General features: G+C 46.2%; 3 protein-coding genes across 4 annotated transcripts; all 3 read left to right on the top strand.

Annotated features, from left to right (window-relative positions):
- The first annotated feature begins 5,775 nt into the window (after positions 1-5,775).
- HHIPL1 (HHIP like 1) lies at positions 5,776-28,168 on the top strand. Of its 2 annotated transcripts, XM_086748756.1 has the most exons (10): positions 5,776-6,103; positions 10,688-10,947; positions 11,056-11,334; positions 15,344-15,487; positions 16,072-16,400; positions 18,341-18,467; positions 19,355-19,500; positions 22,605-22,686; positions 24,536-24,618; positions 27,211-28,168. In XM_086748756.1, the coding sequence occupies exons 1-10, from the start codon at positions 5,828-5,830 to the stop codon at positions 27,813-27,815; spliced, it is 2,331 nt and encodes a 776-aa protein (XP_086604882.1). In that variant the 5' UTR covers positions 5,776-5,827; the 3' UTR covers positions 27,816-28,168. The 2 variants fall into 2 exon arrangements, with proteins under 2 accessions (XP_086604882.1, XP_086604881.1); XM_086748755.1 differs by having other exon boundaries at positions 10,688-11,334.
- Positions 28,169-38,944: 10,776 nt separating this feature from the next.
- CYP46A1 (cytochrome P450 family 46 subfamily A member 1) lies at positions 38,945-54,452 on the top strand. The gene is made up of 16 exons (XM_086748900.1): positions 38,945-39,173; positions 42,165-42,242; positions 42,539-42,620; positions 43,174-43,247; positions 43,929-44,015; positions 44,705-44,843; positions 45,445-45,555; positions 46,382-46,538; positions 46,874-46,936; positions 48,024-48,096; positions 48,535-48,619; positions 50,465-50,575; positions 50,839-50,927; positions 51,853-51,919; positions 52,810-53,005; positions 53,113-54,452. Exons 1-15 carry the CDS (start codon positions 39,046-39,048, stop codon positions 52,969-52,971), a joined length of 1,506 nt encoding a protein of 501 aa, XP_086605026.1. The 5' UTR covers positions 38,945-39,045; the 3' UTR covers positions 52,972-53,005; positions 53,113-54,452.
- Positions 54,453-60,573: 6,121 nt separating this feature from the next.
- On the top strand, positions 60,574-69,013 carry LOC104480144 (extracellular tyrosine-protein kinase PKDCC). The gene is made up of 7 exons (XM_086749235.1): positions 60,574-61,086; positions 61,212-61,334; positions 63,412-63,683; positions 64,826-64,905; positions 65,000-65,104; positions 66,571-66,747; positions 68,149-69,013. Exons 1-7 carry the CDS (start codon positions 60,574-60,576, stop codon positions 68,250-68,252), a joined length of 1,374 nt encoding a protein of 457 aa, XP_086605361.1. The 3' UTR covers positions 68,253-69,013.
- Positions 69,014-69,914: the final 901 nt, after the last annotated feature.

Here is a 69,914-nt window from a genome sequence, read left to right as displayed (position 1 = left end):
GGAAACCAGTGGCAGTGTGGTTACTACCTGCCTGCTAGTAGTGGAGCAGTTAGGGTCAAAACTGCACCAAAGCTGCCATTTTGGGTCAGGATCCTCCAGGGGTCCTACGCTATGCATAGTCTGCACTTCCATTGTCCCCCTCCCTCCAAAAGAGAGCCCACTAGGTTGTCCACATGGACTTGTGTTAACTTTTCTTTCCTCTTTTGTCCTTCCTGAAAGATTGTTTGGTCCCCAGACATGCCTTTTACACAACACATGTGTGAGGGCTGGGTAGAGCTGCCAATGTTTTGAACCTCATTGCTCAGTCAGAACAGTTTCAGAAATACAAAATTTGCCATCTCTCCGTTTCTAGACCAGCATCTATTCCCTTTTGCTACAAGACCTGATTACTTTGGGGAAGAATTTATCAAGTTATAGCTTGCTTTTATTGGTTATGACTTGTATTTTCAGCTATTAGAAAATATCTGAACAACCTGTTTATTAGCTCCTTGTCCTTCAATAAGGGTGGAGTAATGGCAGCATTGGCTGCTGCTAGCTTTGTTCCATAAGAGTTACATTTTTGCGGTTGTTAATAAAAAAAAAAAACTTATTCTGTCCAAACTACGAATGGAACTGAATGTTCCTGGGACAAAGGCATGGATCCAAACTTCATTTTTTTCTTTTCAGTATAGGCTCAAGCTACGATTAATCACCTTTTCTTTGAGTGGAATACACTTGCTCCTGTGAGCAAGCTTTTTCACCTCTCAGAGGGAACTAAAAAAGCAGGGTATTTTATTACGCCTTGGATCACTGATGAGGAAAGGCTCATTTATACAATTCACTGAGCAAGTATTTTGGCCTATTTCTTGTTACAGACAAATTATATGGTTATATATAATCTACAACACAAAGCATTCAGATGTTACATAAAATCAATACACTTTCTGAAAAGAAACATACATTGTAATGCCTTTATTATTTTTCTTGTGACCAAAAAGGGGAAAAGATCCTTGTGCTGTAAAATAGACCAGAAACCATTCAAGGGTTGTTACTTATTGTTGTATTGCTGTTACTGCAGGGAAATGGTAGTAATTTTTAAAAAATCATTTCTGCATGATCTGTTGTTGTGTGAGCTGATAAGAAAATATGTTCTTTCTGTACGTGCAACACATACGGAATGTTTACTGCCCATATGGTCCCTTTAGGGCCCTTGAGACAGAATTTCTATGGTAGCAAGTTGTGAAGCGAAAGAAGTGAGTGAGTTATCCAACTGCTGTAAAACTGTGACGTTTACATCCTGCCTATGTATAAAACGAGCACAAAAAGGATAGAAAAAGCATTTAGCAGTGTGCCACCTATAAAAGAATCCTGGATATCATATGCAGGGCTGCGACTGAGCTAGCTCTGCTGATTTACACTGTCTGCAGGGCAGCCCTTGTGTTTTGTACAAACATTTGCTGTGACATATGACACAGAGCTCAGGAACGTGCACCAGAGGGTACTGCTGAAGCAGGAGGAGGTGCTTCATCACAACAGGATTAAAGGATATGAGGGACTCGCGTGGTTCCATTACCAGGAGAAATTAGGAGTTCGATGCTGCAGTGGTACATTTCATTCCACATCTGAGTCATCCCAGCATGTCCAGAGGCAGCGGGATTTCCGCTTATCGAATCCTCTGACAGAGTTCTGGATATAGCACGTGATATCGCTTGCACTGGATGGCTTCTCGGGTTTCTTGCATTAAACGCTTCCTTAGTATCAAAATATGTCAGTAGGTCTGTTGCAGCCGGTGTGACTTCAGCTATTGCTCAGCGCATTCTTGTGTTCCTTGAAAAATCACCTTAAATGAGAAGATATCTGTTTGGATTTGACCATGCTGTAAAACTATTCTCACATCTTTCCAAAGACCTAATATATTTTTTTCTATTGTTCATGTAGAATACTAAAAGCTGTGTGAATGAGCAGTCTCCATGCCAGCAGATCACTTCCACGCTACCTAGTGTGGATTCTGTCCTCTGAAAGACAGATGTCATCTTGCTCGCATCTGTGGATTGGTGTGTACATGCTGTGTACATGCACACACACATCGTCTTTCTTTTGTGCTCATAATAATGATCTGTCCTCAGTATTTCTGACAGTAAGGAAAATAAAACACTTAGAAGACAAATGAGGAACAGAAGGGTTTCACAATCGGATGCATAATGAGAAAACAAAGCCTCATTTCCTCTACAGAGAGTTATAGCCCCGTATTTAATTTGTGACTGTTATGTTTTTAGGGGTGCTGTTCACAGTTGGCTTGAGTATGAGCAGTACGTCCTTTGGCTATTAAAGCTTGGAGCATTGAACTCCTCTTAAGGATGGAGTTCAGATACTGGGTCAAATATTGGTTGTTTGATCACATGAGATTTGAACACATTTTTAAGCAATATGGCCACATACCTTCCGTCCTATAAATGCTAAAAAATTCTAACATATGCAGAAGTGAAAAAATATGGATGTTGCACGTTCAAGGAGCTCAGCTTGAGGGACACAAGACTGTCTTTTTGAGCTGCAGAGAATCTACAACTATCAGTTGCTTTAATTGTCTCTAAGGATTTCAGGTTTGATATCCCAAAATGATTGACATTTCTTAAATGTAGGCTTTCTGTACCTTAATGTTGTGTTGTTTGCAAGCAAATATTGCATTTTCACACCTGGCTTCTTCCATTTCATCCATCAATACAAAGGCTGGTTTTGAGAATTAATTGAAGTCTACTAGTAAAACTCCTATGGACTTCAGAGGGAATAGGAGCAACCCAGTATCTTAAAAAAAAAACAACAAAAACAAAGCCAAAGCAAAAATACATGTTTTCAACATATACAGCACAAAATATTCAATTGATTGATTCAGGTCATTAAGCACAAGGATGAGTGTTCAAATTATCCAAATTAAAAATTAATCATTTTAATAAGCAACCCCTGAGTGGCAAGTTCTCAAACTACCGTGTGCTCTTGGTGTACACTGCCTAAATCAAACCTCATCCCTACTCTGTAATTGCTCCACAGATGCATGTTATCGCCCTCAGGTAGCAACAAGGGCAACTTCAAATACAGCACATCAGGTTAGGGGCAAGTTCCCCTCCTGATTCTAGTCTCTAGTGATGGAGAACTCATAAAGAACAACAAAGCTGTGATTAAAAATACCAATACACTACACCCGCCACAGGGCGGGTGAGCATTGACTATCCTCATTTTATGAATGTGAGAATCCAGGCAGAAAGATAGTAACTTGAGAACAGAGTGAGTTCAGTCTCCAGGCAGGGTTGGAAAGAAAAGCCAGAGCTGTGTGCTCCTATCCCCACAGCACTGACCCCCCAAACGCAGCCCACGAGCTCCTACCTGTGGCCTGGGAAGCCTCAAAATACAGCTCACAACAAGATGTAAAATAAGCTATCCTTGACAGAACCAACCCGCTACCGAGGCCGAGGCAGCAACGGTCTCCGTTTCAGCAGTGCCTTGCCCATGAACCGCTGTGCAGTCCCCAGCCTGAGAGGTAACCAAAAAATTGCCCTGCCTGAATGAACAAAACACTGGGAGTTCGGGCACGGGGCCATGGATTGTAAATGCAAACAGAGGACTTCCCAAAGGTATTTTATGCCATTTTGCAGTGATGAGCAGATCAAATCTACAGTTTCTATTCTACAGCTCACTGCTAAATATGCGCAGCATTTAATTTCCTCCCATTTCTGAAATGTTGCATGGATGCCAAACTAATCAAGAGCTGTAATAGCAAATTAAGAGGCTATAGGATAAATCTCATTATCAGAGTATATGTTTGGTTACTGCAATCCATTCTCTGTATATTAAGCATTGTTGCAATGTTAATTAACAATGGCTAAAAATCGTTACGAACGCTGAGCCAACAGCCAGTGTTAACCACAGGAACAAAAGATTAACTGGGATGAATAGGAAGACGCCTTTATATCAGCTGTTTTCACACAGATATGGGGTTGCATAGCTGCATACTCGTTTTTTGCACGGCATGCAAAGTTTCCAGGGGCAGTGGCTAGATCATGTGCTTTCCAATGCGCCTAGCAAGGTCATCCCTGAGAAAGCGGTTTTAAATGGCCAAAACTAAAAGGGCAGAGAACCCTCAAGTGAGATCATCAGGTATTCTGGTTGCCTGCACATATGCAAAGTTTTTAGTGACCTTAGCAGCAGTTACATAAGCATATGGAGAGAAAAACAAACTCGTATTAAATGCTGCAACACATATGGTCCCCTGACAGGATGTTCCAAGCCGCGCAGCGATTTTACAGTCCATATGCACTGTACAGCAGTTCTTTGCTCTCAAGGCAGCAGTCAAAAATAGCATATCAGCATGAACTCCACATTCTCTGTCTTTCATGGGCAGTCTGAGTATTAATACTGAAATACATAATGCACTGTGGCTAGCAGCATTTAACGGCAAAAAAAAAAGCCATTTACATGGGACTTGATCTTACTAGCTGATAACATCACCGGTGGTATGATATACAATATGCAAAAAAAACCAGCATTTGGAGTAAACATTTTCCCAGGGTATGCCATGAAGCACTTTAAGGTAAGGAAAGTATCATCAGCAATTTTGTTTTGTTTGGGCAGGCAGTACCTGGACGGCATGCAGGGAGCTGAACAGGAAGAGCATCTTCACAAAGGGCAGTGTGTTGCCTGGGCTATCTAAGGCCACAGGGTGTGAAGACTCCACCAGAGTTCTCCTTTCCAGCAGCAAAGCTGACTCTAAGTAGGATTACATCCCAGGATGAGATTGACAAAGGATGCCAAAGGACGCAGAAGCACTAGTTGTACCAAGGCTAAGGGTTTTTTTGTTTTCAAATACGTCCATCAGCCACATAAACTCAGAGTGCAGTGATCCATCATATCCTGGTCACACAAAAGATTTGACGACAGTAGTCAACACTTGAGGGGTCAGTCTAAGGAACTCATTTCCAGTATGACATATGCCAGTGTTACACACTCCAGTGTGATGCTCTGCACTGATCATAGAATCATAGAATCTTTAAGGCTGGAAGAGACCTCCAAGATCATCAAGTCCAACCATCAACCTAACACCACCATGCCTACCAAACCATGTCCTGAAGTGCCACATCTACACGTTCTTTGAACACCTCCAGGGATGGTGACTCCACCACTTCCTTGCGCAGCCTGTTCCAGTGCTTGATCACTCTTTCAGTAAAGAAGTGTTTCCTAATATCCAACCTAAACCTCCCTTGTCACAACTCGAGGCCATTTCTCCTGATCCTATCACTAGTTACTTGGGTGAAGAGACCAACACCCACCTCCCTACAACCTCCTTTCAGGTAGCTGTAGAGAGCAATGAGATCTCCCCTCAGCCTCCTCTTCTCCAGACCAAACAATCCCAGTTCCCTCAGCCGCTCCTCATAAGACTGGTGCTCCAGACCCCTCACCAGCTTCGTTGCAGCTCCAGCTCCAGCAACTCAGTGTCCTTCTTCTACCGATGGCACAGCCAAGCACCCGCCAGGCTGCGGTCTGGGAGGAACCCAACCAAAAACGCCTTTCCAGACCCCTCACCGAACGGTTAGGGCGCCGCGAACGCCGCCGCCTCCCGGAGCGCCCGGCGTTGCCCAGCCGGCGCCCGCAGCCCGGGACCGCCCGTCGCCGGCCCTGACCCGGGGGCGGCGGCGCGGGGAGGCCTCGGGGCAGCGGCTCTGCCGCGGGGGGAGCGAGGCAGCCGGGCCAGCCGAGCCCCAGCGCAGCCGGGCCGGGCCGGGCGGGAGCCTTCTCCACCCACCCGCGGCGGCTCGCAGCGCTGCGCGGCGCCGCCGCCCTCCGCGCCCGCGGTGCGGCCATGCGGGGCCTGCGGGGGGCGCGGGCGGCGCTGGCCCTGATGCTGGCGGCGGCGCTGGCCCCGGGGCCGGGGCGGCCGCACCCGCAGTGCCTGGACTTCAAGCCGCCGTTCCGGCCGCCGCGGGGCCTCGCCTTCTGCCGCCGCTATTCTGACTTCGGATGCTGCGACCCGCGCCGCGACCGGGCCCTGCTCCAGCGCTTCTACAGCCTCAGCGCCCACCTCGACGGGCCCAGCTATGCCGCCTGCGCCGGGCACCTGCAGGATCTGCTCTGCCAGGTGAGGCGGCCCGGCCCGCCGGCCGCACGGGGCCCCCGGGGGCTTCTGCTGCGCGGGGAGGGCTCCCGCTGCACGGGGGCTTCCGTGGCACAGGGGGCAGCAGCCAGGGAGATTCAGCCTTGTCACGGTGCTTTGGCCCAGATGAGGTTTGCATCATGGGTGCTGCAGCCCTGGCCTTGGTCCGTAGTGGGTGGCGCTGGTCCAGGCACAGGAACTTTGGCCCTCAGAGGGGTGCGTGAGCCTTGACATGGGCACATCAGCCTGGGAATGGCTGCATCCACCCTTGCAGGGCTGCGTCAGCACGGGCACAGGGGTTTTGGACAGCCCAGGGGTGCGCAAGCTGTGGCGTTAGTGCCTGGCCCGGACAGGGGTACACGGACCCCTGCACAGGTCCGTCAGCCGTGGCCGTAGTGCCAGGCATGGATGCGCCGGGGATTAGAGCAGCAGCCTACACATGTACTCTCAGGCACTGTCAGGAGCGACTGTCCATCATTAGGTTTCCCAGTGGACTTTTCCGCCTTTGGCAGGTGTTTGAAAGGAATAGGAATGTTGTTCTGCTCTAATTTATGAGCAGCAGTGCTCTGTGATGGGGCTGTGGACAGTTACAATTTGCAGACTCTCCTCACTCTGCCAAGGTTAGATCCTTGGACCTGCTGAAGACACCCAGGAAGGGACCTGCCTCCACAAAACATGCCCCTTGTTATGCCTGACTCATGGGATCAGCTGCTTTTTTTGTACTGTTTTACAGCATCCTGAGATGCTTTTAGCATGTGCCAGGTGTTAACAGTCCTGACGACAGGTGGAGAGTAATGCCGGAGGATGTGGACTAGAAACCTCTGTGGTGGCCGTCCTGCGTGGGGGAAATTTCCACTCGGGGTTGATGCTCTGTGGCCAGATATGATAACAAGATGATCACAGCCTGCGCAGAGCAAAGGGTGTGACCCTATCATCAGCGGTGGCCTCATATGTATGAAGATGCCCCTGAGACAGAGCAGTGGCAGCTCTGAGCTGTGCAAGTGTAAATCTTAAATTAATTCAGACAGTGGAGTCTCGTCTGCTGTGCTCAGAAGGGATCAAAGTGGCTTTGCAGAAATCCTACTCCTAGCATTTTGCAGGGTACCTGTTGTGTTCCTGAAAGTGTGAAGAGAAAGACAACCCTTTTCCACAACAACTTCTAGAGATTTGACTTTTATTTCATCTCACATTGTATTGGAAGCAAAAAGCCTTTTAATATATTCCTGAAACAAGCGGTGTCCAAAAGTCCGTTTGTAGGTGGGAAACCAGTTAGCAGTGCCTGCTAAGCACTGGTTTATTTATTTATTGCTGCCTTTGAAAGCAATAAGTCTCCTGCATACATCAGAAGCCTAACTGTTGAAAATTTGTTCAGAAGCAGTGAAATATTTCAATGTGGGAAAAATGATTCACTGAAATGTTCTGATGAGCTCATTGCATCACCAGCCCAGACATGGCTACAAACCACCATCTCTGGCTGCGCAAGCACAAAATGGAAGTTCAAGCATCTCAAACACTCCAGAACACTTTGCCTCCGTTAATTCATGATATATGCCATTTATATTCTAGACCTGAATTAATAAGTGGGTTTCTGTGACTTACTCAGCACTTCTGTCTCTTTCTGCTCACAATTCATGATTTCTCTCAAATGTGATCAAATTATTTTGACAAGTGTCTCGGCTTATACTTGTGGTGAGGATTCCTACCTTCTCTTAAATTGTGATTTGCTACATGGTGCTGTTTCTGTTCCTTGGGGAAGGGCAAGTGGAAGATCAGCAGCATCCTTCCCTCCATGCTGCCCATGATCCCCTAGCCCCAAAACAGGGTTTCCCCCCACCCAAAAGCAGGCTGAGAGGATGCCTTTGGCCATGGCGGAGAAGGGGGCTGCTGTGGCACATCCCCCTGCCTACCCCACAGCCTCAACAGCCAGGGGTATTTTGATGGGAGCAGCAGGTCTCGGGGGACATGTGTGGATGGGGATTATTGTGCGGTGGACTCCAAACTACAGGACTCCAAACTGCATGAGAGCAGCTGCCTCATTCTGCTTCTTGGGGAACAGCTTGCTTAAAGGCTTAAATTTCCAGATGGAGGTGGACAGGGAACGTTGGGGATTACATGAAAGTTAGATGCTTTCCTAAGTAGTCCTGTTGCTTCCTCTGGGCGGATAGCAGCAATAAATAAGCCATTGTTTGAGGTGGGTGTTCATCCAGATTCAGACTGTTGCAATTCCTCAGATAAATAGCTGCCTTTGAATTCCTGGAACAGATAAGAGGGATTTGGCTAACTTGTCTTAATGTTACTACTTTTGTTTTCTGACGAGTTATGTTCATGGTGCGAGCTTTTTCCAGCCCTCTGATCATCTGCCCATTAGTTTCCTTGGTCTTTGGATGACACTGTAGTTTAAAATGAATGAACAGACCGTGTCATTTGGAAATGATAATTTAGATCTATTAGTGAGGCTGGGCTGTGACTGAGTGTAGAGTTTCTTGGTGGTTTGGGTCAGTGAACATGACAAGACGATGCAAAGGGTGAAAGACCACATTTGACTCAGAAGTGAGGAAACTCAGGATCAGGTGTCAGGCTCCATCTCTTGTGGAATCAAAGTTGGAAGATATGCCTGGAAAATACCCTAGACACGTGCTTGGGCGCTGTCTGGCTAGTGATAGATCTCTACATCACTGCAAGTGTAATGCCACTGTGAGCAGCCGCATGCCACCAGGAACGTTGTAAGGAGTGAAGAAGTCATCCACGACTGCTATTCAGACACACCTGAGCCTGGGGTGAACAGCCCCCAGCGACAAAGGGACAGGGAAACCATACCTCTGTGCTGCTTTTAATTCTGATGTGGAAGCCAGGACATTGCTTTATAATGCCTAAGATCACCGCTTGGTTTGAAGGAGGCTTTCAGAGAACCAGGTACACCCCGGCACTCAAGTGGTGGGCCTCCTTTCTCTGAGTGTGAAACCTCCACAGGCAGCAACAGACCGAGCTCCTGTCTAGCCCTGCCTTCACATTCCCTTTCTGTCTTGTTTCAATTTGTTTTCTGAGGCCAAATTTCCAATCATAACAACTGCATTGGCAAATGCTCCAACTCTTTCTGTCCCTGGCACACCTCGTGTAACTGAGCCGAGTGCCATTACCCAATCTGCCTGTGTAATTTCAGTGTTTTGTGTCACACGAAATCTTCTTTTTGCCACATTAATTGCTGCTCATTTGGAGGCATAATAACCTTCATTTTGCAATGAATGGCTTGACATTCCAGGAGGAAAGCTTATTGTACACTAATGATCTGTTATATGGCCTCTCAGTTTATTATGATATGTAATAGAAAATAAAATAGAAATTAAATATTTTGTGTACTTACCAGCTAATTTAAATACCTCAGTATCTCAGATGTTATATCTTTTCAGTTGTTAAATAGTGCTGTAATCTGCATTAAGAAATAGCTCCCTATAGATTTAGAAACAGCTCCCTATTTTTTTTTTTGTTTTAACTAAGCTGCTTTTGCTTGGAATAAATGCCATCTAGGAGTTTAAAAATGCAGAGTTTATTCAAGAAGGATAGTTTCTCTTCCTACCTTTCTTGCCTCAGTTATTTATCTGCCTTGTGAAAATAACTGAGCCTCTACTGAGTCACGTTACAGTATTTGGAGAGCACTTTTGAGATGCTTGTCAGGAAGATGCATTAGAACTGGAAAACAGTGTGTGTTTATTATAGGGAAAAGTCCTTGCAAAGCAGAACTGAGTCACTTTGGTCAGTTTGTAATTTATAGACAGTTTTACTGGATTGGAGTGGCTTTTTACATAAGGAAAATGTGCCTGTCAGGGCTCTCGTAGCAGAGAATACAATGAACTATGTGAACTTGATTCAGTCCTTAGGTAGATTTCCGAGGCTGCCCTTCCATAAACCAGGGTTGTACTGCAGCTACTGCCAGTGGACCTTGCCTGGATCATGGCCTTCTGATGCCTACTGTCTGAAATCCTGTAGCCTGAGCATCCCTGAGCGACTCCTCCTACACTTTCTCATCCCACTCCTTCCAACCAGGAAATCACATCTGTGTTTGAGGTGCATGTCTGGATTGTCAGATGATGAGGTATGGAAGTCACAGGCTTTCACCCTGCCGACCTTTCCCATTCTCTCCTCAGCCTGGAGATGCAAGACCTGAATCTTCTTAGCTAACTCCTTGGTTTCACTGCTGTGCTGTGGTGAATCTGCTCATTATTTCATAGATAAACAGAGGATCCAAGACAGAGAAGTCTTTTTCCCCCCAGTACAGTCTACTAGGGTGATGTAGCAAGATGTGTCATCGCTGGTTTTCTTGTGTTGGTGCTATGGTTGGAATAAATTAGTAACAGCATGAGGAAGCTAGCTTTCACCAGGAATACTGAAGATCATTTCCATGAATGCTGAGACAACCCCCCTTTCTGAGATTTTTTCCTCTGTTAATAGATCTTCAGAATAAACCACAACGTATGTTGTAATTAAGGTGAAATTTCTCCAATTAGTATTGCTGCTCAACTGTTTCAAATCTGGTCCAAGAAATGGCTTGAGGCTTTTCCTCTCTCCCTCTAGGAATGTTCTCCATATGCAGCTCACTTGTATGACGCTGAGGATCCCTCGACCCCCGTGCGGACCATACCAGGACTTTGCCAAGACTATTGCCTGGAGGTGTGGCAAAAATGCCGCTCCATTTTTCGCTATCTCTCTGCAGACCAAGAGTTGATTGCACTGGAGAACAACATGGCAAAATTCTGCCGCTACCTGTCCTTGGAGGACACAGACTACTGCTTTCCACACCTGCTGGCTAACCAGAACCTCAATCAAAACCTGGGGTTAGTGACTGCCGATGCAGAGGGCTGTCTCCAGCTCTGCCTCGTGGAAATCGCCAATGGGCTGCGCAATCCTGTTGCGATGGTGCATGCCAATGATGGCACCCACAGGTTCTTCATTGCGGAGCAGGTTGGCTTGGTATGGACCTACCTCCCCGATCGATCCAGGCTCGAAAAGCCATTTCTGAACATCAGTGAAGCTGTACTTACCTCACCTTGGGAAGGAGACGAGAGGGGTTTTCTAGGTATTGTCTTCCATCCTAAATTCAAATTTAATGGTAAAGTGTATGTCTACTATTCAGTTGAAGTTCATTATGAAGAGAGAATCCGAATCAGTGAGTTCAGAATTTCTGCTGCCGACATGAATGCTTTGGACCATGGTTCTGAAAGGTATTGTATACGTTTCTCTGGCAAATGTATTTAAGGTCTCAGAGAGCAGCTTGTGCATTTTTTACAGGCTATTAAGGAGTGAGACTTACTTAGCTTAATATTGTTCTTGCATTCCAGTGTGGTAGCAAGTTAGTCCAAGTCCATGTCTAGCTTACTGAGACAGAGAATACGCCTGTCCTCCGTGGATGAACTGCAAGTGCTCAGGGATAAAACATTTACACCTCTCAGTTATGTTATGTCAGAAGATTTAACTGAACATTGATTAAACATTATTCGCAGTTAGCATTTTGAGGTTTGATTTTTGGTTGGGATTTTTTGGTATTGTAATTATTACCCTTCAAAATAGGCTTCTGCAAAGCATGAAGGTAATTCATTCTGAAGCCAGAGGTTTCCAAAATCAGTATAAACAAACTCAGTGATACCAGGCCAAAGATGGATTTGTCCACACATTTCTTTATCTGAATGACAGCTCAACCCTGCGATACTACAAATTTAATATCAAATTCAATACAATGCAAACCACTATGCTATTACTGAGTGCATTTGGATTGGAAATTTTGTTTGAGTCTGATCCTGCAGCTGATCCACATTAATATGCACAGATAACTGAAGGTTTGTTTGTGAAGACAGTCTGTATATTTATAACCTGGTGCAGAACCACATAACGGAACCACTGTTTTAAGAGACCCTTGAATATTATTCATGTTAAGGTTTTTGCTTTGTTACGTGGGTTCTATTAGGGCTTTCCAAATACTCAGCAGTGGATGATTCTAGCTCAAAAATGCACACAGCCTAATAATAGAAAGGGGATGCTGGTTTATAAAGCAGTGACAGCAATTCAGTGTAAGCAGCACTGTAGAGGACAGGTATCTTGGCTTAGCCTTCAGCAGCTAAAATACCACACAGTTGCTCACCCTCCCCTCACCACCTTGCAGTGGGACAGGGAGGAGAATCAGTACAGAAAAGAAGGCAAAACTCATGGGTTGAGATAAAAACACTTTAAGAGAACAACAGAAGAAGAGAAAACAGAGATGGAAAGCAAACAAACAAAACCAATAATAGAAAATACTGAAGCATGCAATTTACAGTACAATAGCTCACAGTGGATCCTGATGCCCAGCTTCCTCCCAAGTCACAGGAACCTCCCCTCAGCACCCTCCTCACTGATAACAGTGAGCATGAGGTCACAGGGCATGGAATAGCCCTTTGGCCAGTTTGGGTAAACTTATCCCAGCTGCTGGCTTATTAGTAACCTATCCCAGCTGTGTCCCACCAGCTCCAGTTCTTCTCCCAGCTCAGGTGAAAGTTAACTCTATCCTAACCAGAACCAGGACAACGACCCCTTATTCCATACCATCATGCCCAGATCCTACACCTTCCAATTAATCATCACCATTTTTTCTGTCTTTGATATACTTTTCTGTCTTTGATATACAGATACTTTATAGATACTTTCTGTATCTATGTACATACAGATGTCACTCCCTTAGTCTACGGGCCATCCCTCCAAAATATCTGCTGAGTTCATTTACAGAATCACAGAATCACAGAGTTATCAAGATTGGAAAAGACCTAAAAGATCATCCAGTCCAACCATCACCAATACTTCTCAGCTAAATGATATCCCTCAACACAACATCCAAACGTTTCTTGAACACCCCCATGGTCGGTGACTCCACCACCTCCCTGGGCAGTGCATTCCAGTGCCTGACTACCCTTTCCAAGAAGTAATATTTCCTAAAGTCCAGCCTGAATCTCCCCTGGCGCAGCTTGAAACCATTGCCTCTAGTTCTATCACTGTCTACACGAGAGAAAAGGCCGACCCCTAGCTCACTACAACCGCCCTTCAGGAAGTTATAGAGAGCTATAAGGTCTCCCCTGAGCCTCCTCTTCTCCGGACTGAACAATCCCAGCTCCCTCAGCTGCTCCTCATAAGCCCTGTGCTCCAGACCCCTCACCAGCTTCGTAGCCCTCCTCTGAACGCGTTCCAGGGCCTCAATGTCTTTCTTGCAGTGAGGGGCCCAAAACTGAACACAGTACCTCCCTGTTCCTACTAGTAACACTGTTTTTGATGCAAGCCAGGATGCCGTTGGCCTTCTTGGCCACCCGGGCACACTGTCGGCTCATGCTCAGCCGAGCATCAATCAGTACCCCCAGGTCCGTTTCCTCCACACAGTCCTCCAGCCACTCCGCCCCAAGCCTATAGTGCTGCCTGGGGTTGTTGTGGCCGAAGTGCAGGACTTGGCATTTGGTCTTGTTGAACCTCATCCCATTGGCTTCAGCCCAGCTCTCCAGCCTGTCCAGATCCCTCTGGAGGGCCTCGCTACCCCCAGGCAGATCCACACTCCCAGCCAATTTGGTGTCATCTGCGAACTTACTGAGGGTGCACTCAATGCCCTCATCCAGATCATCAATAAAGATTTAATCCGTGACTTTGGGCTCCATCTGTCATAATAGTCTCTCAGGGCAGGACAGATGACATAGTGTTTGCTCAGTTGGTGTATCTGGTGCGACATGATCCCGAGTTGCTAAAGCCTGTTCTGGTTCCATCACTGCTGCATTTTGCTTGGTTTTATCAAAGCTCATTCTTTGTTAATCTAGGTGATTTTTGCTATGAGGAAACTAAGAAATCAGAAGAACAGGTAAGGGGAATTTAAACGTGGTCCTCAGGAAAGCGAGTTGGGAGCTTAAACCTGCGGATATCAAGGCCCTTGTTTAAAAATTCTCAGACTCTGTGTTTGTAACATTTTCTGTGCTTATTTAGCTGATGGTTAGTACAGCAAAAGCTTAGGAAAACAAAATAGTGGTCCTGTTGTGCTTGTGTAGGCACGGCTCCCACTGACTTCATCCTGAGATGCTGCCCCAGAGGCAGGTTCGGCCGACACATGGTGTGCATTGCCTTAGCAGGAAGGCGTATGTCTGTTTGTCCACAGATTTTTGCTGAATGTGTTTTGTTTTCTTCCATCTTCTTTGGGAGGTTGAGGAGGATTCACCTTTGGGTCTGTACAGGATCCTCCATCGCTCCTGCTGCCAGCTGGAGCCTGTGTGCTCATGCACAGCGGTGACGTTTAGCAGCAGGTGGAAGAATAATGCACAATCTGATCACAAACTATCAGTACTTTCAGAGGGGAAAAAAACTTCCTAAAAATGAGGTGGTATAAGTGATTTTTTTTTTTTTCAGCTATTGAGAGGCACTGTCAGAATGAAATCTGGACTTTTTTAGAAGGTGGAGTAAAGTAAACTTCAGTTATTATACCTGGGAACCTCCACTGCATGTATTTGTGGCTTTACCTTTCTATAAAGTTATACTTTTATATGTTTCACCCTTTTCTTACTATGAAAGGGATGCCAGATGTGTAAAATATATGGATAAAAGTAAGAGAGAGTTAGGCCTTAAAATGAAGGTAAAGTTTGTTGGTACTGCTTTGAATAACCTTTGTCAAAACGGTAATTTTTTGGTGGGGCTGCTTTTAACCACTCTTTAAGCTCATCAAGTCCTGTGTATGTAATTATCGTTTGAGGATTCTTCTCCCTTTAAGAATTTAACTATTCCTTAAGGTTCAAAAAGTTTTAGTCTTGAAAGTGCCTGTCAGGATTGTGCAAAATGCTGTACAGATGCACACATGGACTGGAGTCTTTCTCTTGCAGTTTACAGTCAGATTTAAGCTGAGATGCCTTTTCTTAATTTTTTTTTTTTTAAAGAAGTTTAACAAGGAAGAATGAAGAGTCAGAGGAAAAGTATAATTAATTAAAAGTATATTCTGTCATGTGGTTTCCTAGATTTTCTTTATTACACAATTTGTTGTTTCTGTAATCTGGAAAATATGTTGGAATTATTTGAGGTTAGAAAATCAGTTATACCCAAGTAAAATTCAGTAACGTGGATATGGAGGAATTTGCATCAAAACTCGTTCGTAGCCATTTCCACATGTCAAGGGCAACACTGGAGTGATGTTGCTCTGACCTTTGCTTCTGGCTTGTGCAGTTTGTCCTCCCTGTTTTTGGTCAGGATAATCCTGGAAATAGAAGAACCCGCTTCCAACCATAATGGAGGAGAGCTGCTCTTTGGAGATGATGGTTATCTCTATATATTTACTGGAGACGGAGGCATGGCTGGGGATCCTTTTGGGACCTTTGGAAACGCCCAGAACAAGTGAGAGCCCTTAAAACCTTGTATGCACCATGTGTCCCTCCTGTCACCCTTGGGTTGAGAAGAGAAACTGAGGGAGATAAATCTGGGAGGATTTTCTGTCTCGGGTTTACTTTTTCCTTAACACCCGCACTGATGCCTGTGCACACATGTGGGTGTATAGACCTCCCACGTAACTCCAGTTTCCTTAGGGGAGGTTACCGAGGTGTCCTTTTCCCTGTGAGCAGTGATAGCTCGCTGAGCCTTCCAGCGGTCTGCTAAGAGGCCAGTGTTCTGCAAGTGGAGGGAGGCGTTGTCCGTGATATGGGAAGAGCAGACCCGTCTCTACGGGAGCTCCAAGCCACCAGTGTTCATCTAGGACGCAGCAGGCTGTGGGATAGTCAGGGCCACCTGAAGGCTGTTTGGTGGCCTGGGACAAATGAAGTGGTCTTGAAATGGTTGGGTTTTTCAGAGATATTGAAAGACTTCTCTTTTCCAAACCAGAAAGAATGAAATCCTAGACTTCCAAAAAAACACATCTCTGATGTTTAACTGAGGTCTAGTTTTATTTCTTTTTTTTTTTTTTTTCTCTTCTCCTCCTGTTACAGATCAACCTTGCTGGGCAAAGTGCTGCGAATCGATGTGAACAACAATGACCGTGGGCCTCTGTACCGAATCCCTCCCGACAACCCTTTTCTTAACGACCCTAAGGCTCGCCCCGAAATCTATGCGTACGGAGTGAGAAATATGTGGCGCTGCTCTTTCGATAGGGGCGAGCCTCACACCAAGGAAGGGAAGGGGCGGCTCTTCTGTGGAGACGTGGGGCAGAATAAATATGAAGAGATCGACATCGTCGAGAAAGGGAAAAATTATGGCTGGAGAGCAAGAGAAGGGTTCAGCTGTTACGATAAAAAACTTTGCGCCAATTCTTCAATGGGTAAATAGGTGTTCTCTCTAAATTACCTGCATTCTCCCCCTGTGCAGTTTTCTGCACTGTCATTTTTAATTCCTGCCTTCAAAGCCTGGCTGCTTGGTGGAAAACACACATTTCTGAGATGTAAATTTATGCAGTCTCAGTCTAGAAGGGAGCTGAATTTGGGATAAATAAAGTCCAAATGTTACCATTTTTTTAATTAGGAAGAAAATGAAACATGCTAGCTGTTGTTTTTCTAGGTGATCTGTGTTGTTAGTCAAGTTGCCTGATGATCTGTGATTTAGGGGTGCAATTTCATCATTTCCACATAAAGTAAGCTTTCCTGCAGAAGCGAGAAAAATTTGGAGCAATTGTATTTTTCTCCATAACTCACAAGTGGTGTCCTTATTTTTAAAAAAAAGAAAGAAACTTGTTGTGTAAACTGGCCAACCAGTATGCACACTGTCTGCTTTGCAGGTAACAAATGCACAGTGTATTATTGTTTCTTTTAGCTATGCCAAAAAGGAAAACCTTTTTTTTTTTTTAACTTTTCAAACTTGAATTCAAAGTATTTGCTGGCTGGCTAAATTCCAGTTCGTGTGGGAAGTCACAGTGTATTGTGTTGCTAGGTCTGATGTGGACCACATCTTGTGCTGAAGCATCTCCCCAGAGGTCCAGGGGGGCAGTGAGCTGGCACTCATTTGCACTAGCTGAGATTCTGATTTTTTTTTTCTCCTCTATGTGCTATGTGGTGTTGTTCAATTTCCTTCCTTTTATTAACTTAGCTTAACTTCCTTCCTTTTATTAACTTAGCTTAGTTTCCTTCCGTTTATTAACATAGCTACAAGTACAGTGCTAGTGATCAAATATTTGTTATAAAAATTTCGAGATTTTTGCACTCCTTTTGCTGAAGCAGTTGTCACAGAGCCCGTTTAGTGCTCTCCTGTGTGACAGTGCCTGCATGAGTGTTTATGGCAAGCACTCTACTGAGGTCTCCAGGGATTCGGAACAATTTCTGATGCCTTTAGAGACCCTTTTGTTAGAACAGTGAAATGTCACAGGCCCTTTAAAATGGTAAGTGCAGCTGAAGTGTAGAAAACACCTGCTTTGGATTATATACCCTTGGTGCAAGTTCCTTGCTGGCAGAGCTGGTGGCTTTGCTACTTGAGGCATCTGCTACATGGGCAGGGCTGTGAGGAAGAGGAGGAGTGGGTACCACGAGGAGATACCTGTAACCCAGGAGCTGCAAAAAAAAAGGAAGGAAGCATCCAATGGAGACCCTCAAAATCAGAGCATCTCCCTGTGTTTTGCCTCTGTCTTGTGCTTTAATTTATATTTTACAATTACTATCTTGTCTGTGCCATACCATAAATATTTGATGGCCCTTTCAGGTTAAGCTCCCTTGTCACAGAGAAACAGAAGCTATTTGCACTGACATCTGATATATCTTTTCATCAGTGCCTGCAGTTACCTGTCTCTTTTTTCCCTTTCACCACCAAAACAAAGCTGGATTGGGCAAACATCTCCTGCATGGATGCAGTGGCTCTAGGAGTAACCTGCAAATTCGTAGCAAAACCAGCCAGGCTGTGTAAAATGGGTCAGAACTGGCATTAACAGAGCTGGGTTGTAGCAGGAGGAGAAGGGCTCAGGACAACAGTGAGGTGTGTCTGGGTGACAGAAAGCACTTGGGCTTACCAGGGATCCATTTTATACTGCAAGTGAAACAGCGACCAGTATCTCTGAGCTAGCTTGTCCTTGGTTAGTGCAGTCAGCTAGGCAGGGCTATCAAATATGGTTGTGAAAAGGTGAAAATCAAACTAAATGTAACTTTGTCAGCACTTCATTTAATAAGAAGATGCTCAAATGAACCAGATTGTATTGCATTAGTTTCAGAACTATCTAGATAAAAAGCTATTCTGCATCGTGTAAAACAAGGCAAGTCACAGATCTTTTCTCCCCTACAGATGATGTGCTTCCAATTTATGCGTATCCACACAAAATGGGGAAATCTGTTACAGGAGGCTATGTCTATCGGGGTTGCGAGTCTCCGAACTTGAATGGCCTGTACATATTTGGTGATTTCATGAGTGGGTAAGCAGATACTTCAGATACTCACTGTACCCCCAGCCAAAGTCCTCCAGCAATAGTACACCTGCCTGCAGGTGCTCATGCAGGCTAAAAGCACTGCTGACTTGCTGATCCTTGCTGATTGCAAGCACTGGGCAAGCCTGACTGCTCATTACAGAGGGCTCACATGGCGTGTTTTATATAACCTTTAGTCCGTGGTGCTGTGCAGGAATATGATCTTTGCATTGCACAGTCATTCATGTTGCTGATTCACATTGTGCCAGTACAAATAAAGGGGAAACAATATATGTTCATTTAAAGTCCTGAAAGTGGTGTAAAAAAGCATTTGAATGCATCCTAAAGAAACCTTCTGATGCAACATTTCTGGATACCGAAGATATTAAAAGAAAAAAAAAACTGTACAGCAGTGAGTTGCTGCAAACCTGTGAGAAGGCAGGCACAAAACTGCCTTGTGTTCCCCCTGCCTCGTCTGCCTTTGCTGTACCTGTGTCCCCCAGGCCTTTCTGGCACGCAGCCCCCGCACCGCCTGCCCCAGCTGATGCAGTGGCCAGCTGCGTTTGGAGGTCCTGGGCATGGGGGAGAGGCTCTAGAGGTGCAGCGAAGCCAAGTGCTCTGCATTTCTGGCAGAGTCCCCCTCAAACAGTCTGACATGCCTTAAACCCAACAGTATAATTTTTACTTGTAGTTGTGTTGCCCCTGAAAGGCAAGGTGTTGCAGGGGTATATAATATATGTGTTTTGATCTTAACAGTCTTTTGCTTCTTAGAAGAGCTACAGTTCCTATAGTAGCTAATGTGAGTAGGAAGCATTAAATATCCTTTCAGGTGTCTTGATTAATGTTCATAAATCATCTTCTTGGTTGCTTGGTGCAAGTGTTGTTTTGTCTTGCAGACGCCTGATGTCTTTGAAGGAGGATCTTGCTACTGGAGAGTGGCAGTACAGTGAAATCTGCATGGGGACGGGACAAACGTGCATGTTCCCTGGGCTTATCAATAACTATTATCAGTACATCATCTCCTTTGCTGAAGATGAAGCAGGTAGTCTTTTAACTTTATATGGCACTGAATGGCATGCCTGGGGTTTCTCTTTGAAGTAAAACACCCGAGAACAGGTCAGAGAGGGCTCCTGGGACCCAGCAGGTGGTGGGGAGGCAGAACACAGATTTGCTGGTGGGTGAGATTCCCAGCATCTCCTAAATACCAAACCAAAGTTACAATTCTAATTTTGAGGCCAGTGTGCCACGCAGTGACTGCAGGGGGAATTGGAGAGGCATTTCCCTGCAGCACTGAGGCCGAGTGCGCTGCTGCCCACACACTTACCCTCTGGAGGGATGGGGAACAGCAGCAGGCAAATACGATAAAGTACAGCTTAGAAAAGAAATCTTATTCTTCGTGGAGCCATGCCGTGGGGAATGCAGGCCCTGAGAGGCTGAGAAGCTGATACTCAAGTGAGAGCAAGACCATGCTCTTGGCTAGTCAAGAAGGCTGTTGGCATTATTAACAGATACAGGAAAGCAGATGTAATGAACAGTAATTATGAACCTGCTCACCCTGGCCTGGAATATTTGTACCTCTCTGTGTGAAGCAGAATGAAAGCCGTATGTTGTATCTTGAGTGAGGCATCGGCTAAAGACGGCTTAAGTCCATATTTTATTAGTGCCAGCTGGGATTTTGCCTTGCATAGGACTGAAGGATGTAGTCTCAGTGGAACTTTGCATAGCTGTGTTTTTAAGACTGGAGACATTTTACTTTCTAGAAGGGAGATGCTGTGATTTGAAAAGGAGGAAATAAAAAAGTCCTGGGGTGAAAGCTGGTGGTCACTACCTTTGTTTGTACAAGGGTATGGTTAATAGCCCAGCCCTGTGGCGGGACGGGCAGAACGGGCAGCTCCTGGCTGGGGATGGGGATAGGATGACCCACACAATGTTGAGCCCCATTACTAAGTAGCCCCGTGTGCCACGTGGCAATGCAGGAGTTTGTGTTCTGCCCCACTGCAGGGAGGTCCCAGCTCCTGGTCACAAGCACCTGCTTCCACAATGCCCCAGTTTTTAAACGTCTGTTTTTCCTGCAGTTTATGTCAGGTGTGGATTTTGCACCAATGCAACATGTTGCATATCATATAAATGCAAATTCGATTATATAAACGCAAATCATCCAAATTAAGTATTATCTCAAAAGTTTGACTTTGGAATTTTATCTTTTTGGAGTTAAAATCCATTTTCTTTAATGGTTAGTGTTGATGGAAGGTAGAGCTGTTTCGCAGTGCTGTGGCCAGGATATCTTACCCTAAAATAAAAAAAACCCTTAGTTTAAATTGGCTTTATTTCAAGGCAGAGGGCTGCCAAGTGAGGTATCAAGCTGTTAATTACAGCCCTTGCTCATGCCTGTGGGGAGCGGCATCTCCCTTGTCCCGCACCTGTGGGCAGAGTCTGTGCAAAGGTGGAGTGAAACGCTGCTACTTTTCCTCCGCCCTGCGCTTTTCATGGGTACTTTGCTTAAGTATAATGGAGCTGGGTGGAAATCTGGGCTGGAGTCTGTTCTCAGAGGTATTATTTGTCCTGTGTTTGCTTTATTATAATGGAAAGAAATTTGTTGATAACAGTTTAGTGGGTTCTCTTTGTCTGCAGTGAACAGTCTTCTCTTGCACCTTTTTGGTGTGCTGGGAATCTGTTTTTTTACAAATTTATCACACAGTTTATTTTAACAAGCTTTTCTTCACAGAAGTGTTTAGGTTTTGGGGTTGTTGCTCTGATGAATGTTAATCCAGCTGGTGCAGTGGATGCAGTTTATGCAGTAGGGGCACCTATATTTTTGGCTCATTGCACAGCCATTACAAAGCCAGCAACACCGTCCCCTGGCAGCTGAACGTGTTGGGGACACTCCAGGCACTGTGCTGTGGTTGTAGGGTGCATGTGTGACATAGCCTGTGTTCTTCCAGGCAGGCGCATCCATATTTCTGCCTGATATTTTCCAGGAAGAAGAGGTGGGATGTGAAGCACGCATCACTGCGCTGCAAGATGTAGTGCCAGGTGTTTCCCATCCCTGTTTGGATCAAGGCTGCCTCTGGCCTGGGGTTAATAGAACTCATCACAAAAAGGAAGAAACCAGTCAGATGTGGCCAGGGGTGGCTGTTTTCTGCCCTGGGAGCATCCGGAGGAGCTTGGTCAGGGCAGCACAGGAGAGCAAGGAGGATGAGGGAGGCTCAGCAGCCAGCAGGAGCTGCCATGGACTGCCCACCTCTTCCTTGGCTCACTCTGACCCTTCCACTCCTTCCCCTTTGCCTTTTGGAGTACCTATAGGACACCCAAAGAAATCTGCCTTACTCACTAAAAAAGGTCTCCATTGCCTCTTTTTCTTCCTTTTACTTTTCTTTTTTGAAATACTGCAAATTTTTTTTTCATCCAGATCAGCTCCCTGATGCTTTTCATTGCACCACCCAAGCACCTGAGCTGGCAAAAGAAAAAGGACAGTGCCAGAAGGACTGCTTATCCAGCCTCCCCTGGACAACAGAAAGAGAGGGATGGAAATGCAGTTAAGAAAAAAATGTCAAATTAATAGGGATGGTCACTGTTTGGCTGAAGGTCAAGCCCTACCCATGTGACCTGGCAGAGCTGTGAGGAACCCAAATGCCTTTCGTGTGAGATACATCTCGCTTTGCAAGTGTGCTAGAGAAAGTAAAAGCAAAATCTTGTTCTCCCGTAATTCACCCCAAAGGATTGCTTCATCAGAAAAAGCAGAAAACAGTGTGAACAGTCTTAATTTCCTTTCATTTCATTTCGACAAAGGGAATTCAGGGTTTGACTGTTTCACATTAGAGAAGTTAAAGGACACAGATCAGACTGAGATGACAATTAAAGTCTGGGCGGCTGAACAAGCAGTAGAAATCCAGTACAGATAATATTTTATGACAATATGTAACAGCTCCCACTCACTAAGAGTATTTTATGCCACTGGACTGCAGATGAACACTCCTTACAAACCCAAATACAAACCTGCCCTGTTCCCTCCAGTAGCCAGATCTCCACATCAGTCCCAGGTTTCCTGATGCCCTCTGACCTGTGATGCAGAGTTAATGCCCTTCTGCTGTGCAGGACAGAACCTCCATGGAAAGTTTTCATAGCAGTGTTTGTTTTTTATCCCAGGGGAACTTTACTTCATGTCTACTGGCATACCAAGCGCCACGGCTCCCCATGGAGTGGTGTACAAAGTGGTGGACACCTCTAGGTATGGGATGTTCTTGTTGCAAAACTTAAGTGTGGTGCAGTGTGTCCAGGTGTGGATGTGATGAATGATGCTGACTGACTAACTAGCTCTTCTCCCATGCTGGGCTCCTCTGGAGCTTGATGAAGGAATGGCGGGAGCAACCCATGGTGGGTCTGCTTTGCTCCCGCAGTTGTGGGAGTTCATGCTGCCTGGTGATCATCGACTTGTTATGGGGTCTGTGGTGTTATGTGGGTTGGGAGATTTGTTCCTGAAAGCTAAAGGAGTATTTTATGGGTGGCTTGTCTTTCTCAAATGAAGTTTCTCTAGATTCTTGCCCAGAAGGAGGCAGTTTTTCTCAAGGTGTTTACTCTCAGCTCCTCTCCATCCCTTGTAGCCAGCTGCATCTCCCACAAGAGCCCTATGCCCAGGCAGCTGCAGCTGAAGCTGACCCAGTGTGACCTGCAGTGCTTTCTCAGGCAAACCAGAAAAATATGTCAAAAAGTACATTATTTTTTTTTTGTATTTCAAAGAGGGGAATGGTTTGGACAAGGAAATAATATCATTGTTACACCTTCTGATCCCACGTGCGTGCATCTGAGACTGAGCAAGGCAGGGAATAGTTGTGTTTTTTGGGAAGACTTATAGCTGTTTTTTCCATCTTCCTGTTTTTTAAGCATTACTATTATTGGCAAAACACCAGAATACTTCCAGCCAGACATGTAGAGTGAGACTTTTGTAGCTTCTTTTTTTTTTTTTTAAACAGGTTAAAATTACAGCTTTACCTAGCTGAGCATTTTGAACCAAACCTCTTTTCTGGTTTTATGTTGGAACCAGACCCCAAAATTAAACAACCTCCAGAGCTGCCACGTGGTTTCCTCCTGACTCTCCTCTGTCAGGAGTATTTTCCATTATCTAACACAGTGGAATAGTTCCTGTAAACTGTGTATTAAGAGGCTGGTATTACACAACCTTTGCAAAAACAAAGAAAGCAGAAGTCAAAAGAAAGTTGTAAGTTTTAAGTTTGAAAAGAAGTTTATTTAGTGTATAAAGTACAAAAAAAATTCACAGGAAAATTCATAAAAGTAGGGAACATCCCTGTGACTGTAGTTGAGAGAGAAGCTCTTTACCTTCCACAGAAATGCGACTGCAAGCAATCCTAATTACAAAGGAATTATACCCTCCAAATGCAAACATCATGCATTTTTGAGTCCGTTTGAAAACCTCTGAAGAAGCTTGTGGATTAAGACAGCCATCACAGGAAAAAGTGGTGATGAATGGGATGTAACTTAGAAGTGAGATGCACCTCTACAGCAAACAAATTTGTGTCAGAATAATGCACCACACTAAGAGGGATCCTCTGTAGGAGACACTTAGAGCTCTTGTTTGAAACTAATGCATTTTTGCTACTACTTTTGTAGTACTTAGTCTTTTGTTTGGGCTTTATTTATGAATAATAGTGTATTGTTTTGATTCTCTGAAGACAGCCTGAAAACTTGCACACCCATGACCTTTATGTCAGATGTTCAACATATACTATCTAGTTTTGTGGTTTTTATTTTCAGTTTGATTAATCTCTTTCTGTATTGCTTGAACCTAGCAAAGTTTTATTTCCTTAATGGATTCAGCAATGGGGAATGAAAATAGAGCCAGATGACTCCACTGTCTTGTGAATATTTGGACTTTGATCAACAGAGATATGTGATTGTTTAATTATGTTTTCTACTGCAAGAGATTACTTCGGTCATTTAAAGAGACATTTATTTTTTTTTTCCAATGAGCATTAAATTAATTGAAGAACAATGAGAAGCAAAGGCTTATGATGCCAGGGAAAAGAATTAATTGGGTGCCGTATGTGTCCCTTTTTTCACAGGAGAGCACCACCAGGAAAATGCCGAGTTGAGCCATCGCCAGTGAAAGTAAAAAGCAAGCGCATCCAGTTTGTGCCAAAGGAGAGTAAGTGTCACTGTTGCTGTTTATTACTGGTGCATGTTAGCTGGCAGTAAATACAAGCTCCAGGCTCACACTATCTCTGTATGTGTGGAGACTATCCAGAACTTCACTCTTCAGAGTATCCTTAAAATTATTTTTTACCAGCTGTTTTGGATCTGAAGAATTGGTTCAAATAAAGCATAAGGTCTTTCCCCTCTCCTGGCCATGTGAAATCTCCTCTGTAGTTTCTGCCCCTGTACGTTTTCCCTTTACCATGCTACATCATACTCGTTTCATTACCACCAACTTGGTTTCCCCATAACTGTTTCTGAGATCCTGTGCTCAATGATGCTTTTCAGTGATAAGGGATTTTTTTGCAGTGCCTTCAGGTAGTGAGGAGCACTTCAGGAGCTGAAGGATGTGATGGCTAAAGGCTGGGAAATAGCTCATTGAGCACGATGAGGGCTGAGTCATTGTTAGTTGTAAGTGAGAGAACATGGGATGAGAAAACACTCCCAAAAGAATCGGCCTGATCAGCCATTCAGGTGAACTTTTGGCTTATCCAGACCCTCCAGGGCTTTTTGATTGCTTCATACTGAATGAAGTATTGTACTGCTAAAGCTGGAGCAGTCAACCATGTAGCTGAATCTGCAGCAAGCCAAGTACTATTTATGTTAAATGCAAACTCCTGAATGTGCTATTAGGATCTCAAAATTAGACTACGCACCATCACCTTTCTTTTCCCCTGTGCATTTTGTTTACACGTGTACGTACCTAGTCAGTACTCTAACAACTTTGTCATGAGGTTAATATTGCTGTAGGAACTCCAGTGCCAGAATACTCTGATTTTTATTTACATTAATCGTGTTACAATTTGAGTCATTGACAGTTCCTACAGCTTTGATTTCAGGGAGGAATGAGGGCACTCAGCACCTTGCAAGATCGAGTCTTTAAGGGGACATGAAACAAGATCTAAGGCTAATTATTAACTGTTAACATGCCTGAGCACTCAGCATGTCTTCCAAAACATTCTCCTTTGCAAGCTGCGCACCCAATTTCCAAACATTATTAACTTGGTTCGTGTTTGACCAGCTTTATCTCTGTTTCTGCTTATGCATTATCCTCTATCCCAAAGTTCAGATTTTTAAACTACACATATAACTAAATATTTTTGATTTGTTTACAAGGTAGTTTTCATCATAAAATAGAAATGGTGGGAGAGATTCTGCTGTCTCAAGAACTAAATTCACACTTAAGTGAAAACCAAGCATGAAGATTTTTATTCAGAGGCATGCAAATGAGGACTTGTAGCTGTAGACATATTTTGTTGTTTTGGTTAGTGTTTCGTGTGAATGTAACAGAATCGTCAAAACATGCAGCTTGCATTAGCTGGATGAGTGCATTGGTTGGAAGTGTATTTAATAAATAGCTTGACAAAGAGTAATGTATAATAATCACTTGATTCAGTGAGGTGAAAAGCACTCCCGGGTGACCGCTAGCTTTCATGCTTTCATTATATAAGTTCTAGGATTTTTAAGTGCTTTGCCAGATCAGGCTCCAGCAACTGAGGTGTGCACAGGTAAGGCTTTCATATCTATTTCTTGCCTTCAGAACCTCAACTTCCAAAGAAGGCAGATATTTTCAGGCCACAAATACAGTTCCTCTGCAAAAAGCATTATTTGGAAAAACTAGACCACTGCAAGGGTTTGTCTTTTGGGGACAATAGATATTAAGCACAAATAAGACAGTCATATTTTTCCTCATCTCTGTGCTATAAAGCAAAGGATGAATGAGAATGGAGAAATCTAGGATATAATTCAAAAAGTCCTGATGTCTTTGTGAATGTTTGTGACACCATCCCAATTCAGTAGATGGTTATTCTGAGTAATTCTGAATTGCTTCCTTCTGACAAGCTAAAACTCATTTTTAAGCTAAAAATAGAGTGCATGTGAATAAGCAAGTCCAGTGATGCCTGGAAACTGTGACAGCAAAGAATTTTCAGCTCTTCAGAGTTCAAGGCTCTTTTATTTTGTTTCACAAGGAAGAAAAATCCCAAGCCCAGATCCTGTTTTATGTGTTGTCCTGGCAACTCCATTCCTTTTGCACATTCCAGTTGCCAGAGAGAATTGATTTTGAATGTTCCCGATTTCAGCTCCTCTGAATAAAGCATCTGGCCCAGTGGGGAGGCCGCCGCTCTCGGTCTGGAAACCATCCAGTCATTAGTAATGAAGAGAGTAGCAGAAATAGTACCTGTCTTTAAAATACTTACACTAGGGGAGAAGGGTGGGGAACTCCTCTTCCGATCATGAAACCCCAGCACCCACCCTTTACTGGCCAGGCTGAGGTTTGCCAATAAACTGCTTGGAGTTTCCTTCTTGGGAGAGGCTTACTTGTTGGCATTAAGCCCTGCAGTCCTCTAACTAAAAGCAGACGACATTTTTCGCTGAGGAAATGTTGGCTCACTGGGAGCATTGTCGCTTCTTAACAGGATCAAATAAGCAAATTCCAAGAAACAAGTAAAATAAGTTAAAAATCAGCAGTGGTTTTGTATAGTTGTCTTTAAGTAGTGTCTGTAGAGTGACAGACTCATGGTTCCTTGGGTTTTTCCCCTGACAGAGCTGATTATGAAAACAACAACGCCACGTCCCCGGCTGAAGGCCACGGCCGAGGCCCCACGGGGAGGCAGGCCAGACACCCAAACCCCCCGCACGCCGGCTGTGGAGTGGGTGGACCAAGTCCCACCGCCACCAAGGAACAGAAGCAGGACGCCCACCACGCCAGCACCAAGCGGCAGGGCCCCCAAGCCCAGGAGGGGAGGAGAGAGGAGGGGGCAGCGCAGGAAGAAGAAACCCCCCAGCACGGCCCCGCCGCTGCAAAATGGCGCTGTGCGGCTGATGCAGCAGCAGAGCCCTGGCCAGAGCTGGGGCCGGGTGGAGGTTTACATCGACGGTGAATGGGGCACAGTGTGCGACGATGGCTGGGGCTCGCCCGCCGCCGCCGTGGTGTGCCGGCAGCTGGGCTTCCCCTACGTGGTGCGGGCCAGCAAGAAGGCAGAATTTGGGGAAGGGACCTCCCTTCGCATTCTCCTTGATGATGTACAGTGCTTGGGGGAGGAGAAGACGCTGCTGGAGTGTGCCCACGCCGACATCGGCACCCACAACTGCTCCCACGAGGAGGACGCCGGTGTGGTGTGCAGCCGGGAGGAGGTGGCTGACTGGTGACAGAGGAGCTGGGGGACTGGGGCCATGTCCCCTTCTTGCCTGACCCTCTAAACCAGCATCAGTATTGATGAGGGTGAGCTGTGCCTTGAGGATTCCGCGTCTGTTCGCAGGGATCTTGCTGTTTTCTTCGTGTTCCTCCCCGTCGATCTGCATTGGAGGGAAAGAAAAAGTAAAATGAAGCAGTGACTTGAGTATGCCGTGGGCAGGGACTGCATTTGTATGGGGTTTTATAAATAAGAAAACCCTAAACATCAGCCATTATAGATTAGAAAAAGATGCATCCTATTGCCCTTTCACCTTTCAAAATAAAATGTTCCCCAGCCGTGCTTCACAATGTTTTGCAAAAAAATGAATTCCCAAATGACCACTCTTGCCAGTGACCACAATGTTTTGCCAAAAAATGAATTCCCAAACATTTCATTCTTGCTTATGGAAGTGTTTGCGTTGTTTGGCTTGCTTTGCCACCTGCAGCTTTGAGTGGTGGTTCCTATGGATGCATAAATTCATGCTTTTCTTTGCAGAATAAAGAAGTATAATTTTTTTTAAACTTTCCATGCACTAGTTTAAAGGAAAGTGATTATTCTGTAATGCTTTTTATTGGTATAAGCCTATTGGTTATCAAAGATAACTGTGTCTAAAGCAAAATCAGATAAAGTCATAGCATACTGCTGGGAAAATATTTCTGCAGTAGCCTAAGTGAAAATAAAACCTGGCCTTTTTCACATGGACAGGATCATTATCCAATTTAACCCTCAGGATACTGTGTACATGTTTCTCCACGTTCCCAAAGGTTGTGAAGCCACATGTTTTTGTATTCAGTTTTCACAGGTGTGAATGACTAGACAAGAGGTACTGTACTGGGGCAATAATCCTGTAATATTTACCCCTTTTTAAAGGATATTAAAAAACCCACAGAACTCATTTTGTCTGAAATGTATTTTTCACCTCAGTGGTGACTGGAGACACATGCTCTTTTCTCTTGTGGTCTCTCTGCATTTGATAGCATTTTGCCTAGTTGCGTTTTTTTTTTCCAGTGTAATCAGGATAGGTTTTATCTTGCTGCTTGCACAAGAACATGAGAAAGACAAAATGAAACTAATATAAAATGCATAGTGCATCCAGAAAAGTTCACAAGCAAAAACTTGTATCTAAAGCTCTTACTGTGGATATTTATTTTAATTCCCCAATTTCAAGTTGACAGTGTCCTCCTCTTAAGCTTAAAACATTGATGCATATGGTAAATGAATTTGCTTTAAATATTTTTCCTGAGGGGGTTGCCCAGAGAGGTGCTGGATGCCCCATCGCTGGAAGCATTCAAGGCCAGGTTGGACGGGGCTCTGAGCAACCTGATCGAGTTTGAGTTGTCCCTGCACCTTGCAGGGGGGTTGGACTGGATGGGCTTTAAAGGTCCCTTCCAACCCTAACCATTCTATGATTCTATTATTAAATACTTTTTGATATTAAAAAATACCTTCACTATACAAAACCAGATTATAAGGAAAATAGCACTGTCTGCCTACTTCTTATTAAGTATAACGGAAAGAGCAAAAACTACTCTGGCTTCATTGGAAAACCTACAAATGCCATTGGGCACCAGTGTCATTAGGTTTTTCCCATTGCAGTGAAGGTGCAAACGTATCTGTTTAAAGAGCAGAAATTCGCTTCAGGCACCTCAAAACGTTCAGGGAACAAGAGAGCCTTTTGTAAATTCTTCTGTTAAAAGACTTGGCACCTCTTCAGCTGATAGGACTAGAGGGCTGGAAGAAAATGGAAAGTGGAGATACAATCTTTCTTCTTCAGAATTCCTCTTCTGCTTCTTTTGGCTCTTTAGCCAAATTCCAGCTAGCTGTAGCTGTGAGGTTTTAAAGAAAATCTTGGTCATAGTTATACTTAAAAACTTCTGGGTAGAAAAAAGGCCTGCACAAAAAAAGTGACTCTAAACTGAGATCAGTCCAGGATGTCTGCCATAGACCAACTAGACAGGAATTTTGCCATCATCTTCCAGGTACTTAAGTATTCTTTTTCTGATTTAACTATTAGTTACCCAGGTCTGCTGTAGCCCATTTGAGCCTCCTGAGGCCACCTACTTCTTGCATGTTGCTGGTGGTGACTGCCACCAACACCCAGCTGGCAGCCACTCGGTGGCACGCCATCTCTGGTGACAGCTAAAAGGCATGTGGAAGCCAGCCCACGAGGAGCAGCTGTCGGTAAGAGCGAGCTGTGCTATGGCTTGGCTGACGGCAAACACAGAGCCGTACACCCCCAGTGTTTGCTGCCGGCATTATGGGGATGCCACCGCCTTGATGGGGGAAATACTTATCAGCAGAGGAGGAGAAAATACTTGCAAATAAGTTTTTTTGCCCCCTTTATCCTTTCTCCCAGCCTACACTGAGCAGGGAAAGCATTCAAGTAGGTGCGCACCAGCTCAGTACGCGTGGATGAGCATGCATGTCTGTGCCTGCCAGCTCAGTTATGATGCTGGGAAGGTATTTCTGACCATAGTGGTCCCTTCCAAGCTTAAAATACCTCTACTCTAAATCCTGATATTTGTCAGTCTAGTTCCCTGGTGTTTAAGTAATAAGCCTGAACTATTCAAAGCACAGAATTACATCTACATTTAAATACCTGGTACATCATCTGCTGTTTAATAGTATTGATAGCATTTTTCTTAATTTAAAGAAAGCCTTTTGTCTAGTCGCAATATGGTTTCTCGCCTTCTCTCCTGATTCACCTCTGTGACTGAGACTGGAGCATCTGCATTTTTCCTTACATGTTTTTCCTTTCCCTATGTTAGCACAGCTGCAACATACAGAGGACTCAGCGTATCTCTAAGGGAACAGTGTAGACCCAGCCTTGCTACCTCTCTTTCTCGACCTCCAAGGCACAGTAGCTCTGTGCAGAGCTCAGGAGTTTTTTCACTTCCATTGCTTCTGGCACCCAGCAGCCAGGCTGAGCACCCCGCTGTGCTGTGTTGCAGTCTATGGTCTAGACGTTATCTTCAGGCCAAAATAATTTGAACGTACCATGTTCTTTCCAAGGCATCCGATAGACAAATTTTCCCACAAGTATCCGGGAAAAAATGTTAGAGCTTGCTGCCAAAGCAATGGAGAGAGAGTGAAATAGGTAGGGTGTTGCAGCAAGGATGCTCGCTCAAGCGCTGGCAAAACCCTTCTGGGTGCTGAGCCCTGGATGGCGCACACCATGAGGACCATGTGAGGAGAGCTTGGGCTCAGCCCAGCTTCTCTGTGCCAGGTTGCAGGGTATGAATACACGAGGTGCATGTATCGCATTACTAAGCGCAGCGGCCTGTAATGAAATAATTCTGAAGCCATGACTCAAGTTCAGAAAGCTCAGTGGTGGCACTGTGGGCATGAGATGAGTGTAGGGGCCCAGCTTCACGTGCTGCCACAGTATTTCTCCTGCCTTCATTTCCCCTACCAGCCTCTTCCCAATCTCTCACCAGTCAGCACCTTCATGTTGGGCCTCAGAGTGGCCAAGGGAGCAGCTCGTGCACCACTATCCCACAGCCTAAACCTAGCAAAACACCTCCAGGAATGCACGGAGCAGAGCTTGCCTCTGCTTTAACCTGTTAGCGTGGATATGGTTGCATGAGGGGGACCCCGGTACAAATCCATCCCACCATGTGGGAGCTCAGCCTGGTGCTGCTTGGTTATGATCAACGCAGAAATTCAGAAGTGCAGAGGTGAAAATCAGTCACAACACATCAATATGCAAGCCTCTCTGAAAGATGCCCATAGACCTCTTTAAAGGGTCAGCTTAACATGTGAGATGCATTGGCCCCCTTAGATGCTTTCAGACATAAACACACATTTTTCTTTATCAAAAGAGATGGAAGCATCATTTGATAGCTAACAACTGCATTCAAAATTTAAGTTTTAAGAATTCATAGTTTTTCCTCTGTTAAACAAATAAGACCTCAAACACATTTGACGTGTGTCCATACCTTGCTGCCTTGTACATGACTTTCACAAGGTTTTCATGCCTAGACTTTACTCTGGGGCACGGGTGCAGTTATACAGCCGCCCTGAGCAATGTTTTCATGTAGTCAGAAAAGCAGCTATGATGGAAACAGCAATAATTTCTTAATAATGTGGTAAATAGGGATGCTATCTTTAAGGAAAAAAAAATCTCTAGTGTTCATCCAGTTGTAAGCACTGACATCAAGTAGCTGGTTCCCCAGGGGCACTAGCTGTTGGCAATGACTACACTCTTCAGCTGTTTCCATTGTTATTAACCATCTTGCCGACTACTTGCCCACTCCATTTTGGAAAAATTTACTGACTGAGAAAGATCAACTTCTTCCAGACCTCATGGACCTCAGTATACATAAGTTGGATGACAACCGACTCAGGGTGATAATTAGGTTAAAACAATGGGTCATTTTATGTTTCAAAGAACATTGTAACTGCCCCCACTAGTTATGGCTTGGCTGGATTTAATTACTGTTTACACTGATACAAATAACGGCAGAATTGGCCTGCTGCGTTACATTTTATATCCATATATATGTGTATACGTATGCTGAGGAAAGTTATGTACTTACTTGGGAATGGAAATAACATTTTTCTTTTAATTTTATTAATAACTGCATATAAAATAGGGTCATGTATTGAGTTGTGCTGGTAACACAATTTAAGTCCATATTTTGTAGTATTAGTTACAATATTGCAATTTGATTTAGATATTAAAAATAACCAAATGTTTACAGTAAAGTATGCATTTTATTTTTTTTCCTTTGACCTGGTATATGAATGAATGCAACCATAGACACACAGCAGCAAATATCTCCCCATACATTGCAAATGACTAGTAACAGAGAAGCAATCACTGTTTAAGTGGAGGGAGGTTAAGGTAAACGTCTCTCCTATATTGGGTAAAAAATTCTGTATGGTCTTACTCTAAATAAGTTCATCTGCTTCACTACTTTTCACATTGGCTGTCATAAGAATAGGAAAAAAACAGGGAAATCAGATATTCTTACTTGGCCATCAGAGGAACAGGGTGGGTTTTGGAGGTAGACGTCAATGAATATTTTGAAATCTGGTTATATTCCTTACCCAGTGTTGCTCTGAGCCAGATGACTGTCTCCTGGCATTGCAGCATTCGTACCCCAGGCTCAAAATACGCATCTGTCTGAACTCTCAGGCTATGTTAGATTCAATAGCAAGCTGAGCGGCAATCATGCAACAGGAAAGCTTGAGAATATACATTTTCTGTCCTGAATTTTCCAATCCTTGGAGCAGAGAGCTTTATAATTTGCACTGTTAAAAACAAATGGTTATTTGCCACAAGACGGGGACTATGTGAGATGATCAGATGGAGGAAGGTGAAGGCACACTGTGTACAGACACAATGAGCGTTATTTGCCTTCAGTTACACAAAATGTTCAGACGTTTCACAACCTGGCTACAAAAATCTGCATCCCTGCATAACGTCTGCTTGACCATATGCACCAAGGACCCCATGTCTTGGACATGGCTAAATCGTCAAGTCTTGACGGATCAGTGCCCAGGCAGTGCTTCATGTGAGATTGCTCACGTGCGGCAGAGCTGCCAGAGCCAGGCAGGACTGAAACCCCTAAATAGCAGTCGGTCCTTGGATTCCACCTGGATGGTGTTTCTGCCTAGGAAAGGAGGACACGCCTAGTAAAATCAGTCCTGCAGTTTGCATTTCTGCTGGAGATGGATGAAGTGCAGTGCTTACGCTAGCCCCAGACCCCCACTAGTTCCGTATGGACCCTTAGGCAGGGGGGTGAGGTTTGAGACCGTAAATTCTCTGGGAGAGGTATTAATTTAATCACCATCTGCACTTAACCAGTAGCACAGAACAGATGGAGACATTTAACAATAAAATTAAAAGCTCTTTATTTAGAAATGTATTTTATTGGCAAATTCAGACTGCCCCAGGATACCCAGCCCTCTGGCTGACTGCGTGCTGCAGAAGGCATTTCCCAGCACCAGAGATGCCTGTGCTGTGCCTTCTCCTCGCTGTCCTCGCTTACAGCCTATGTGATGCTGGAGAGAGGGCAGTACATGTTCTCAAACCTAATTAGCTATGACAAGACAAGCAAAAGAGAGCAGGAGTTTAAACTAACCCTATGTCCCATCAGTTTTTCAAATTCATCTTGTAACTTCACACCAACTAATGGTTCCCAGCTCTCTGCTCTTCTGTCTGGCTCCCAGGTCTCTCTTGCTCTTGGTGTTTATGGGAACGTGCAAGCTGACAAAATGTTTGCTCGATGGCATTTCAGTCTCCAGCAGAAAGGTGACAGACGGAGAAGTTCAGCATGCCCAAGCCTGCGCTCCATCTTTCTTGGTGCAGCAGCATGTGGCTCCAAGGCAGATAATAAACATGACAGTGCAGTCCCTTGGTATCATGTCCTTCTCTCAAGGGTATAGAAACGTGTTAGAATATTAAAAAAAAGTTCTTATTAAAGCTTGTTAGAATTGTTAAAGTTTATCTTTAAAGAGTGATTTCAAATGAAAGAACACCTTACAGATAGTTACAATCTGTTCTTGATTATGGTGAAAAAAACATTGATGAAACTCAGAAAATCAATGTTTCATCAGGAGGTTCATTGAGTGGCTTTAAAGACATGGTTTCTTTAGCTAGCTGTAGTTTTTAAACACTTCCTCTGAGTGATGATATTCTTGTGATTAGCAATATCTTTCCTAGCAATGGGTATTTGTATCATGAGATCATTATATATATTGCCTGACCAAATGGGAAGGAATGTTAGCTTTTTTTTTTTCTGAAAAAAAAGAGGTTCTAAAACCCCAGCCTTAACATGCAAAAAAAACCCCAAATCTATTTTCAATTAAGACAAGCAGAAACAGTAGTTACATAATATTGTTGGTCTTTGAAAATATAGGACAATGTATTTTCCAGATTAAAAAAAAAAAAAAAATCAGTGTGAAAGCATGTGTACACAAAACAGAAGGGAAAATCGTTCCAGGGTTCTTGCAATTATTTCAAACCAAAGGAGGAACTACCGGTCCATGTGTCGTAGTTCAGCCCCGATCAGGACCAGACTACGCAGTCTCTCTCTCGCTCCCCCCACCCTCCGAGAGAATAGGGGGAGATGATATAAGGAAAAAGGCTCAAGGTTTGAGATAAGGACAGGGAGAAATCCTTAAACTTACCGTCACGGGCAAAACAGACTCGACTTGGGGAAAACTATTCATTTATTTCTAAAATTAGCAGGAGAATGAGACAGGGAACAAGATAACCTCCCCCCACCCCTCCCTCTTCCCGGGCTTAACATTATCTCTACTACCTTCCCCTCCCGAGCGGCACGGCGGGGGGGAAGGGAATGGGGGTCGCGGTCAGTTCATCACGCGTTGTTTTACGCCGCTGTATCATCGTCAGGGGAAGAACTCCTCGCATTCCTCCTCTGCTCCAGCGTGGGGTCCCTCCCACGGGCCACAGTCCTTCGTGAAACTGCTCCGGCGTGGGTCATCTCTTCCACGGGGTGCAGTCCCTCTAGAACAGCTGCCCCAGCAGGCCCTCCACGGGCCACAGCCTCCTTCAGGCCTCCACCTGCTCCAGCATGGGGTCCTCCACGGGCTGCAGGTGGATCTCTGCCCCTCCGTGGACCTCCATGGGCTGCAGGGGGACAACCCGCTCCACCATGGTCTTCACCACGAGTTGCAGAGGAATCTTGGCCAGAAGCCGTATTACTCCTCCCCCTCCTCCTTCACTGACCTTGGTGTCTGCAGCCGTTCCTCACAACAGGCTGGCAGACGCCTCTCAGGATCCTTTTTACATCTTATTCACTTCTCATCTCCTCTCCACTTCTTGCAGCCAGGCCGGGCCGAGTTGGGCCCAGTCGGCTGCCCGGTGGGAAGCCAGAGGGTGAGGCCTGCAAGGCCCATGAGGCCTGCACCTCCCCCTCTCTGCCCCCCGCTCAGCTGCTTCACATCTTCTCCTCCTCTTTTTCCTGTTTTCCCCTACTTAAATACGTTATCGCAGAGGCGTTATCACGGGACATTCTGCTACCAATCGGCTCGGCCTTGGCCAGCAGCAGGTCCGCCCTAGGCCCGGCCGAGTCCCCTGAACAAAGGGGAGCGACTTCTAGCAGTTTCCTACAGAAGCTACCACCTTAGGCCCCCCCTCACTGACAAAACCAGAACACCAAGAGAAATCAATGCTAAGATTAAATGTAACATAAATTCAAACAATATTTTAAAATATACAATGAGCCTTTGCTCCATTCTATACTCACAACTGGTTTCTAACATATTGTACTATTTGACCATTATCATGGGTGAGTGTTTCTCTGAGGTTATCATGTGGCATCACCACCAAACTCTTGTGCTGTGCAACGTGAAGCCAGAAGAGCAATGGTGGCCATCAAGCGTGCCTGGTGGAGCAGCCTTCCCCACCCACAGGCTACAAGTCCATGGATGAAGTGATCAGGTGTATTTGTTCTCACAGTGCACCTCAAGTGTCCTTCCTCCTCTCTGCCAAGCACGGTGGCCACCCAAAAGTAGAAGCCCGGGAGCTCCTGACAGGCCTCCACAGCTTTCACAGTTTGATAATGAGTCTCTGGTCCCTCTGCCTCCCTGGGGACTCACTGGGCTGATGACAGCTCCTGCCCTGCCCAGGCTGAGAAACCCAAACACGGGCAGGCTCCAGCCATGCCTGCCAAGACAGATGCCAGTTCCTGGGGACTTAGAAAGAAAATCCCTGTCATCCTCCGAGGTCTGCAATACCAAACCTTTCCTTAGCCTAGCTCACACTATAAAGCCAGTGCAACTTCTTTCTTCTGCCTAGTTTTCGAACATTTTGTGATCTGTGTTTCCATGACAAGTTTCGTTGAAGTTGGCCAGTAAGTGCAAGCCACCAAGCTGCTAGTGAGGGATACGTGGGCAGGGATCTACACAGGAGAGCAGCATAAACAACACAGTCATGGGTACTACCGGTGCTCCTTAAATTCCCTTTTACCATTGACTCCCTGCTGCCTCTCTGCCATTAACAGCCCATCCAAAATTATTTACAGTTTGAAAAAAAAATGTAACAGAGATAAAAATCTCTCACCTTACCCGAGCATGTGCTGTTGTTGCTTTGATAGCCTGACTCTGCTCTCTCTGACATGGTAGTCTCAATCACAAGCAGAAATGACACCAGAAAACCATGGAAAATCTGCAGATTGTGGCCTTTAGCACAGTCATTGCTTCCATTTGGAAGCCAAAGCGAGCTGACCCTTGGAGGTGCCTGGCAGATGATTCCCGCATCAGATGGACAAAAACAGGGGGTGCCATGAGTTACATCCTCTGCCTCTCGCTGTGGAGAGGCATGGCCATATGGGAGCTGCTGTGGGAGGGGAACAGCGGAAAGGCTCCCCATTGGAAACGGCAGGGATGAAAACTCTGCAGCAGCCTCACATGGTGCTAAGAAACATCAGAGACCTACAGGCAGCAAAACAGACAAGACAAAAATACAGGCAGCTTAGTATCCTATCTCCAGCCGGTTGAGCAAAGCTTGTATGGATAAACGGTGTGTGAATGGAGTTCTCCTGTGAAAGCCTGACAGGCAAGTGATTTGGTGCTTTTGTCTAAAGGGCAGCAGGCTGTCCTGCTTCAGTCAGAGCGCTGGGACAGTGGAGAGGGGTCTCTGCCACCATGCATACAAGGTGGGATGCCTTTGAAGGGATGGAGGGGGTAGGGCATCCAGCAGGCAGGGGCTGCAGCACGGGGAAGGGGCTCAGGTGCAGGCAGCAGGTCTCAGAGGAGGAAGGAAGAAGACAGGGTTTATAGGAGACTTTGGAGATTGTTGCAGAGATCAAAAGGCTGCTGGGCTGAGGGCAGGATGGGAAGACAGGAGGATGCAGCAGGAGGCTTGTGTATCCTCAGAGCCTGGGCCATTCAGGAGGTCTTCTTGGGCCATTTGGGGTTTTGCCACTCCTGTCAGGAATCCCCAGGGACCAGAGCCCCTGCTGAGACCAGCGACAGCTCCAGGATCCATCCCCCATTACGTTCCCTGGCTCCTTGTGAACTGATTTATTCATTAACCTCCACAACAGCCTCTTGCAATGAGTTCCTCCATTTAACAATTTGCTGTGAAAAATATCTTCCCGTTTTAGACCCGCTGCTGGACCGTTTTAGTGTCTCCTTGTCCTTGAATTATACAAAGTAATTATTAGTTTGTCTCTATTAATCTCCAAACCACTGATGGTTTTCCAGACCCCCATCATAACCTCCCTCAGCCATCCTTTTTTTCCAGCTGGGAGCCCAAATCTCTTCTGTTTCTATTTCTACACCTCTGCTGAGCTGGGAGGAAGAGTATGTGTGGTATTTGTACACAGGAGGTGTGCTGTAGATTTACAGAGTCCTCTATGTACTGATACATCAGGTATCTTGTTTTGCTCACTCTCCCATTTCTGATCACTGCCCATGCTCTGCTTGCTTCTTCGCTCTGTACTGCGCCCTAAGCTGGTGTTTCGTGGACAGGTGCCACCACTGAATGTCTGTCACTTGGTTGGATGTATACCTGTAGCTTATCTTTCCCCATGCATTACTTTTCATTTACCAGAAATGAGTTTCCACCGTTTTATGGCTTCGTCCCTTGTGTCCTGTGATCCTTACGCGATTCGTGGCAGTCAGCTTTAGATAATTTATTTTGGTGACAACTGTATCATCTCTCATTCCCATGTCTGGGTGACGAATGAGCACACAGGGCCCGAAGCAGACTGCTCTGAAAACCCTCATCTAATGATTCCTGCAGGCCTCCACAGCACGGTCCCTCCGCCTCTTCGATTTCAAACAGCTGAAAGTCAACACAGAGCCTCCGCCTTCCTTGGCTCAGTTTGTTTGGGAGCCTGTGGCGACGAGTTTTGTTTAAAATGCTTCAGTAAACAAAGGCAGGACGGTGCGGCACCCTTCCTGAGCTCCTCACGCACCTGTGCAGGGCACCACCTCCACCCAGGAAAGCATGCATACGCACATACGTGTACACACACCCACGCATGTATGTGTCTCCACACACATGTACACACACACACCCACACCCACCCCTGACAGGCCGTTACCCTCTGGGGGTGGATTCGGCCCCGCAGCGGCCCGCCCCCCGCCGCCTCCGGGCCCTTTAAGCGGGGCGGCCCCGCCCGCCGCCCTCCCCACAGCCGGGCACTCTCCCGCCCGGCCCAGCCGCGCTAGGACGCCCGTGGCCCGGGGAGGGGGCGACGCTGGCAGCCGGCTTCCCGCAGGCCATGGAGGGGCTGGGCGCGGTGGCGGGGCTGCTGGCGGCACTCTGCCTCCTGGCCTTCGGCCTGTACTGCTGCTACGTGAAATACGTCCACGTCAAGTACGACCACATCCCCGGCGCCCCGCGGGAGAGGTAAGCGGCAGGCGACGCCGGGCCCGGGTGAGGGGACGGGGGCTCGGGCTCGGGGCTTTTCGGGCGCCTGCGGAGCGATTCCCGCGGCCGTTCCCGTGGACCTTGCACCCCGGCTGGTTTCGCTGCCGAGCTGGAGCCATGAGAAAAGGTCGGAGCAGGAGATAAACGCTCCGGGCCGTATCTCTGCGGGACGAGCTCCCGGGGCGGGCGGGGAACGGGCGGTGTGGGGTTTCCCGCCTGTCAGAAGGAGACGCGGTTCTCCCAGGAGCGGGTTTGTCGTTCAGCCCCACCTTTGGGTGGCTGCAGGGACACCGAGCTTGGCTGCTTAACTCCAAGCTTCAGCCTCGCTGTCTAATCAGAGCCGGGTACTAAGGTTGGAGAGAGGATGGGTCTTGTCAAACCTGAACCTGCTTGTCCATAGGTTCATTTCAAAGTGTGAAGTAACACCCTAGATAACGGCATCTTCAGGAACCTTGTCCCTTAGGGTCCCAAAAAGATGGACTTTTCTGTTCTTCCTTCAGGGTTTGAGGCTTGATGTTGGTGATCAGCCTAGGGTCCTTCGCAGGAGGGTTTCTAGTACTGGTGTGTCCAGGTGGAAGCTTCTGTGTCATGTGAGGCCACAGTGCTTGGTAGCTTTTCAAAAGTATCAACTGTCAAAAACCCCCATTTCAATACCTGTTGCACAAGCATTTCCACTTCTAAATATCCTAGGTAGAACAGTCAAATATTTCCAGCTCTGAAAGGTAATTTATAAAAGAAAAAAAAAAATAAAGCTGGGTGCTGTGTGTGGTGGTGGCCTCCCCGGTACAAGAAAGACGTTGACAGTCTGGGGTGAGTCCCATGGAGGGCAGCCAAGATGCCCAGGGGGCTGGGAGCTGGGCTTGCTTTGGCTGGAGGAGCAGCTGCTGAAGGGCAGAGTGGATCCAGTGGCTATTTTCAGCTACCCAATGGGTGGTTATGTGAAGATGGAGCCAGGCTCTTTTTGGAGTTTCCAAATGAAGGACAAAGGGTGACGGGAACAAGTTGCTGCAAGGGAAATCACAGGTGTAAGGCAAACTGTCTTCACCATGAGAGTGCTCAAATGCTGGTACAAGTGGCTGAGTGAGACTCTGAGCCACGTAACATAGCTTTGATGTTACCTGGCCTGGAGCAAGGGACTGGAACTGTGGCCTCCAGATGTCATTGCCAACACAAATTACTCTGCAATTTTATGGTTTTGAAATTGGATTATTCTGTATGTAAACACTTCTCAGCTGAGACTGTGTCTGGCAAACTAGAGAAGAGCAGGACCCAGAAGTAAAGTCTGGCTTGTGTCCAGTTTGCTGCCCACCGGGACCCAGCCCTCAGGTTGTGGTCAGCAGAGCTGCTCCCCAGCCAACTAGTCAACAGCCTGTATCCTTTCAAGGTGTTATTCTGTTCCAGATGCATGACTTTGCTTTGCTCTTGGCTCTTTCCCTTTGATAAAGTCTTGAGAAAGCATTGTTTTAGGGTGAAGTATAACAGGATCTTATCAAAACCTCAGACCTTGTCTAAGGTCTTATGGCTGCATGATGACAAGATTACATTAATGCCTTTGATTTCCTGGGCTGATTTATTTTATCAGAACGAACACAGCACATCTCTAAAGGAGACTTGTGCAAGATAGGATGGAAAAGTGTCTCCTAGTGGCTTTGTGTCCTTTCTACCATGTGAATGGCCCACCTGTGAAGAGGAAAGCTTGTCCCTTCAAAGGTTTGCTTCATATTAAAGATCTAATGGCAAGAAATGGGGAAAAGAGATTTATTTGCAAATACATGTTTTCAGATGATAGTGTCACATAATTTTATATCCCAAGCCAATCCCTTGCTTAGTTTTTTCATGGTATGTAGTAAGTAATTGGGAGATGAACGTTTTAGGCCTGTTGTAACACCTGACTTATTTGGGTAGTGATGGGACAAGGGATGAAAAATATCTCTGAGGGTTCATGTGTCACACAAGGGAACCTATGAGTGGGACCTTGCTTCGTGTGCTGCAGATAGAGTGGTTCCTGGAGCTTTAGCTGATGAAGGACTCATCTGTCATATTTGGGGCTTTCACGTCTTTTTTTGGAGTCCAGTTACAGCAGAGGAGTCAAACAAGTGAAGGCTTAAAAGTTTCTGGAGATACTGGGTTACTTTGTTCAGTGCTTGTTATTTTAAGCACCTCCTGTTTCCAACAGAAGTAAAACAAGAGCTTGTTTATACTGAAAAGGATGATAGTGTGGCTGTCTGTCTCCAATGGAAAACAGATCTGGAGTGCAGCTTGCTTTATTTAGAGTGGAGCATAGCCAAATCTTCCTTCAGGTGTACGTGAAGCTGATGGAATTTGCCACTTGCAGCTGAAGGAAGGAATTGATCTCTATTGAATATAGCCATTTCATTTGAAGAGTTAACCCTTTTTATTTATTTCTGCAATTTCCATATTAATCAGTGATTATCTTTCTAGGTTTTCCTCTTTTTTCAACGTTTGAGGTGACATGGCTTTAGACAGGAGACTGTTCCTAATTTTACTCAATTTAACTCAATGGAGTTCTGTCAACTCCATTGGCAGAATTGAAATTATGCTTATTAGGGCAGAGCATGTATTAAAGAATATCTAATGCAAATGTCTGTTGCAGGTACAGAAACATAGTAGATGCAGTAGAGATTCAGTCAGCTAGGCAAAGAGCAAAGCAGTTTGCTGGGAGCTCCCACCAGAGCCGAACATATCCTGTAATACAGCAGCAAAAAAACCCTTGTCCTGTGTCTCTGCGCTGTTCTTCCTGGCTGCAGGAGTGCACCACCCTCACCCTGGTCCCCAGCTTACCGACCTGAGGGCTGAGCATTGGCACAGCTAGGTGTTATTTTTATCTTTCCTTACAGGGAGGAAAACATGAGCAACACTTGTATTGCATCACTGAGCAATAAGGATTGCAATCCATACGAAACCCTATGTTGGCATCCTCGTGACACTTTTAACCTTCATTTTCTGCAGCTTTTTATTTGGACATTTGCCAATCTTGTGGAGAATGCTGAGGAAACGGGAGTTCCTGCATGATCTCTTTCTGCAGTGGTAAGTTGAGACCCATCAGTAACATTGAATGGGGTAGCCCTTTAGCACAAACTGGGAAATCAAGACACAGAGGCCCTGAATTACATATTTGGCATCATTCAAAAGGTCTGTACAGGAGCTGGAGACAGAGCATTGATCTTTCCTGTAATGGCTTTATTTGCTGAAGACTGCAGTAGCTCCCAGTACGTGCTGCTTTGGTCTTTTGAGATTATTAGGTCTGTACTGCTACATGTTGGTGGTTTGTACCATAACTGCTTTTGTTTATTTGTTTTTCTCCCTCCCTTCTCTTCTTGCAGGGCAGAGAAATATGGACCTGTTGTACGGCTTAATGCCTTTCACAGAGTCTCACTAATGATTCTGAGTCCGGAAGGAGTGAAGGTACTGCAAAATAAAGCTGAATCAACAGTGGGTATCGGCCTAATCCCTCCAGAAAGAGAGAGGTGGTGCCTGATGTTCAGGACAGTGCAGTGCAGCCAGTCTGTGCCTGTGGAGAGGGTGGCTCTGGCTGGGTTAAGAGGATGAGGTGCCTCTGGGACAGCTCTCTGGGCTGTCCTGATTTATTTTCTTCCTTGGTCAGTTGATTGACTTTGTTACCTAAAACAGTGGATAAAGCAAGCATCCACCATTTCTGAAAACCACATTCTCTGCAAGAGCTTAGTGTCTCAGATGAGCAAGGCGCAAAGAACTGAATTTCTTCCTCTAAATCTTTGCAATAACTACAGAGTGAGATTTCAGGACATTGGGCAAAAAGTGCTAGAGGCATGCAAGACAAGCTAGCAGCATGGGAACTGGGGAATCAGGGCGCACCAAATAATTCATCTAGGCTTCAAACTGTTCCTACAAGAGGAAAAGAGTGAACTTGTGAGTGGCTTTTTATATTTTGTTTGGGAAACAGATTGCACTTAGTCACTGACCTGAGATTTGATTTTAGGAGTTCTTGATGTCACCACAGTACCCAAAGGATCGGCTGGTGTATGGTCGTATATTCAGCTTATTCGGTGAGAGGTAGGTGAAACCTGTCTGAAGACATTGTGATCTGAAAATAAGTGAAAGATAAATAACGTCACAGGCATGGCACTTTGATTTAGACCACTTACCTTAGTGTTGGGATTAACGACTAATTGTAGACATATGTAAGCAACGTGTGCCTACTAAATTATGTGTTAACTCAGATGTCTTCCCAGTCAGGGAGGAGGTTATGTTGGATTTTTTTACCTTGATCTCCCCCCCCCTGCCCCCCCCGCCCCGTGGATGTTCAGTTAGTCTCAGAATAGTTTGCTCAAGACCATCGTCAAACTTCTCACTTAGATTTTTAGAGCACTGAATTATTCCCTAATGCATAGGAGTTTCCAGCTCCTAAGCTTAATAACAAAATAGGGGATTTTTCTCTGTTAGCTTGAAGCTTTTAAAAATATAATAATCCAGTTATTATACTAATTATTTGCATAAGAGCTGTAATGAACCAGCACCTTATTGGACTCATCAGTTCACACCTACCAGGCAAAACATTTCTGCAGTTCAGTTGTCCACAGTGATGCAACAACTGTGTACTCAAAGCAGCACAGTACTCCTTGCACATAGGAAAAATAGAAGAAAGCAGATGTGGAAGAGTTATCTTTGACTACTCAGGATTTGCCTGTCTCTCTTGCTGAAAAATATTATTTTCCTTGTTTTCCTAAATACTAGGTTTCTAGGGAATGGCTTGGTAACTGTTTACAACCATGAGCATTGGCACAAGCAGCGGAGGATAATGGATCCAGCTTTCAGCCGAACGTAAGGCAAATATCCCTGAGATGATCTAGCTGTTACTTCTACTGTATTTTCATGATTCTTCCTGTTACTGATCTGTTATTTGTTACTTAGAAAGCAAAAAAAAAAAACCATTTAGTGTCAAAATCACATTTTACTTAGCGTCAAATGCATCATTTCCATGACAAGTACAATTTGACCAGACTTCCCATAGGGGAGTGACACCCATATGAGCTCAGCAATGGCAGAAAGGTCCCAGGATTGCGTATCTAGCAGTGTGGTGATGGCTGCCTTATCCTGTCACAAAACAGACCTCAGGGATTTGAAGTGGGCAAGCCTCATCATATACCTGCCGGAGTGACTCCCTGTGGGAGGTATGGTGTGATTGATAAGCAGGGTGGTGGTGTGGTTTGCTTGCGTGTGCCTTGATGCGTTGCATTTAGGGTCTGAAGATAAAGTCCATTTGTCTCGGCGTGCAGAGGCCAAAGCCCTTTGCCATGACAGCCGTTGTTTCATGGCAAGATGGAGCGGGACTGCTGTAAGAAGAATTTGGCTCATTTTATCTCTGTGCTTTTTAAAGTATTAAGGCAAATTTATTATAAATGAAAAAAAAAATCCTTTACAATTTTCAATGGAAAATAGTGAAGGTAATTTTGCCTGAGCAAAGGTGTCCTCTCCAGAGCCCCCATCACCCATTTTTATTAATTGTTCAGCTACCTGATTGGTCTGATGGAAACTTTTAATGAAAAAGCAGAGGAGCTGATGGAGAAGCTAGAGGAAAAGGCAGATGGAAAAAAAGAGTTTAGCATGCTGACGATGATGAACCGGGTGACTCTGGATGTCATTGCAAAGGTACCAGCTGTCTACTTTCTTGTTTCCTCTGCGACTGGCAGGAAGGAATGGAAGTAATGGGTACCAGCAGCAGGACGGGATCAGGAGCTGGAGCCAGGGAACAAGACCTTTACCCAGCAGTGCCAGAAGAGCTGAAGGACTTACTGTGACACTTTCGTTTGGGCTAAGCCATAGGAAGGGGCAGTTAGGGAAGGATTTGCACAGCCTAGGTGTGGCCTGCAGAATGGGGACCCTTTGCAAAAGCCTCTACAGCATTAAACCTCCCACACCTCTGTGCCAAAACCTCCCACACCAGTGTTTGTTCATATATGGATGTTGTATTATTACCCCTATATGTCAGCATGATTCTGCTTTATGCTGGCTTTTCCCATCTCTATGTGAAACAGTTTGGAATGAATGGAGAGTAATAGTAAATTATTAATCTCCTCAAATAAGGAGGAAGCAGAATGTAGATATTACACTTCTCTCGCAGCCTCCTGCAAGGCAGGATGTATTCTGAGATATTTCTAGGAGAAAAGGCAGTGGTGTGAGGCTGTCCTGCTCTTTCACCCCAGCCCTAGGGATGCAGCAAGCTGCTGCCCTTTTCTCTCCTGCTTCTCAGGTAGCTTTTGGCTTGGAATTAAATGCCCTGAGCGATGACCAGACACCTTTCCCGCACGCTGTGACCATGATTTTGGAGGGAATGACTGAGTTGCGCCTCCCCCTTGTGCAGGTCTGTATGCATATCACTTCAGTCCTCTGTCTTCACGTCCAGCTGAAGTCCCTGCTCTTGCACATGTGGGTCAGAGCTGTGTGAGGCCCATGTTTGATGGGGAAAGGGTTGTACATGGTCGACCTTTCAAAAGGTCATTCCTTCCAGTGTGCATTGACATAAAATTCTTTAGTGCTTTAAAATATCTGCAAAATTAACATTAACATTTAATACTTACATTCTGTCTTTTTGCCTTCTCTTCCCCTGTGGATGTGGCATCTTCTCATATGGTTTTGTACTTTCACACCCATCATAGCAAAAATTGTGTTTTTTACCATTTGCCCAGGAAGGATGGCAGCCTTCACTTAAGGTGGAAGAATTTTGAATTTTCTTACCATTAAAAAAGTTATATTTTCAACCAAAATTCATATCCTAGGAAATGATGAATGTAATCTGAAATATTTAAGTTAAAAAATTATTCCACAGTTTCTTAAGAAAGCTGTGGTTCAGGCTTTTAGAGCTCTTGTTTTCCTTTTTGGGCCCGGAGGTGAGATTCTGTATCACATGCTGCAGTTTCTCTTGGTGGAGAGGTGAAGAATTTTGCTCATGGTGCTCAAAACATCAGCTCCAACAAGGCAGGACATCAGCATGCCCAGATTGGAATATTTTCCATTTCAGCCCAAACCCTTCTCCTTGAGGATGTTCACGTTGTTCTGTGGAGAGCAGATGTGTTTGTGACAAATGTAATTTAGCAGAGAACAAGGTGCTCAGTTGCAAAATAACACTTAGCAATACTTTTTTTTTGCCAGCAAAAGGAATAAAATGACTAAAGAAATTCTGTATTCAGTACATGCCAGGGAAACAGAAGCTGGCAAAGGAGGTCAAGGAGAGCGTGAGACTGCTGCGACGCGTGGGGAAGGAGTGCATTGACCAGAGGAGAGAGGCCATCCGGAATGGGAAGGAAGCCACTTTGGATATTCTTACGCAGATACTGAAAGGAGATGGTAGGGGACACATTGCTGTTTGAATTAATTTGTCTGTGACATGTTTTGCCATGAGATTTGGGGAGGCTTATTTGAGGATCTGAACTTTGATCCTCTAATGTCTTCAGGAGGGTTTTTTTCATGCTGAAGATAGGCTAGTGGGAGTTGCTTTGAAAATTCCCCATTTCTTTGTGTTGGATCAAATATTGGTTGCAAGTCACTGCTGAGTTGCTTGTTCATCATCCCCTCCCAATGCCACCTCAGACAAAATGTGCGAAACAGGGCAGAGCATTCTGGCTGTTCCATCTGGGGCATGGGGATGTTTTCTAATCTCGTTTGCATTTCTCTCTTGACAGCTCTGGAGGAAACTAGAGACGATGAAAGCCTTGTGGATAACTTTCTCACTTTCTTTGTTGCAGGTTTGTACCTATTTTAATGTTTGGATATGTCATGTGGAAAGCTGGACTCATTTTTGGGCCATCTGTAGGGACATTATTAATGTTCTTGTGCGTTCTGTGTGGTGCTACTGTAAGCAGTAGTTGCTTGATTGGAAGGCAGCAGTATTACACTGGCATAGGACCAGCTAGGTGAGGTGTGAAGAGAACTCTTGGTTTTTCTCTTAGTTAAATGATGTGTTATCCTCCTTCGGTCATATCAACACAGCAAATAATGCCAGACCAGTAGCTTCCAGCCTGCGGTGCAGAGGGCATCACTGCTTGCTGGGGTGCAATGCTATTCCTAACAGGGTTCTGGCCCTTCCTCCCAGATCCTGCAAAACCTCACTGAAGGCATTCTTAATGTATTCCACGTGTCTTTGCATCATCTTACCTACATGATTAAACACCTTTCTTGCCTTAAGAGCATTAGTTAACAGTTTGTAGGAGAGGGCACTCTCCAGCCTATGAGAAAAATCAGGGGCCGAGATGATATGTGAGGTAAACTTGCAAGTCAGTAGGATTTAGCTTCCAAAACACTGTTCTTTCACAAGACAGACATTATTGAAACAAATACATCTTTGCAGGAGTCAGTTTTCTGTACTGCTTCAAAATAATATCTATGCCTCTCTGTGAAAAAAAGAAAACTATCCACATAAAGCAGCTATTTCAAAGAAAGACTGTTAGAAGCTCTGTTTTCCCTCAAATCCATTAAATCCTTGCTTCTCAGCAGGACAATGTGTCCCATAATATGACAAGACAAGTATTGAACCTCACTGGCCCTCCTGTTAGGGAGCTCGTAACCACTAGGTGCTGTATGCAGCCACTGCAGCTTTGAGTTGAGCAAGACAGCTCGTATCTTTACCAGCCGTGTCTTATTCTTGTCATTCTTGAAAGCTCCTTATGTAGAATTGAAATCCCTTTTAATGTTTCCTTTAATTTCTAGCATACTTGAAATTAAACATTCATGACCTGAGATCTGAAGCTTCCTGTTCACAATCACACTAATAGACCATCTTTGTATCATGTTATTATTTCACACTAATGTTTAAACATTTTTTTGTGTTGTTAGGTCATGAAACTACTGCCAATCAGTTGTCTTTTACAGTAATGGCACTGGGTCAGCATCCTGAAATACTGCAAAGGTACGTGCGCTCCAGTTTGCAAACCCAGGTTGCTTTTAATTTCACAGTGAACTTAATTATAAGGATTATTAAAAAGCTAGGATCATTCCCAATAAATTCTAGCCTCCCTTCCAAAATAAACAGTTTCATAGTCCCAATATATTTAAAACTTTAAAAAAGCTTAAGAATCATTATTTCAGTTCCATCTAAGTGATCTTTTTCAAAGCCTTTATACAAAGCTGGTCCTGAGTCCTGCCTGATTCAGCTGCACTGTATGTACATTGCTCTGTCCTGACATGAGGCACAAGTTCAGGCAGGCTGGCTGGGAGTCAGTAGGCATTTTGCCTTAGGGTGGGAGTCAAAGTCCAGCTCGGTGTCTGGGAAGTAAACAATGTTATTTGTCAGCTTGCCTACCAAGAAATTGGCATCTGCAGCTAACATTTTTTAATTTAACTGCAGGCTTCAGGCTGAGGTGGATGAAGTTCTTGGTGCCAAGAGAGACATTGACTATGAGGATCTCGGCAAACTCACGTACTTATCGCAGGTACTGTAGGAGTGAGGTAAAGTACTAGTCAGAGCTGTTTGGTGGCACTTCTGCCATCTTGTGGGACTGTCAAGAGGAGCTCCGCACTCTTAAAATTTTAAGAGTAATGCTAGTATTTGATCTTGACAGTGTTTGTCCCTAGAGAGTCAGCAAGCAGGTATCGTGAGCTGTTTGCAGCAGCCCAGCCTTGTTGGGAAGGATGGTCCTTGAATTTCTTTCCAAAATCCCACATGATTCCTTCCCTGCTTTCTTTAATTATTACCACGCTGGGAGCTAGAGCAGAGTTGCTTAATCCCTTTCTGTTTAAGCTGAAACCATAGCTGTATTTTAAGAAGGGTTTGTAAATTCAAGCCCAACCTGTGCATGAGTGCCAGGAGCTTCCCAAACTCTCACCTCTATTTTTGTTTGATTGTTGTTAAAGCATTTCCAGCTATGATCTCACAGTGCACCATAAACTTAGCAGGATTTGAGGACTTCCAAAAAAAAAAAAAAAGGATTTTTTTTTTCAATTTCAATTTTTTATTATTCAGTCTTGAAACCTTCCTCAGTCACTATAGGGGGGAAAAAAATTTGGTCCTAAAAGAAGTCTTGTGTATAGTGCAAAGCCAAGGCTTGGCTACTTGCCAACATTTGTGTTGCATATCCCTTTTTCACAAGATGAGGGGCACTGGTAGCCCTCGGGAGAGGCTGAATCACGGTCATGGGAGCTTTTCTCCCTGCTTAAATTCCCAGTGATTTTAGTAGCCTGCCATGATTGCTGTTCTCTTAAACTGCCCTGTTGAGGTGAGTGGTGGTGGTTTACCATTTGCCATATCCTGTCCCACAAATCACTGTGCTTTTGACAGCGGATAGATCTTAAAGGTGTATTTCTCCTAAGGAAAAGGCATCTTTGTGATTACAGAAATCAGCAGGTTTCCTTAGGCTTCTCAAACACCATCCCAATTATACCACTCCAATTCGAACAAGATATCTAAGCCTGTGAGTTTTAAGACCAATCACATGAGAGCCTATCAAAACAGAGCATTTATTTAACAGAACAAATTTGGATCTATACAAACAAAATTACTGTCACCCTTGATCAGAGCCAGTCCATCACTAGAATATCAGTGACCATAGGACTCCTCTCCTGTCAATCAGACAATTCTGAATCCTTTTGTCCATGCTACTTTTTCATTAATCCACTCATGCATACACAGTTAATTGCTTTTGCAATGCAATGCTAATGTGCACTGTTAATTAGGTTTCTCTTTGAAATAAGCCATCCTTACAGCTCACTGCCACCAAAAGAAATGGTCTCATTCCATTTTTTTCTCACTGTTCCCTATTCATTTTCCTTTGCCAGGTTGTTTTTTTGTCATTTTGGTGCTCTGACCTGGCTCAGCTCCCTGAGCAGCAGAAGCAGGACAAAGGCAGAAGCGCAGTGCTGAGAGTGGGAGGGAGGTGGGAGCAACCACTCATCTTCTTGGCAGCAGGCACTGAGAACGGCTCGTCAGGGGCATGGAACTTCACTCTTAGATTTTCCCTTTGAATTTGCTTTCCAGTAATTTTTCACTTAGTTGTTGACCTGACTTGCAGTGTTAGATCTGTTCAATGCATGGTATCTCTTGTGGCTTTTCCTTCTTTTTCTGTGTATTTTACCAGGCATAAGAAAGGACCAGGCCTGAAGGAGCTGACTTAGCCATATATTTTGTCCACAGGAGTCCAAGGCAGATACATCAGCATCTGTTTCACAAGTCAAAAGCTCCCATTTAGCCAAAGTGAAAGGCCATAGGGAGGTAATTAATTTTATTTCTGCTTCCTGCACTGTATTAACTAACTGACGTTTTGTGCTTTTTGCTGATGCAGGTTTTGAAGGAATCACTGCGGCTGTACCCACCTGTCCCAGGGACAGTACGCTGGCTAGAGAAGGAGCACGTCATCGACGGTGTCAGGATTCCTGCAAACACGACGCTCGTTGTGAGTCCAATCCACCAGCAGCAACTTTTAGCTGCTGCAGTCGATCCAAATGTGATGGATACGTGTGTCAGAGTACCAAAATCCTCCCTGGGAGTATTTCTACTGGCCTCTCTGAAGTTTTGGCCAAAACTAGGTTATGAATTGGGATTCGGTGTTTTTGCCTGGGGAGTGGAAGGCAGTTATGGTTTTGTAGCTATGACAACAAAGAGGCATTTTCAGTCTGCTGCTCCTGACTAACGCAAACGAACTCTTTTTCTTGACAGTTCAGCACTTATATAATGGGAAGGATGGAAAAGTATTTCAAGGATCCACTCACTTTCAATCCAGAGCGATTTAGCAAAGATGCATCTAAGTGAGTTTCTTTTTACTCTCAGGTTATTAAATATGTAATAAGGAACCATTACAGGAAGAGATTTCAAGAGGAGAAGAAAGTAGAAAAAAAAGTAGAAACTATTTTTCCATTCCAGTATGAGTAATGCTAAATCCTTGTCCAAATACAAATAGAGAGCAATAATGTGCAGTTTCTGTTCAGAAGTTCTTTATACCATGTGATACCTTACAAAAAAAGACCAATGCTAATGTTATTTAATGTTTGTATTGAGGTTAAAAAAAAAAAACCAGGGTTTGGGCCAAAACCAAGTTGAATATTTGTTTTAATGCAATATGGACATTTAATGTGTGGCAGCTCTGGCCCTAGGATGCTTGAAGTGTCTCCACATTAGAGAGGGGACAAGGGGCTGAGGGACAGAAGATGCTGTTCAGCCATATGGGCAGGCACCCGAAGCCTAATCTGTAGGCAGGAATGTGACGGGAGGAACCAGTGACCTAGACAGGAGGTGCTGATCCCTGCATCTAACTGCTTCATGGCTCAGGGCTTTTACTTCAACCTAGAGTTAGTCTGGTCTCCTGAACCAAATGCCTCCTCGCTCACGTTAGTTCAGAGCTATCCAAAGGAGCAATAATTGGGTGGATCGTTATGTCCCTGTGACAGGCTGGAGAGCATTTAGAGTATGCTTGACATGCAGCTTTGAAATAAGGTTTGCATGTGTCAAAACAGCTCTGCGAGCTGAGCTGTACTGTAAGCAGAGATAAGGGAACTCACTGCAGAGCTGTATTGCTGGTCTGAAGCAAAAAAAAAGTTAATTTGAAGATTCTCTTAAGTCAGGTAGGTGAGGTGGTATTAAGACCATTTCCTTGCTGCTGTGATGAAATGTTTGCTTGTTTCTTTACAACCAAGCTATCAGAATGACAGGTGTTTTGAACATTTTTCTTTGCAGGCCATATTACTGCTATTTCCCATTCTCCCTGGGACCCCGATCCTGCATTGGGCAGGTGTTTGCACAGGTAAGCAGAGGCCTGGAATGATGCTTTGTAGCAAGGACTGGGCCAGCTCAGGGTGTGCTGGCCATGGCTGCTGGTGAGGGACCAAAGGCCCCAGCAATGGTGCACCAACCCTCTTCCCTCCAGAGGGAAGATCCCCACCATGCCCATGACAGAGCATGTCTCAAACATGATCATGTGAGCACATGTACATGTATGGAACTGGTCCTGTGTCACCTATGCCTGCATGCAGCCAAGGTGCCTGCAGGGGAGGGGGCAGCAGGCTGCTCTCCCTCTGAACTGTCCTGGTCACCTTGCTTGCATCCAAACCCCTTGATGGGAATCACAGTCAACATCCCTTTGCCAGCTGAGGTCAGACACACCAGAGGTGTGCAGGGGCTCTCAGGGACCATCCCAAGGCTGCAGCTGGCAAAGTCAAGGCAGGCAAAACATCAGCTGGCAGAAGGGCACAAACCAGGAGTGGCACTGAGAAGGTGAAGAAGGGGCTGCATGGATGGGAGGAACAATTTAATGCAATACGTGATTACCTGAACATGGCAAAGAGCATTTCAGGAGGACAGTAGGAGGCCAGCTCTTCAGGTTTGTGCTCTTAAGTTCATCTAAGCATCAGTGCTCAAAATCTTCAGGTGGAAGTGCTTGGTTTTATCTCTGATTTCCAAAACATACACGTGAACACAGGGACAGATCTTTGTGCCTGTCAGTTGTCTTCAAATCCAGGAAGCCCTAGGTGACTGTTCTTCCTGATGAAACTTGCTCAGCTGCATTGAGAGTAATATTTAAGTTTTAAATCTCTATATTGACAAAGCAGCATGACATAATACACTGGCTTTAAGCAGCTGCAGTCCAAGCTGTATTTGCTCTCACTGATGATAGGTTTACTTTTTTCCTAACAGATGGAGGCAAAAGTGGTGATGGCAAAACTGCTGCAAAGGTTTGAATTCCAGCTGGTACCAGGGCAGAGTTTTAAACTCTTGGATGCTGGAACCTTTAGGCCACTAGATGGAGTCATGTGTAAGTTAAAGCCAAGGAGCCCTGCAAGAGCCTGCCAGACGTGACTACTCAGGAAAGGAGCATGACGTTGGAGTAGTGGTAGTGTTTCTTCTGATTTTGAAAATCTTCACACTATTCAAAGGTTAGATTTTGCAGGCCTCTTTAGAGGATTATTGGAGTGATTTTTTTTTTTTTTCTTCCCCTAGCCCTTCCTCATCATTTGCAGAAGAAAACCTCAAGAGAGTCACTCTAGATATGTTTGAGCATCTTCGATCTGGAAGCGTACCTGGACTTGGCAAAGCCTGTTGTTTTCCTGGAGGACTATTTGGTTCTGATCAGACTTGGAAAAGAACATCCTTTCACTGGAATATCCCTGGAGCTTCCCACAAACCTGCACTCAAATCCCAGCTTATAGTTTCCACTAAGTTTACTTAAGACACAACGTGGTCTAAGTAAACTCTTGTTTGAGGAGTTTCCTACTTGCACAGTGAAATCAGAAAACTTAGTAGAGCACAAGATTTGGGCTGAACTTGGGAAGAGAAGTTTGGAGATACTCTCTTGGTCAAAGCAATTTTCTCATCCCTGCTCTAAATTAGAAGAATGATTGAAAGGAACAATCTGAAACAAAAATAACGAGACTGAGGCCACTACTTTCCCCTGTTGCTTCTGCCTCATTTTTATTCAGTTTCTCTTACTTTTCTTCCACTATAATTCAGAGAGAAGATTCCCAGTCCATGCTGTCGTAAGGGGCTTTCCTGCTTCCTCCTACCCCTCCCCAGCCTGCCTCCATCTCCTGTGACACTGTTCTTTTGGGGGAGTCTTGCTGGGTTTATTTTAACCTGTATCTCTTTCCCCATCTGGTTTGCCACAAAGCTGCACCAACACTTGGACCAGATGGTTGAGTAGGTATGGCAGGGTTGGAAGTAAGTGCCTGCAACTAAATGCTGCTTGAAATGGTATTGCTGCTGAAGAAATGTGTCTGCAACTTTAGCCAGAGGCAGGAGAAGGTCCTGCATTCCCTTCTGCAGATGTGTCAGAATTGCTCACTCTATGCAGGCTTGCAGTCTGGATCTGCTAGGGAAAAAAAAAAATCATGTGAAAATAACACCTTCCAGAAATATGTGGATATCTCATATGAATTTGGGCCTCATCTATCATGAAATACAGGGCATTCAAGACAATTGGTGCTGCCACTGTTATTTCTTACTGTTTTGAATTAAAAGGGTGAGAGCCCAGTGTGTATACTGTTGAGTTCCTTTGTGATGCAGGAGAGCATCACAAAGCTTCCCCTGGCTCTGCTCCTGTTGTGCAGAGTCTTGTTCAGTGCAGCAGTGGGACAGCAGGCCAATGACGTTGGTGTGGCTTTTGGTAACATAAGCAATGTCATACAATGTACTAATATGACTTATAGCCAGAGGCACCAGTACCTCTTCCCTTGCTAGGGGAGGTGTAGTCCATCTATCAGTAGACCAGCTTGTCAATCCCTCATGCTGGAGATCTGCTTATATCCTCCTAGACCTTAATAAAATCTCCTTGGGAAAACTGAGGACTGTCCAGCTGGACATGTGTTCCTGGGGGCTGATGTTGGGAGTGGGATGCTCAATGGCAGTTGGGCTGGATGTGCTAGTGGTATAACAAAAGGCTGAAGCCTGAGAGCGTGTCAAAGGAAGGGAAGTATCTCGGTGGTGTAGGGAGTGCTGGTGGAGGCTGTAGACAGCTCAACAGACATGCTGGCAAATCGTGCTGTGGAGGTGTGAGATGCCACCATACCAGCTCTCTGCTCTACCCTACTAGTGAATGAGTTAAGATGCACTGGTCTCACAAACACTTATTCCCTTGTGCTACCACTGCAATGGGAACAGGTACCTCCAAGGGGGGCTCAAGGGGAGTGGCAGCCTGTTAAAACCCTGCAGCGAGTTTTGTTAGACTTCATCTGCCCGAGACCAGTGCTTCCTGCTGCCTTGTCTGTGCTCATCCCCCTCACAGTATGCTTTTCCTGCTCCCTCTGCAAGCCCTAATGCCATCCAGCTCTCCAGGGGCTCCTGCCACAGGCCTTTCTCCTGTTCTCATACCCACAAGCTCTTGCCAGACTGTCTTCTGTGAATGTTGATCACTTTCCAGCAGATGGCAAGCTCTCCTTGTCCATGCACTCAACTGGATCAGCGCTCCTCAGCCTTGATAGCTCCTTCTCTTAGGAGACAACCTGGCTTCTCCAGGGCATTGTACGGCAGGAGTGGATGATGCCCTGGGATGCTGTGCAAACACCCTGCAGTGCTCTCACTGTTTTGTCCTGCAGTTCCAGCCAAGAGGTGATCCCTTGTCTGGGGGGAAAAAATAAAAGCAGGTTCAGGAAAACTGCTCCTTGGGGCCCTGCATGCCAGCTGGGTGCTAGCACAGGTTCTGCCAAACTCTGTTGAGAAGCTTCAGGCCGCAAGTGCTCAGGCAGATCCAGCTGTGACTACCATAGGGTATGAAGAAGCTGGGGGCTGCAACTTTCATGCACAGCACGGAGAAAGGCAGCTTTTCCTTACTCTGGGGAAGAGAAACATGTTACTTCACTTCTGGGGCAAGCAATCCTTATCTGCACCAAGCCCTCTGCTAGGGATCATGGCTGGTAAAGGCAAAAAAGCAGAGCAAGGTCTGTCTCCCCTTCCCAACATTGTTCCCAGCTGTTTGTAGGAGCAGTTCCTTTTCTTCCTATACTTTTACTGGCTCTTGGGCAAAACGAAGAAGAAAAAATCTAGAGGTGGCTGGTGGGGTGATTTTTCCCTGGGTGCCACCCTGGAGGCTGGATGCAAAAGAGTTTCTCAGTTGGCATGGAACTGCAAAGCCAGGCTGCTCAGGACGGCTCCTGCCCCTGCACCATGCCCAGAGGAGCCTGCCCTCCAGCAGCTGCTCTTGCTTTCACCCTCCCCAGATGTCCATGCTTGCCAACAGCCAGGAACTCTTTGGAGGCAGCCAGAAGCTCAGCTGGCAGCAGTCAAGGTAAGCAGCTGCCCCCAAATGTGAGGGCACCGGTGGTGACACTTGCTCCCAAGAGGTTTCTAAGTCTTCCTCCTGTTCTGACGAGCGGCTGCTGCAGGTTTCTTTGATCGCCCTCCCAGACCTATAAACTCTTTGTCTCCCTTTTCTGGATTGATGCCCAGGACTTTCATGTATGTGTTCAGACCAAGGACTTCCCCCCAGGATTTCTCCCCAGGTTTTTTATGCTAACCCAAGAGCTTGATCTTACCCCTTTTATATCAGTGTCACAGACAAGAAACAGGGAAAACGCTGCTGCCTAGACCTTTTGGGACAGGAGAGAACCAGTTAGGGGACAGACACTCAGAGAAGCCTCTTTTTTTTCAGAGGAAGGCAAACTCCTTCACCGCTGGCATGGGAGACGGGGACCCTTTCTCATGCCAGCTAGTCTGGAGCACATCTACACCTCATGTACAGACTCCTCTCCATTTCCACGGAGACCAGCTAGCATTAGTGTAGGGAGGGAAGCGGGGAAAGTCACCCCAGTTTTGTGTGAGAGGAATATTGTCTTAGTCTTTGCAGGAAGCCAGGAGAAGCTCAGAAGCATGGGATCCAATTGCAGCCATCGCAATTACAGCACAGCCTGATGTTCTCTGAATGGTGGACAGCCACCTTCTTCTGTAGCCTCTGGGGGAATGGATGTAGACAAGAAAGCGTAAGATACTGTCCTTTATTGTTGGAGCCCAGTATGCAGAGCAGGAATCGGGGTATTCACTGAAGCTGAAGGGGGACCCTTTACTCTCTTTTACTCCCTGTGAGCTCAGTTTCTTGCTGTAGACTCACAGCTCCTCCACTGCAGGTACTGCGAGTCAGGGAGGCTCAGAAAATGGAAAATAAAAAAAAATCCAGAGGTCAAAACTAACAAGCTGAGAAAACTTTCTACAATGCCTTCCCTTCTCACATATGACCTTCATGTGAAATGTTTGGTGGCAAGCCCTGCCCATCATGCCCATTTGTGCCCATGTATGAGTCCATGTGAGGTAGTGAGTATTTTTTGTCTGTCTCTGAATCAGTAGTGATAGGTGCTTAATGAAACAGGAACTACTGGCTTGGGAATTTCCCCTTCAAGCCCTCAAATGTCTCCTGGCTCTGTCCTGCTCTGCTATCTCAGCAGGCTCTGGGGTGGACACAGTCGTAGCTATCTGCCATCTGCTGTGGTGAGCACCTAGGCTCATCCCTGATGGCAGTTTGCTCTCTCTATGTTCAGCACTTCTTTGCTCCCTCCCAGGTCCTGCAACACACACGAGCTCTGCTCTGAACTTCTCCAATGGTTTTTGCACTCTCGGAACAAACCATCTTCTGATCTTTCTTCTGTTTCATGCAGCAAAGGCCCCCAGAGCTCCCGGGAGTGAGGGAGTGCTCAGGAACAGGACCTCCACCTCTTCTCAAGGACCAGTAGTGTTTCCCTGTCTCTCTTCAAAACACTTAGGTGACTTCTATATTAACAAAGTAAATATGCCCTGCTTTCGCTGGCACTGGGGTGGACTGGCATAGAACAGCTGTGCCTATCAAGCTCTCTTATCCTTCAAAATATGGTGGTCATGTGTGACCTGCATATCAGGAATGGTCTCTGGCACACCTTGACTCCCAGATCATACCGGGAATTGTCAGGAGAGTGGTAGTGGCCAGGGGCTGCTCTAACAACGTGGCTATGGGGAAAATCAAGTGCTAGTCACCTAGAAATGTACCTGGCACTTTAACTTTTCCAGTCTGTACTAGTCTGAAGAGTGTTCATCTTTAGACCCAGTCTGTACTGCTAGGCTAAGCCTGCCAGCAGGCCATTTAGTTCCAATACTGAACTTCTCCCTCTCATCCTTCCCCTTTAGCTCCATGCCCTTCTTCTCCCAGCACTGCTGCTTTCCATACATCTCCTCTCCTTCGTTCTGGAAACATCACCACACTGATGTCTCATACTCCAGCCGTCCTTCTCCTCTTTGGTCCATCTATAGGATTTGCTCCCTATCTGTAGTGCCCCTGCACTGAGGTCCAGCTGAGGGTCTTGGACTCTTTACCCCATGCCAGCATCCTCACTGGACTGGTGCAGGAGAAGTTGTTCCTCCAGTACAGACCCATTGTAAAAACATTAAGGAATTACTTCCTTCTTTTCAAATGGACTTTATTTAATTGGCTTCGCTCTCCCTCCATTTCCTCGGAAGATCACAGCACTGTAAGGTACAAGCAGACAGTGGAGCATCTCCAGTGCCTGAGGCAGCAGCAGCATCCAGTAAGAAATTATGCTGGATCCACCCTGAGCATCCTAGCAGGGGATACTGTGCCAAGCACTGGGGAAGAGCCCAGCTCTGTAGGGTCTTTTGAGCTCTTCTGGAAAGAGTTGATGCTTGTTTCGCTCACCCTCACCTTCCACCTCTTCCCTTGTTACCTCCTCTCCCTTCTTTCATTTGCACAAATCATCTAAAGAACTACAGGACGCTCAGAAGACCACGTATCCTTGCTGCAGCACTTGGCTGTGTTTACCGTTTAAGGTCTCAGCTCCATCAAGCGAGGCCACCTCTTGTGCTGTTGTCTGCAAGAAGCCTGGCACAGCAGAGCCATGATCTTGGCAAGGATTCTTAAGTGCGACAATGACACAAATAAATAGTCAACCATTATTATTTTTATGTATCTGTGAGTCTTCTCTAATAGGTCTTGATATTATTACAGTGCTGAGGATGGGCTGAAATTAGATAATACTACACTCAGCTGGCATCTACTCCCTTGGAAACACAGGTGAAAAATGCATTTAAGAGCTCTCCAGTGACAATGAATATTCATTAATATGACACAGGCATATACTTGATTTGAAAATAAGGACAGTAATTAAAGAGCTATTAACGTTAAAAAGCAACAAAGGAAATTCAGCTCCCGAAAGAGCTGTTCTGGGATCAGCCCCTATGTGCACGGATAAACCCGCGCTGCCTGAGATTTCCTATATTATTTTAAATATCGGTGCACTGCGGGCTCTACCTTCCCTCCCCAAACTCTGCCATCTGGAAATGTCCTGATGAATTCAGACTTCATTTTTCCTGCTGTCATACGTCTCTGCAATGCTGCTGCTCGTACCCTACCTCACAGGCTGCTCTGGTGATGTTGAACCACTGAGAAGTGGAGAGGAAACTTTCTGCAGGCGTTTGGGAAGGAAGCTATTTATAACTGATCATTTATATTCACTATTTCTGCTAAAATAGTCTTGGAGATCACCGGTCATGATAGCTGCTCTGCTGTAATCTCTGAAAATGTCCATCCCGCAGGCCATGGGGTTTCTCAGGGAGGTTTCGCAAAGCAGGGGTGGCTTGAGAAAGTGACCCGAGCACTGCATGCTCTGTGTCACGAGCGATTAACGAGAGAGGCACTGGCACTGCTGTACGTGGAGGGAGCAGCAGATGGGTCCAAGGGCAGCGGCAACACTGCAGGACCGAGTGATCCCACAGGAGAAACCCTGGGAAATCTCACCCACCGTGTGTCCCGCCGGGCTCTGCCTGGTGCAGGCAGAAACCACAGGCTCCCAGCAGAGCTGGGTCCCTCTGGGACAGGGCAGTGGTTGGGAAATGGCAGCCATCCCAGCTATCAGGGGAAAAGGGAGATATGCAGCCTCCAAAACCCCGTGTGCTATCAGGAGTTACTGCAGCGGCCATCCATCCTCCTGCTCCCTTTCTGGGGAGGGTCACCGAGGCTTGTTACGCCCTTGAAGTAAACCAGGCGGAGAGGCGGAGCGTTACTTTAATTTCTACCCCAGCAGTGTAATGGTAAATAGAAAAGTGAATCAAGCCATGGGGCTGGTGTTTCAGGCCACAAGGAGCATTAAGTACGAATCACCAGAAGCAGATAAAGCAGCTGCCTTTGCCCTACGCTACCCTGAGTGGCGTGTACGAAGGGGGTGACAGAGCTGAGGCAGGCACCCATTCCCCTTCCTCACAGCTGTCTCGGCCACGCTTCCCTCGCCTTCATAGGTACGTGTGCCACAGAAGGCAGCTGTGTCACCAGACGGATCCATTTCCTCACAAATCAATCATAAGGTTGTGTTTTCTGCCTGGATTTGTTTTGCTGTGGTTTTTTTTTTTTTTTTTTTTTTTTTTTCTTCTCCCCTGGAAAACACTACAGCTCCATGCTGTAGGAAGAGCATTGCTGTTTCAACCTGACAGGGTTTATCCTTCTCGTAAGAGGGACTGGCGGGGTTTGCTTTTCTTAGAAAACTGACCTGAGACTCCGCAAAGGCACGGGAACGCCATACGACAGCTCTTGCGAACCTTAGTCGGTTTTACATCCCTCGGCTGAGTTCTTTACTGCCGAACTTCACGCCCGTGAAATCAGCGCGTTTTGCTGCGAGCAGCCTCCGTTGCCAGGGCAGGGCAGGGCAGGGCGGGCCGGGGCGGGAGGGAGTCTGCGGGGTATGTACCGCTCGCTCCCGGCAGCTCCGACGCCCACCTCTCCCGGACCCCGCCGCCGCAGCCGCCTTCCCCTCCCCAGGCGGGCGGCGGTGCCCACCCTCGGGCGGCGGCGGCCCCGCAGGGCGGGGCGGGCGGGGCGGGAGAGGCCTCCCGCCCTCCCGCCCTCCCGCCACGCCTCCTGGGGCCGCGCTCGCCTTCCCCGGCGCCGCGGAGCGCGGGGACAGAGCGGCCGGAGCCCGTGGCGGCGAAGCCCCGCTCCCCATGGCGGCGGCGGCGGTGCGGGGCGCCTGGCTGAGCGCGGCGGCGCTGCTGGCGCTGCTGGCCCTGGCGCTGCTGTTGCTGCTGGGCGGTGGCGGTGACGGTGACAGTGAGGGGCAGCCGGGCTCCTCGCCGCCGCCGCCGCTCCCGCTGCCTCCGGGCTTGCGGGAGGAGCTGCGGCAGAGGCGGCGCGACCTGCGGCGGCTGGCGGCGGCCGCGGCGGGCGGTGGGGAGGAGGAGGCGGCGGCGGCGGCAGCGGGCGGGCTGGGCTGCGGGGACCTGAGCCTGGCGACGGGGGTCAGCGTGCTGGGCTGGGGCTTCACCAAGGTGGTGGTGCGGGCGGCGCTGGCGGGCGGCGGGGCCGTCGCCCTCAAGTCGGTGCACGGGGCCGGGCGGGAGGTGCGGCAGTGCCTGCAGCGGTACGGGGCGCCGGCCGGCTGCCGCCGCCTGGCCGCCTGCAAGCTGCTGAAGGAGGTGACGCTGCTGCAGCGCCTGCGGCATCCCGGCATCGTCCAGGTACGGCGGGGAGGATGCGGGGTGGTGCTCCCTCGGTGTTCCCCTCACTCACCGGCCGTCCCGGAGCCGCTGGTGCTGGAAGCGGCATCGCTCTGACCATCGCTCCTTCCCGTCCCTCCCGGCAGCTGCGCGGTCAGTGCTACGATAACAGCGGAGATCCTGAGATAGGGGTCACAGCCATGCTGGAGCTGGGATCCCCCCTGGAGATGATTCAGCTTCTGCAGACCCCCTGGGAGGAGAGATTTAAAGTAAGAAAACAAAGCGAAGCGAGTTTTGAGCAGTCGCTTTTAGACCGAAGGCTGTGTGAATGCAAGGAGCCCCTGATGACTGCGGGACTGTCAGGCGAACACCCCGTTCGCTCCCGCAAATTGTCCTTAAATCGTTTTGTTTGCCTTCTTTTTAAATCACGTTAAAATAGCCCTAGCCTGACGTCTGGCTGCTATATCCCATTTCTCTGAAATGGTGTTGAGAGCTACATCTGGGAAGAAATGGACACAAAATCTTGCTCAGGGCTGGGGTGGTGTGTAATGCCTGGTATGACAGTGTGTTGCTAGGTTTCCATCTATGCTGCTCCTCAGCAGGCTGGGTCCAAGCTGGGAAAGCCGCCTTGCCACGCTGTGGGTCTGTTATTTTCTGTGTGTGATTTGGGTTCCGCAGTGAGCCGAGCAGCCTGCCTCTCACTGTGTCTGTGTACGATGTTCTGATCTTAGCGCTTTAGGTATTGCTGTACTACAGGCACCGCTAAATTGCTTTCCTCCTGCTGTAGGTGCTAGGACTGCATCTCTGTTGGTGAGATCTGCCTTGTCTCTTAAACATCCCGCACAGGGACTCTCCAGCTCCCCAGGAACAGAAATGACTTACGACACAGCACTTATTTTCATTACAGCTTGTATTACAGTTTGCCTCAAGGTCTCAGTTGGGGGTTTGCTACTACTTGTTTGGTTCCCAGGAGGAAAGAGAGGATTGAGTAGAAGCATGGGTACCTTAACGTGAAGAAGAAATGCTTTGGGCAGAGTAGAAAAACAACAAAAATCCCAAAATAAAATCCCTGCCTGCATGCAGTCTGCGATGTTGAAAAGGAGCCTCGCCATCCAAGCCAGAGGGAGAGTGTGGCAACCGTGCTCACTGAGCTGCGGGACGTGAAGCTGGGATTCTTATGATTGCTTCACTAATCAAGTTAAAATAGCGTCAGAGCTTCCAGCCATTTCTCTTGGCCCATGGAGTTCCGCTTTTGCTTACAAACTGTTTCCTACTGGCTTCTACATAGCTTTCCCAGCACCTCATCTTCTCCAATGTGCCAAAGTCTCTAGAGAGCTAGAAACCCACGGTGCTGGGTTAGCTGGTGGTGAGGTCTGGTATGGTGGCATTAAGGTTTTTGTAATCTTTTGACTGATGAAGACACTAATTCAGAACTGACACTGTCACTGTCTAGTCCTGTTTCCTAATTAGGGCGTCTAAACGGATGGGATTCCCCTCCGATGAGCCACATCAGATACCAGCGATTCTGTGAGCTGTTCCAAGTGAACAAACCCTCGCGCCTGCACAGATCACTATCGGTGGCAGCGAGGGCTGGTGTGGGGCTGCCTGGCACGCCTACCTGACGATACACTTCGTCTGATGCCAGGGCTCCTGATACTGAATGAAAACCACTGCAAAAAGCTACCTGAACAAAGTGCTGGTTCAGTCTAAAAGCACTCTTCTAGCTCTAGTTTCTTCAAAAGTCATTTACCGAGCTTTCTGCTGGATCAGGTATTGTCTGACCTTTCCCTGCTGCCAGAAAGTTTGACATAACAGCAAAAAGGCTGGCAATAAATACATTGCATGCTTTGGCTAATTCTTCAGAAGCACAACTGTGTGCCCAAATTCATACTGCTGAGTGATGCAGCAAGGCATGAATCTGGTATTAATGACCATGGAGCCTCAGTCTGTATGGAGCAGCATGGGGGAAGGGAGGGGAATGTATTAATTCTATGCCAGAGTGGGAAAAAACCCTTCTGATTTCAGCTAGCAAATCAATATAGCTCCTGAAACATGAAGGCTGCTATTGTTTTCCTCACAGCTTTCTCCTCTAGTTCCTCTAACTGCAAATGTCCTGTTTTGCATATGAACGTTTTTAAAAAATGTTGCTAAACTACTTACCAGTCAAATCCTGTGGCAATGTTGATAATAAATTTTGTAGCATACATATAATTACCTTTTAAGTACTATATGCCTTTTTTTTTTTTGCCTTTAATTTCATTGAATGCCCTCCCCTTTGTTCTACTTCCAATTTAATAGCTGTTTTTCATCTGTTTTTCCCATGCATATTCATCTTCTCTTTCTCAGATTTGCCTGAGTCTTGTGAAACTGCTGTTTTACTTGGCACATTCCCCCCTGGGTTCAATAGTCCTCTTGGATTTCCAGCCAAGGCAGTTTGTTATGGTAGATGGAAACCTAAAAGTGACAGACATGGATGATGCCAGCACTGAGGAACTGTCATGCAAGGAAGATAATGACTGCACACTCGACTTCCCTACAAAAAGCTTTCCTCTCAAGTGCTCTGCGGCTGGGAAATGTGAAGGAATAAATGAAAAGAAGAATCTTTTCAATGCATATCGGTACGTCTGGTGGGATGGGGGGAAAATCTGGGGTGGCCGAGCTCACACACTGCCATGTAGCCTCTAGCATCGTTTCTTCCATGTGGTGGTTCCTCCTCACCTCTCTCAGAGAGTAGTTAAGGATCGCTTTGAAGCCACTTTATTTCCCTCATACAGCAGGAAAATAGCGTGGTGGTTGTCTGGAAGAATGCAGGCATCTTTATTCTGCCACTGCCTTTCCCCAAGGGCCTCTAGAAACTTGCCCCAAAGGCTGCACCTGTGAATTTAGTGTTTGCCAAACAAGCTCTGGCATTTGATGTACATGGGCTGTGTTTGCTGAAAGCGGTGGCAGCGCGGGCTACCTGCCAAAGCCCATCAGCTTCAAGCCCCCATTGTTGGGAGCAGGCTGGCTAACTCTTCCCTTGAACTCCGAGCCTCCCTACGGCGACTGTGGGCACCTATGGAGGAGCGATGGAACAAGTAATGGGCAAGGGGTTGAGATTGCTGCAGCGCTTCGTGGAGGCCACCAGCTGAAAGCACGGGGACTTCCACTCACCATTGATGCTTGGCAGGTCACGTACTGGTGGAAGTCTTGGCAGCTGGACATTTACACAGAAGGACTTAGTAAGGGAGCTTGAATTTGCAGGATTTGGTGTTAAAGGGCAAATCCCTGTATAGATTATTGTAGCCTGGCAGTAACGCACTTGTCTCTTGCAGAACAGGAGTTTTCTAGAAGGTGCAGGGAATGAATAGGGGAGTGTCCAGCCTTTCCAGGAGTAATATGAATGCCAAACCTTTTCAGGGCAAGGGAAAGGTCTCGCATGAGGTTTTTTTATACAGATTTTTTTTTTTTTTTTGATGGGAAACACATTGCTTAGTGCACAAAAATGGCCCCAGGGAATGAGGGAAATCTGCGTTGGTGAGCCTTTGCAAGGCAGATTTCACATGGTGCTTGGCAGCACACTGCTGCAAGGACCAGCATTTCAGCCTGAGCCACGGGGACGGTCTGTGAGGTGCCAATGAAGTGCTCAAACGTAACTTAATGACCAAAGCAGACGTATTCGTTGCATATGGATAACTGAGTCACGGGAAAATGCAGACAGCTTAATCACTAGGGAAATCAAGTCTCTGTATTCTAATCAGTCTGTGGGGTTTTTTTGCAGGTATTTTTTCACCTATCTTTTGCCACACTCTGCACCATCAGCCTTGCGCCCCTTTTTGACCGATATTCTGAACGCAACAGGTACCAGCTAATATTCATAAACTTCTTTATTAGAAATCTTTAAATGGTATTTCATGGAATTACTCATCTTTGTAATTTCTTTCTTTAAATGTAGGTGATTTACGTTATGGAATAAATGAGACCCTGAAATCTTTTGAAAAGGTTTTACATCTGTACAAGTCTGGGCTCTATCTGCAGAAAAGACCTCTTCATTTAAAAGGTACATGATTGTGAGTGCCTGAGATAACATAACCGCTGAGGGAGCGAGGGACTTGGTAACTGGTCAAATTCTGATCTCCCATGCATTCATGCAGTGTTTAGTCACTAGGAAAAGCACCAAAAATATCTTTTTTTGAGCAGCCTTTTGTTGCTTCTTCATGGGAGCTATGCATGATTGCATTGTTTTGCAAAGTAAATGCCGTGCAGACAATCTTGCCTACATATGGACGTGTGTTCGCGCACTGCTTCTAAATACTCTTCTCATGATACGCAGTGTTTCAAGTGAATGTATTTGGGACAGCAACTAGAACAGGGTAGAAAACTGAGTCTCCCATGTTCCTCGTCGGGGTCATCTTATCCTGTGGACCAATAGGTTGGTTTTCTGGGCTGATACTGAAACTTTTAATTTCACTTGGTGGGCTCAGATTATTGTGGGAACGTACACTGGGGAGGTCACAACACTGAGGTGAGTGTGTCAGAGTAGTTAGGGGCTTTGGTGCCCCCTAAATTTCTGAAGACCATCCTATTGAACCTGTGGATGGATAGATGAGCCTTTATGGGGTGCACTCCTCTGAAAAGGACCCATTTGCTGGTAGAGATGAGGCTAATCAAAAGGAAGTCTTTGAAAGTCCAGGGGTTACTGTGGCTTACCTTTTCCTGAGTGTTCACTTGAGATGGTAGGGTGGTGATGGTGCCTTGCAGAAGGAAATCTCTTTATGCCTGGAAGAACTGGAATTTGCACCGTTCTGGTCACTTGCACTGAAGGACCAGTAACTTTAAGAGGAATTACTAATGTTTTGCTATGGCACCTACCCTAGTAGCAAGGTGCCAAAAGGATTAGCGTCCTGGAGGTGTGCGAAGGTGGGATGAGACTCTTAGCAGTCAATGAACAATAGCCTGAACATCGCCTCCTCAGGCTTGTCAGATCTTTTGTATCCCACTGGAACAGGATCTGGCCTCTCTTTCCCTCACTGGGGTTCCTAAATCTCCTGTACCTGTGGGTGGTACGGTGATGGGTGGCTCAGTGCATGTCTGACGTAGCTCACTGCTGGATCTCTGATAAGCTGGTTCTGCTGTTGGGCCTGAGGTATAGGAGAGGCCATTGTCACATTGGCTTCTCTGGAGCTCTGCTAGGAAGGCAGGTCCGCCCCTCTCACCCACCCCTGTGGTTGCTCCCCTGTCCCTTCACCCTGCCCTGACTCTCTGTAGGAGCTTGAGAGTTCTGCACCTTCTCTTATATCCATGGAGAAATTGCTGTCCTGTGCGCCAGAGCAAAACTAAAAGTCAGAATTTGAGTTTCTTTTGACTTTGCAGCTCCTCCAACTCCACCTAAGCAGGTCAGTTCAATCTATTGCTATCGCGTTTCCTTTAAGAGTTTCACCGAAGCGCAGAATACTAAGTGTATATTGTAACTAAGCTCTGAAAGTGCAGTTAGAGTTTTCCTACATACCCTCTTTCTGTTCTCAGACTACATCTCCCTAAAGGGCTTCCAAGTGGTGGAAGGAGAAGACTACAAGTGCTGGCCCTCCTACAGCCACCTGGGATGCCTGCTCTCCGTTCACAGCGCCGAGGAAGCCGCCACAATTTGTAACTCCCAGTCGCAGTGCCGGAGTTTTATCATCACCCAGCAGAGGACGTGGACAGGTGAGCTTAGGCGGAGGTGACAGGACACTGCCACGCGGTCCCCCTGCTTCCTCGGATGTGAGTGGGGATGATGCTGCTGCCCTCCTCCATAGTGCCTTGAGTCTACGGGCGCGTGTAAAAGCTGCCTGCCGTATTCTCAACATCAGATGGCTGCCGTGGTGGGCAGCCAAGGATCCCCTGAGTATTTTTAAGGAGACACAAGAGAAATTATATTCTCCTTCTGCACCTTCCTTCCTCTACACATTTTGCACAGGACTGCTAAGTGTTGTTAAACAGTTCCTTCATGCAGAGATGGCTTCACTTTGGTGTTAGGCTGAACAACTCCTGTGGTAGGTGTAGTTTGCAAAAAGCTGTGGGGCTTTGAGAGATTAAAGAAGCCATGTAAAAGAAGGTGGTTACCATTTTTAAAATCAAAAGAAACATAGCTTACAAGTTGTTATCCCCTTTATCAAAACTAAAGCCCCAAACCAATGGATTTCCAAAATGTCCCCATAATTAGCTGTAATTATAGCCTCTTATGGTTAGCGTGTTTTCAGAATTATTATAAATTACCTCATTTAGCTGACACTTCAATCGTGGGCTAAATTGTTACTTATAAAGTGAAACACTAAATGAGGTAAATGAGTGTTTTCAGCGATGGTGCTGGGGAATCACGTCTTGTCAGCTCACATGACATTTAAAAAAAACCTCCCACAACTACCAAAACCACAGCTCCTCCGTGGGTTCCTGTGCATTTGGCATGTGGCTAACTAGTGACATAAGAGCACTTACCCTGATGCAGAATAAATCTCTTTGAGCTGGTTTCACACCAGCATTGGATTGTGTGAGTCGTGCCTGACGCATCACATCTGGCTTCCTCACGGGGCGGCTGTTGGTTGCTGTGTTTGGTGTCTGGCTGGAAGCAACCTTGCTGAAAACAGCGGTGGGGATGCAGAAGAAAGGGGGACAAGAGACCTCTTCTGCAGTGCCTGGTTCGGATGCTGATCCCTGCCATCCTGCACCATGCCTGCGGTCTCTTAACGTTTCCCTTCCTGACACTTTTCTTCCTCACATTTTTACAGCGCATCTTTGCAGCCAAAGATGCTAGAAGGGTGTGGCTGAAACGCAGAGGGGCTGACTTTGCCGTTCGGATTAACGAGAGCTGTAGGAACATGCTAGTCCCTCTTAGGGCGACTCTGTAAAGAAGAACAAGACGTAAAAGCCTCTGGGGCCCAATTGTGCATTCGTTGTGCACACTTGGTGAGCATCTGGAGTTTACTGGGAGTGTGAAACACATCAAGGGCAGGGTGGAGTGACTCTGCTTTGAGCAAGCAGTGTGTTCCTGTGTCTTTTGCAACGGATAGCATGGGTCAAGGTGAACCTATCTCCTCTATTAAACTTGCATTTTTATTTCCTTTCCAGGACGCTCACTCGCCTCATTTCGGAGTAGCCCGACTGATTTAATACCGGATGCTAATGCTGTAGTCTATATTAAACGATCGACTTCCTTAGGGGAAAGACTTTAAAGACAATGAGATCACATAAAATGATCCTGGGAGGAACAAACCACTGGGGAGAATTTCATCTGCTGAAAAGAATGGCATATTTTATTTTGCTTTGGGGTGGGATCTCCTTGCCAGCTCAGGTAGAGTCAAATGCTGCTGCCTCCTGGATCAAAGCTCACATTTCTCATTGCAGCCTCACTAGCTTCTTTATCTGTTCCCACACTGTTGTTCCACATAAACACTCCCAGTTTTAGTCAAATGTTGCTAGACTGTGTGATACCTAGCCTTGCTGCTTCAGTAGCCAGCTTGTCAGCCAAGAAATAGAAATAGCTGCAAGGGATCCAACTTGGGTAGGCTTAGTTAGTTCAGTCACCTCCGAAAACCTATGGATAACGCACCTTGGAGAATACAACAGCTCCTTCTGCAGCTGCTGACCAGGATTTCATACCACTGCAAATGGAAAGGACTGGATTTCAGCAATGGGGCGGAGGTTGCAGGACTGGGATCCATAGCCAGAGGTTGATGATGGGGGTGGTCTCCCAAGGAGGGTCCTGATTCAATTTCTTCCAGGGCAGGAGAGGGAGGCGGTGTATAGGTCAACTCTGGAACCAGATGTTTGGATGCAGGACTTAGGTTTGACCCTACGTGATTTGTAATGCCAGCTCCCACATATCAACCTTGAAGGTTTTTCTCTGTTACTTTCCGTGAAAGAGCGAGACATTCAAATTATTTATGTATAAGGCATTACTCTGTATGATAAAGAATGACTATGTTTATTCTAAGCATGCTGTGAAGTTTTTCTCTTTATTTGTCTCTTTACTGCAACCAAATGAACAAATGCAAGTGTTTTCCACCTTCAGCTCACTTACCATCGTTACCTGCTCCTGAGGACAACCTGAGAGTCCTCTAAGCAGTCCTCTAAGCCCCTTGGACACTGAGGTCTTGCAGGATGCTCTGTGGCTGTGCTTGCAGGCTCGCAGGTGTAGAAGAGACGGTCTGGTCCCACTCCTGCATCTGCCCTTTGCTAAAATTGTAGATATGGCCTCTGAAAAATAGGTGGGGGTTAGTATAATGTCAGACTGTAAGAGATGGCAGTGTGATGTGCCACTCCTGGTAGCACCTGGAAGCAGTGACCATAGGGTACCTCTTCTGCTGTGGCACAGTTGAGGAAAGCCCAAATCGCTGCTAACCTCACACCCCGCAAGAGAAGGTCCCTGGCCTTGTGCAGGAGAACCACACTGCAGCCTCTGTGTGATGCTGTGTTGAGTTTTCCACTTAGCCCACGCTGCTGGGTGGAAATGATGGCTATAAGGGCATTGCCATTGCCTCCTTGTAGCCTACAGCAGTGGGGCTGTTTCCCTGCGGGCCCCTGTAGCAACTGGGGTACCCCCAAGCTAAAGATGCCTGAGCTCTTGCCTGGCCTTGTGCTGTGTTTTTCATGATCTAATCCTGTGTTTCCTAGTGCAGGATCTCCCCTTTCAGCTCATTAGTACTCTATTAACACCCAGCAATGCCATCCCATGGGGGCTTTCTCATGCACTGTGACCCCTGCTGCTTATGCTGAGGCTGGGGATCTCCGACAGTGATATCAATTAATGAGAATTCCTACTTAGCACAACAAGAAGACTCTTCTTAGTGATGGTCACATTGCTGCAGGCTTTGTGAAGGCAAGGCTTTTTAAAT

This window comes from Chlamydotis macqueenii, chromosome 5, assembly GCF_036417535.1.
Source record: "Chlamydotis macqueenii isolate bChlMac1 chromosome 5, bChlMac1.mat, whole genome shotgun sequence".
Taxonomy (NCBI): domain Eukaryota; kingdom Metazoa; phylum Chordata; class Aves; order Otidiformes; family Otididae; genus Chlamydotis; species Chlamydotis macqueenii.
This window is presented reverse-complemented; position numbering and strand designations above follow the sequence as displayed.

Coding starts and splice junctions, on each gene's coding strand:
- CYP46A1 (XM_086748900.1), top strand. CDS start 39,046: ATGGAGGGGCTGGGCGCGGTGGCGGGGCTGCTGGCGGCACTCTGCCTC. Junction 42,621..43,173: donor TGAGTCCGGAAGGAGTGAAG/GTACTGCAAAAT, acceptor ATTTGATTTTAG/GAGTTCTTGATGTCACCACA. Junction 44,844..45,444: donor CTCTGGATGTCATTGCAAAG/GTACCAGCTGTC, acceptor CCTGCTTCTCAG/GTAGCTTTTGGCTTGGAATT.
- LOC104480144 (XM_086749235.1), top strand. CDS start 60,574: ATGGCGGCGGCGGCGGTGCGGGGCGCCTGGCTGAGCGCGGCGGCGCTG. Junction 63,684..64,825: donor AATCTTTTCAATGCATATCG/GTACGTCTGGTG, acceptor GTTTTTTTGCAG/GTATTTTTTCACCTATCTTT. Junction 65,105..66,570: donor AAGACCTCTTCATTTAAAAG/GTACATGATTGT, acceptor TTCTGTTCTCAG/ACTACATCTCCCTAAAGGGC.
- HHIPL1 (XM_086748755.1), top strand. CDS start 5,828: ATGCGGGGCCTGCGGGGGGCGCGGGCGGCGCTGGCCCTGATGCTGGCG. Junction 16,401..18,340: donor TTGCGCCAATTCTTCAATGG/GTAAATAGGTGT, acceptor TCTCCCCTACAG/ATGATGTGCTTCCAATTTAT. Junction 18,468..19,354: donor TTTGGTGATTTCATGAGTGG/GTAAGCAGATAC, acceptor TTTGTCTTGCAG/ACGCCTGATGTCTTTGAAGG.